Raw genomic sequence first — 60,948 nt, 5'->3', positions numbered from 1 at the left:
CATCCCTAACATGTTTGAGTCAATTAAGGAACATTTGTGTGAATACTTTTACCCATGGCAGTGGATATCCGCATACTGTTTGGAGTCATTTGTTCCATTAGGATGGCAAATGATTTCCAATGAGATGTTATTCCTCCAAATTTCAATATGTAGGAAAACCAAAACAAAATGCCCCTTATGTTATTCATGAGCAGCAATTCTAATATAACCTCAATACATTCACCATCTTTCTATGGCAGAAAGTTTAATGCATGACAGACTAATCTTTATTTAGAGAATGCTTTATTAGTTCCTGTATTCAAACTGGGATAAGGTAAATAAAGAGCTTACATATTTAATACAATGTACTTTTTCTTTTCTCTAACAGCTTCTGTAGATAGGGGTTTAAACAAACTCCCAAAATGCAGGTGTAAGATTGGCGGTAAATTCTATACAATGCCAAAACATACGAGTGGGAGAAATTTGTTTTCTGCTGTACCAATATTTTTTTCACCATAAAAAAAATTAAAAAAAAATTAAAACGTAAAACGGAAAAGTCAACATGAAAGCATATTCTAACTACAAGTGCTTCATTAAAGCACCTCAGTCATTTAACTAGCTATGTATGTGCTGATCAAGCTTTAACCATAATTTGAAATTACAATGTTTTGATCATACAGTGACTTTTCATTTAACTTTATTGATGCGCAAGCATTTCCGTACCAAATCATACATCACTGCCGCCTATAGTGTTAAAACTCAAGCTTAGACGTAATGAAAGGAATGCAAAAAAAAAAACTCATTCAAATGGTGACCAGCCTTCAACAGATGCCATATAATTTAGATTGGCCCCCTGCTCCTCAATGTTTCCTTGTTTAAATATAAATGAATATATTTTTAGACATGTGGCTTCCTAATCTCTAACTGGCTAATCCATTTATATAATTAGAAAAGATCCACCACAATCTTCTCCAAAACATTTTCTTTTCATTAAAAAAAGAAAAAAAACTACCACAACATTGCTGCATTTACATTTTATAATATACAGTCTTGCATTATGTCCAGAACAGTAATTAGGATTTTTTTTTTTTTAATTTTCATTTTATTAAAAAAAACAAAAGAAAAAAAACCTTGCCATTTAACTTGATTCAGGAAAAAAACAAATGTGGTCGCAAGGAGGTCAGATTTTAAAGGTACAGTATACAGAGTGATATCGTTAAACATTTATGACAGCAGCAACAATGACATATTTTATATTGTTCTAGCTTAGCTGTGTTGAGGAGGGGTCAAAAAAAATAAAAAAAATCCAGCTACTTCACCAATACTACACAGTGGACCTTAATATGTGTTTTGCTTTTTACCCAGAATGGCCTGTGCTAGAGTCAAAAGAAAAGTGATTGACAATGTGTCAAACAAGATAGCTTTCAGTCAAAAACCATCTTCCATATCGGCATTTATTTTAAGTGATAAGTGTCATGTAAAGAATTAACTTTTTATTTCATTACATAACAGTTAAATCTGTGTCTTCATGTAAGACCCACAGACAAATTTCTGCAAGGCCAGATATGGAGAAATGCCAGATAACGGTGTGAAATAAAATCAAATAGCATAACCCTAAACAAGACCATAAAGCGTGTTTGGGTATACATATATCATGTTTCACTCAAGCTTACTCTAGCACAGTGTGTTTAGTGAAAGTAAAAAGGTAAGTGATAACAGGGCCTTCTTTTTCCTTTCCTTTTTTCAAACACCATACAGAAGTAAAAGCCCATCCAAATGATCTACAAGTCCCGTAGTGTGTGTGTGTGTATATATGTATGTATATATATTTATATGTAAAAATGCTGTTTTGTAAGCATTTGGATTTTAAACTCTTTAAACAGCCAGGGACAATTTTAAGGAAAAAAAAAATAAAAAAAAATAAGTCAACCTCTCAGATCTAAAATGCTGAAAGGGCAGCAAGAACAGACACCATCTCCTTCACATGATTGCTAACTAAAACGTCTGCTGTACCCACAGTACTTCTTTGAGCTGCTGTGTCTTCAGTAAACAAACAAAAAGCATATATGAAAATAATCAATACACCTCAGTGTAATGCTCAAAACATAACCATCTACAAACTGCATCTATGATTTTGTCTCTTCTGTTTTGATGGCCTGAGGTTTAATTGGTCCAGTTCTAATAGGTTTAGTGGATGTCGGCACTGCAACTGGGGCCATAGGGGCTGCAGGTGCTGAGTTATCTTCCACTTTCTCCTGTTGGACCATTGTGGTATCTGGCAGGCTGTCTGTAGGCTTAACAGGCGCTGGGGTTGCTTTCGGGGGCTTCGATACAACTGGTTTGCTCTGCTGATGCTGTTGCTGCTCAAAGAAACGGTGTGTTGACTGTAGGACCTCTGCTCTCTGTTTTGCCTTAAAGGAATGGGAAGGAAAACAAAAAAAAAACCAGAACAAAAAAAAACAAAAAAACAAAAACAAAACAGATGTGTTCCATTAATTAAGATGTGCAAAGGTATATGAATATACATTTTTATGTCTAGTAAGCACTACAAATGTACAACTCTGAAAACACATTTAAGAAATTTATATCCAAAACACTGTGCCTGAAGCGAATAAGTTTAAGCTGGACCAATTAAAAACCAGTGTGGATGAGAAATCTCTACAACATGTTAGGCACAGCAATCATGTAATCTATAAAATCTGCTGGTTATAAATACTAATAGAACATAACCTTTTTATTATTAACCCCTTAACCCCTTAAGGACCAAACTTCTGGAATAAAAGGGAATCATGACATGTCACACATGTCATGTGTCCTTAAGGGGTTAAGGACTACACCAATTGTACACATTCTGATAAAAAAGTAAACAAAACCTGGAATTTGACTATATGTCTGTTCAACGGTAATTCACTTTTCATTTAAAGTGCACCCACACATATATAATTTATTGTGAACCAGGGTTTTAATTTCACATAAAATATTTAGCTATGAAATATCATTTAATATGCAATATAAAAAGATTTGAGAAATTAAGAAATGCTATTTTCTTTAGTTCTGCATGGCATTTTAACTGTGAATGCTATAATACTGTTTGCTTTTACTGCAATAAAATACACATTTGTATTCAGCGATGTCTCACGTGTACCACCCATGTACAGGTTTTATTGTGTTTTGAAAAGTTACATGGTCAAATATAGCAAGTTACATTTTTCAGTTTACACATTGTAATTTGCCAGACTGGTTATGTTGACTTTGAGACCGTATGCCCAGGAATAAGAATTATCCTCATGATAGCATACCACTTGCTAAAGTAGACAACCCACGGTATTGCAAATAGGATATGTACAGTCTTTTTTAGTAGCCACTTATTTACACACACTGGCCAAAGTTAGTGTTCATATTTGTTTGTGTGTGAAAAATGCAAAAAACTATTTTGAACGCCAATTTTATCCAGTGTTTGTGACTAAAAAAAGCCTTAAAAAAAAAAAAAAATTGTGCATGTGCATATAAAAGTACTTTGCATATAATATATACACACACACATTATATATATATATATATATATATATATACACACACACACACACACACACACACACTAAAGAGTAATACATTGTAAATTGCAGCAAATTAATCTATTTTGTTCTCATGCTATGCAGTTTCCAGTAAAGTGACATAAAATGGCCACTAGATGTCACTAATAGGATACAAATATCCGTGATAAACTACATCCAAAGCTGTTCCTAATCACAGTGGTTATCAGATAGTTAATAACAAAAAATCCAAATAAGGAAGGAAAGGAGGTAAATATTAAAAGAGAATAATGATAAATAAGGAGTGGACCATGCGGTTAAGGCTGAATCATTTGAAAAACCAAGCTTATAATAATCTCGCAAAAATATAGAAAAATTTCAACAATTTCCCAAAGTTGAAGGACAGAAAGATGCATAGGCTCTTCCTTTATTTCATTAACAGGTTACTATAGTGCTAGGAATACAAAGCTGTACTCCTGGCACTAAAGCAGTAAAGGCTTTGCTGCTTAGAGTGTCCCTTTAAGTTCAACTGTGAAATTGATCAATGTTTCAAGTTGCCTTGTTTAATTGCATACACAAGTCAAAGTAACCCATATATCTTAATTTAATTGGAGTTTTCATAAAATTCTAATGCAACTAATTTTTTTTTCATGAACAGTCTAGCTTTATGACAAACTCAAAGGTGGCAGCCCCTCTTCAAAAAGTGAGTTACACTTTTTGCAAAGTATTTTTGCTGAAGTATTTCATTATTTGCAAGGCTGTCACGGTCTTAACGGATAGTGCTGTGTAAGTGCATTGTGAACAGCATAAATGTAAGGAATCTAAACTCATGGGGATTATCAGAAAATATGCAAGCACGAATGCTTGGAACATCTTGAAAACGTGTCAGGTCAACTCACAAGTGCAGGGAAGATAACATCTCCTATACTTACACCCCAACTCTGTAAATTAGTAAACTTTTAGTATGATGTAGGGAAGAGGAATAGTTGATATTGGTAAAGAACATGTGTTAACAATTTGAATTGTAAATTATAAATAAGGCTGGACAGAAGATTTTAAATAGATAGTGGTGGTGATGGTGGGAATAAGTTAATTTACATTCAAATTGATTTCCATAAGCCACACTGACCTTTAAATCCTGCTCAGCCTTCATAGCAGCATGTGTCGAAGTAACACGAACCCCTGAAGGTGCAATAGGCGGAGCTCGAGACACGTGGTGAAGGCGAGGATGGTTCATCAGGCCTGCGGGCATCTGATTGGGCAATCCCATGGGTGGCCGCTGAACAGGAGGTTGAAAAGAATTTGGATGAGGTGCTCGGACCATAGGAGGAACAAGGTTGGGCTGTGAGAGAATCTAAAGCAAAAATAAAACAATTTCAAATGAATATCCACACTTGAGTCAGATATTTAAGTTCTAGATGATATTTGGTACTGTAGCTACTGGCTATGGATAACATAACATATGTCAAGTGCAAGTTTAGATTCCCAGAGGTATTTTTGCAAACAAAAAATATAATTTGATTATCTAATAATGCAAATATTGCATTCACATCTTTTCCTTAAAGGAGCACTATAGGGTCAGGAACACAAACAGTTATTCCTGACCCTACAGTGGTAAAACTATCATCTAGCCCCCCTGGCCTCCCCTCTTACTTGTATTCAATTCTGGAGCTGCTGGCATCAGAAGTGGTGGTCTGAACCAATCAAAATACTTCCCCACAGGATTGGCTGAGGTTGTCAAGGAGGCATATCAGAGGCAGAGCCAGCACAAGTCAAACACAGCCCTGGCCAAATCAGCATCTCCTCAGAGATTAATTAAATCAATGCATCTCTATGAGGAAAGTTCAGTGTCTGCATGCAGAGGGTGGAGAAACTGAATGGCAGTGCTGCTTACTCTGCAGCACTGCCCAAGGAAGCAGTTTTAGCAGCCATCCAGTGAGTGTCCAGTGAAGTTATCACTAGGCTGTAATATAAACACTGCATTTTCTCTGAAAAGAAAGTGTTTACTGCAAAAAGCCTGAAGGGAATGATTCTACTCACCAGAACAAATTCAATAAGCTGTAGTTCTGGTGACAATAGTGTCCCTTTAATGATCGGGTTCATTCATTGAACTCATAACATCTAGTAAGGGTGGGAGAGAGCTACTTTATTGTTACTTTTACAGCTGCAAAGAATGTGAAAAGAATAGAGCAGTGGTTTCCAAACCAATCCTCAAGGCACGCCTACCAGTTCAGGATTTAGGGATTACCTAGTTGGGTCCAACGTGTTTTTCTTTCATTCTAAAATACCTTAACACTACTGGGCTAGTAGGCATGCCTTGAGAACTGGTTTGAAAACCACTGGAATAGAGAATGGATGACCAATATTTCTTCACATGTGAAAAGTTGATTTCTTCAAAAACAGAAATCAATGTCACATATGCAGACGAGATGGCTCAGAGGACACTGTGCTAGTAATGGTTTGAAAATAAACGTTTTTACATGGCAGTAATAGTGGAGTGAAAAACTTAAGATAAAGGGACATTTCAGGCACCATGCTTTTAAACTATTCAAATGAATAGATTAGAGTGCAAGGAAGTCATCCCTCTCCTAGTTACTTTAATTGTATACATTTTTGCAAATTTGTACAATTAAAGGCAATTTTTCATTCAAGTTTTATAAAGCAGTTCAGTGAGCACCTGGGTGGCTTCCTCTTCCTCATTGACTTCGATGTGTGGAAGAGGACGAGTTTCACAAGACAGACAAAATAATGAAAACACTAGGTCGGGCTGGAATATTTCCCTGTGGGAAGGTTGAAGCTGCAATATGATGTGATTTTCAGCATCATAGAAAACTTCACAGGTGACCCTTTCAATCTGTATGTCACAACTAGCCTAAACACTCCTTACAATCAGAAGGTGTGCGCAGATAAAAAAACAAAACAACTAATCATATTCCTCTGTACAAAACCATGCAATTAAAAAGCAAGGTTAGTTTAAAAGGATCACTAAGGTCAGGAACACAAACATGTATGTACCCTATAGTATTAAAATTACTATGTCACCCCTTTGCCTTATTTCCAGCGCCATGTGGGTCCACTGGTACTACTCCCAATCTGTCTTCTTGGCTGACATCAGAAGTGATTATCTCAGCTAATCATAATGCTTTCCCATAGAAATTCTGATGATCTCAGCCAAAGAGGCGGGGTGGAGCCAAACGCTGCTCTGGCTTATCAGCATCGCATATAGATGCATTGAATTAATGAATCTCTATGAGGAAAGTTCAGTGTCTCAATGTAGAGCTTGGAGACACTGAACCCAGGAAGCACCTCTTGTGGCCGTCTGAAGACTGGTCACTACAGATGTACATGCTACAAGGTAAAAACTGCCTTTACTGTGAAAAAGTAATGTTTACAAAAAAAAAAAGCTTTCAGGGACATGGTATAGACACCAGAACTACATTAACCTGTAGTTTAACCGGTGACTATAGTGTCCCTTTAACAGGCGTTTAAGATCTGCTTCTAAAACAAGAACCTAAACCAGTGGGGTTTCTAAACGTTTTAGGTTCAAGGCGCCCTTAATATTTAAATATTTTTCCAAGATACTCCAAGTCAAAACAAAGTTCTGTGCTGTATATCTGAATATTGGTGCGGCATATACTGGCACTATAGTTTAATGTATAGTGTTGGTGTTTAATTGAAGAGGTGGTTGTATATAATTTTAGTGTTTTAAGACAAGAGTGAGTGTGTATGCAATATTTGCTTTTATATGTAAAATTTTTGTGTAGTATTGGTGTTTGAGTGAAAGGATGTGTTTGTATATAATTTAGTAATTTGGATGCAGGGGTGTGTTTGCATTAGATTGCAGGAGTGTGTGTTGCTTGGATGTATGGACATACACTACCACATACATACTTAGATATATGCACGTTAGCACACAGATGCATATAAATACATGGACACACATATATACATATGTATACACACACATATATATATTATATATATATATATATATATATATATACACACACACCGACACAAACACACACCTTGACACAGATACAGACTAATACGCAGAGATGCACATCCTGACACATGTACACAAAAACAGAGACACAAAGAAGCACACCCTGTCACACAGATGCACACTGACACAAACGTGACCCTCCTGTTAGCTTACCTTTTGTGCCCAGGAGGGTGACTTGGGGTCCTGGTCCTGCTGCAGCTGGTAGTGAGGGGTCTGGAGCAGCTCATTGTGCTGCTCTGCTCTACATATATGCTGCCTGTCCCACACAGTCACTTTGTATAATGCTGGAAGGAAGTGACAGGCTGTCACTTCCTCACAGCCGTTCGACACTAAAGGGACCCGGTCGTTGTCTTAAATGGCCGCGGCGCCTGCCTGGGCCCCTATTCAGTAGAAATGTTTCCTTAGTGCTATGATCATAGCAGAAGGGAAACATTTTGCGGCACCCCTGTGTGCCAATCACGGCACCATGGGCACCGCGGACACAGTTTGGGAACCGCTGACCTAACCTATACAAAGATTACTGAACTTATGGCACATAATACAAAAAAAATTAATGTCTTGTAATATTAATTGTGAGCTCATTATTGGAGACATGGTCTCATTACCTGAGGAGGGAACTGTGTAGGGAATGGTGGTTGCCCAATTCGGACACCGGCTGCGGACGTAAACTGGTGTTTTTGGTAAACCAGACTGTTCATTTTACTGGACTGGCTGTTTGGACTGGTTGAACTGGCCCTGAGGGAAAAGACACAATGCAACAAAGCTGTAAATATATAATATTGAAAACTATTTTGGAATAAGATACTGCAGAAATTACAACAAAAGAAAAATATGCATTAAAGTTTTAAAGACAAATTTATTCTTTTAAGTCAAAGTTAACAAATGTAAATAGTTATAAAATTTCATCACTTAACATTGATACAAGAAAAAAACAAAAAAAAAACAGCATCACCTTTTAAAAACTAAATCCCCCAACCCCCCCCCAAAAAACATATATACTGGCATGTTGACTATGAAGCAGTAGACTACGAAAGAAACCAGACAAGCCTGGGTCACAGATCACAATAAAAAATTAAATTTCTAGCAACGAGTGCCAAAAATTGCAACCGACTTTGGTTGCATGTATTTCAGGGTTCATGAAAGTAAATCTCAGCACAGATTAAAACATTTTAACTGTAAAGAAATTAAGAAAGCATTTTTTTCTGGTGCCATGTTATTTTTAATCCTGTAGCACTACATTTTTTCCTCAAATTTCAAAAAGTAATGGGCATTAGGCAATTTTAAAATCTATACAAAGCGCTTGCATTCGTGGCCACTTGGAAAAAAGTATGGCAAGTTTAAAACTTAAAAATCATAGAAATCCTTCAGTTGAACAGCACATTTCCATAAATTCATTACAGGTGTAAAATCTGCTCAATTTATTCCTCCATGTCATCTGCCTTTTACAGCAGAGAGAAACTGCCTGTCTCGCCCTCTTATAGTATATTATCAATGTTTGATACTAAAACACATTAAAGGAACAATATAAGGTCAGGAACACAAACATTTATTCCTGACCGTTTAGTGTTAAAACCACTATGTAGGTGGCTTGCCCCCCTGCTTTCTTTAACAGGTATAATATGTACATTATTTTCAGTATGGTGTGCTGGTTCCACCCCCAATTCGCCCTCCTTCGATGACATCAGAATTGATCCCATAGGAAAAGCATTGAATTGGCTTTAAAGGAGGCGGGACATGGCAGAGCTAAAAGCCAGCATGGCCAATCAGCATCTCCTCACATATTAACTCAACCAATGCAGCTCTAAGAGGAAAGTTCAGCGTCTCCATCTGTGGAGATGCTGAACAGTGCTGCCCCAGGAAGCCCCTCTAGTAGCGTTCTCAGGAGTGGCCACTGGATGTGTCCCTAGGCTGTAATGTGAACACTACCTTTTCTCTGAAAAGACAGTGTTTACATAAAAATGCCTGCAGGGACTGACTATACTCACCAGAACTACAACAAGCCCCTGACCAATTCCCTTAAGCCCCCTACAGCCCCTAAATCCCACTACCACTGCTAACCCCTCACCCCAACCTACAGCCAGACTAATGCCTTTAACAACCTCAACAAAGCCTAAACTTCCACTACAGCCTTTAACTTCCCACTAATGTCCCGACCCCAGCAGACCACAGGTAAGTTCTCAAACTGAGTACTTACTCGTGGGGGGCGCCACAGCACTCCTGGCACTATAAACGCTACAGAGGGCTGAAGTGGTCCTTTACATACTCCATTGCCCCTCCCAAGATTAGGTTCTGGATCTGCCTCTGCATAGACTGATGTCTCAACTTCTTACAACAGCCAATTGCATAGCACAAGTTCCATGACTCTTACACTCCTCTCTAATAAAGGTGTGCAGTGTAATATATTTAAAAAGTAACTATATAAACGCAAAGCACATCTAAAAAAAAGTATATATTGATTTTTTTATTTCAAAATGTGCACATTTTATAGGAACTAGCATGCAATGAGGCTATATAACTTCTTATTTCCATGGCTAGCAAAAGTCACACTTACCGGAAAGGACTGGAAGTGGGAGTGGTGCTTCTTCCACCCACAGGCGGTGTACCTGGCTTCACGTGATCCAAGCCACTACCATAGGGCTTCAGGTCCATTTCTGATATCTATACAAATAATATGCAGTAATTATTAATCCAGAGATAACAAAATAAACGACAAACAGTGACACATTTACCAGCATGCATCTGGAGGCACATTCATTATGTACTATAGTAAGCCACTTCCCTTTCAACAGTCTTATGTCAGAAAATCGTAACTAGATCTGAACAGCTTATATAGCTGTAAATGCTTGACGTTTTTCTATAGATTCTATAGCTGAACAGTCCGGACTCAAATTTAAAAGCATCCTTCTATTCAATCTAAAGATGTAGGCCACCGAGTATCTAATGCAGAGTACATTTGCAACAAATTGAAAAGGTGATTCAAGGAAACATTTAGTGGGATGTGAAAGGGACACTATAGTCACCTGAACAACTTTAGCTTAATGAAGCAGTTTTGGTGTATAAAACATGCCCCTGCAGCCTCACTTCTCAATCATCTGCCATTTAGGAGTTAAATCCCTTTGTTTATGAACCCTAGTCACACCTCCCTGCGTGTGACTTGCACAGCCTTCCATAAACACTTCCTGTAAAGAGAGCCCTATTTAGGCTTTTATTGCAAGTTGTTTAATTAGGATTTTCTTATCCCCTGCTATGTTAATAGCTTGCTAGACCCTACAAGAGCCTCCTGTATGTGATTTAGAATTTAGAGATTGAGATACAATTATTTAAGGTAAATTACATCTGTTTGAAAGTGAAACCAGTTTTTTTTTTCATGCAGGCTCTGTCAATCATAGCCAGGGGAGGTGTGGCTAGGGCTGCATAAACAGAAACAAAGTGATTTAACTCCTAAATGACAGTGAATTGAGCAGTGAAATTGCAGGGGAATGATCTATACACTAAAACTGCTTTATTTAGGTGACTATAGTGTTCCTTGAAGTTAAAAAAAAATAAAAATGTATAGCGGAATTTATGGAGTCTTTTTGAGAGGTATGTCAAGACAATGTTTCAATGTTGAGTGAGTCACCAGGAAGGAAAAACAGAGTAATTAAACAGAATACAATAATACAATGGGTTCCTGGATATAACTTTAAGCAACTATACAGAAACCAAATAAACCACTGTTAATAGTGGACAAGATTTCTCACCTTCCCAGGGCCAGGAATCATTCCATGCTGATTGCCTGTAGGGATCAGGCCTCGGTAACCCTGGTTCACTTGACTTCTGGACAGATTCTGGTGCTGAGCCTGTGGAGCTGGTGGCATTGCTTGAGACAGAGCAATTAAAGGCTGCCCAGCTGCTGAACCAAAATTGGGCAAGGATAACTGTGACCCTTGTAAAGGTACGGTCATCTAGAAAAATTTGAAGAATCAGATATCTATATTTCCTATAATTAATAAGTCCAAACATCTCTATATATAAATAAAGTATAACAAAATAACTTACATCTAGTTTAGAACCTTTATTCCAAAAATATTTTTAACATGATATGTATAATGAATGAGAGGCAAAGGTCTTCAAGTAAAGTTACCCATATGAAAACTAAATGACAACCTTCTAAAGGCTGCACAGTGCAAAATATAGCAACTTTGAGGACCAATGAATGTTAAAATCCTAAAAGGACCACTATAGGCACCCAGACCACTTCAGGTCAATGAAGTGGTCTGGGTGCCAGGTCCATCTAGGGTTAACCCTGCCTACTGTAAACATAGTTTCAAAGAAACTGCTATGTTTACATATGGGTTAATCCAGCCTCTAGTGGCTGTCTCATTGACAATCACAGTGAGAAGCGGCTTTCACAGTAAGAAGATGCCAGCGTCCATAGGAAAGCATTGAGAATGCTTTCCTATGGACTGACTGAAGTAGCGCGCGCATTCGGCGGAAGAGGGAGGAGAGTCCCCAGCGCAGAGGGAGCCCGGCGATGGAGAAAGGTGAGTGTTTAACCCCTTCCTCCCCCTAGAGCCCGGCGGGAGTGGGGACCTATTAATACTATAGTGCCAGGAAAACAAGTTTGTTTTCCTGGCACTATAGTGGTCCTTTAAGACCTATAATGTAGAATTAATAATACATTAGTTTAGATTAGAAACTTGATGTCCAGCAGAGTCTAAAGTTTTATTGGTAAAACTTAAGTGGAAACGCCGCCACTAGAAGTCAGTACTTCACGACTATTACAATAGGAGTGCCCACTTAACTTTACTGCTCTATAGAATTTACGTTACAAACGTTTACACATCTCGATGAACCTTCATATGGTTAAAATATACACTATAATTTAACAATTTATATATTTTTTCCTATTCTTGAACTTTTTAATAATTTGAATATTTAAAAGTTTCATCGTAACCAACACAAATGGAAGAAAATAAATATCCAGGCACATCTGATGTTTCTACTGAAAGGCATTCTTTTATGTGGAACAAGAAAGTGGAGACAGGTTTCAGTTCCTCTGAGCCTTCATCAACGTCTTGTTCCAAATAAAAATTCAATTTGATGTCTCCAGGGATTAGTCATCCCTTTCTGGAGCACCCTGCAGGTTGTTTACTCCCTTTTTTAGTGTGTTCATTATACTCGTGTTTTATTTTTGCTAACAACTGTAACCAACACAAGCAGTTTGTGTGTGGTGCATAGAGCACCTTGAGTCCACTCATTGCCGACACAGGCTTAGAGAGATAAAAGAAAAAATTACTTCCATTAGGACGGCAATCGGGTACCAAGAATATTTCATTTGGGTTGCCTTCTATTGGTTTCATCCATATTTGCATGCAATGTGTGCACTCTGCAAACAAAAAGCATGGCCCTCTCCTCCTTCGAGAGAGCCAAGTTGCAGACAAAGTTTCTTATCCCATAAACCGCACCCTCACCTGCTGAAGTGCATTTGGAGACTGCGCTGTGTTGTAGAAACTGGTTTGACTGGGCTGTTGGACTTGCCCTGAGTAAAGATTTGAAGGCTGTCCCAACCCTTGCCGTGTCTGGAAAGGATACATTAGTATTACATTTTACATTCAATTTTACGTAGAGTTATATGTAAAATATAGATTTTTCACTGTTTTAATCATCCGATTCAGCTGGTAACCATAAACAAAATGCCTACCTGTAGAATATGAGTATCAATCAGCTGTGACCCTCCTAGCCCAGCCTGGCCCAATTGGTGCTCATACAAGATAGGGATTGCTTGTGTGTTTGTTGTCTGTTGATACGCTAGGCTAGACTGAGCTTTGGCAAGATCTTGGTGTTGGACACCAGGGAAATTGTGTAGGGTTGCGCCTGACAACATCATAGAAGGTTGAGAAAGGTTGTTCTGTAAAAACGCTTGCTGGGACCTGAAAAAGGGGGGTGGGGTGGTAAGTGAACACTTTCAATATTTAAAGCACAATATACTTAAAAGAGTGATATGCAGACTTAATGACTAACAAACAACCCAAGCTTTTTAAATCACATTTCCCAAACATCTACTGTGCTCTACATGGACATTAGACATTCCTTTCTTGAAATTCTTTAAACATATTCACTATAAACATCTCCAGCAGGTCTGATGTGTTTTGGAAAAGCTTGAGACTGTCAAAATTTCAGACTAGAGTTTCCACTCAAATTGCTGGTTATTTTGTTTTAATTACCATAGACATAAAATAAAATCAACGCCCTTTTTACCTGTATGGTTGCAGAGATGGTGTGAACAACTCTTGGGCTTGAGAGACAGTTGGCCCATGCCCTAAACCTAGCTGGGCTTGATGCTGTCCTTGCAGAGGCGCATAGATTGGGATCGGGATCTTTATTAGAAAAAGAGTAAAAGTATAGTACAATTTGAGAAGCCAACAAAATTTGTGAGATATTTGAAATATGGATATAAAAATGAATACTACATGTACAGTAAATGTAAGATGCTTTCAAACGTCATTTCACTTGTAGGAACACTATAGTGACAGGCATACAAACATGTATTCCGAACACCAGTTAAGAAAAAACACTATTTATGCCTCCATCCCCCTAGTAAGCAATTTTAAAGGTGAGGTTTACTTACCTTTAATCCAACGCCGTGTGGGTCTGTCTCGGGTGGCTGTGCCCCCTTGGCTGATATCATCAAAATTGACATCAAATTGCATGGACAAACACACCAGAATAACTGCATTTGTTCTGGTGATCATAGTGTCCTTTTAATGTAAGCTAAATTATTCATACAAAACAGTATAGCCGGCAAAGCAATGTAATTGCAATGTCAAGACTCGTCACCCACCTCCTCCTCCAATTATCATAAATGAAAGAAAAAGTTAAAGGAATTGTCATACCTGAGAAAGTCCTGGCTGAAATCCCTGCTGCTGGGTTAGAGTTGGTGCAGCTAATCTTGCATGCTGAGTGTTGAACAGGTGGCTAGTGTCCATATAGAAAGCCGGAATCTGTGCTGCAGACCCTGCCATAAGCCCCACCAAAAGAAAAAAATCTGGGTTAGCCAAGTAATAAACAAAGTATCAGCTAGAATACACATTTACAAAAAAACTAAACAAAAACATAAGAGCACACCTGCTGACTGGGAGACATACACCTGTGGACTCTGTTGCTGGGCCATTAGTGATGGCATACAACTCAGCTGAGAGAAGTGGCTTGCAGAAGGCATGCTGCTGTTACTTTGAAGTTGCTGAGGTTTCACCTTGCAGATATTTGGAGGATCTGAAGTTGTGGTGGTTTTGGTGCTAAGGGAAGATGTGGTGTAAGTTCCAGCACCTAGACAAATTACATAGAATTAGATATGCAGAACTGATTACACTTTTTTTAACAAATGTTTGAAATCACTAATCAGGCTCCGTGCCACTTTTACTACTATTTACAAATCAAGAAAGTCTGAGCTTAAAAAGGTAAAAATTAGTTTTCAGATAAGGATTTTGGAGAACACTTCAAATCTTATTTGCATTTGGTAAATGTTAACATTTTAAATAAATATTGTCAACAACTTAAAGGGACACTATAGACACCCAGAACACTTCAGCTAATTGAAGTGGTCTGGGTGTTGTGTCCCTTTTGCACCTAGTGCTGCAATGTTACATGTTGAAGTTCCAGAGAACTGCAATGTTTACATTGCAGCACTAAGTCTGCCCTCAGTGGCTGTCTACTGGGGGCGCTTTGCTATGGGGAGGTCTATTGCGCGCGCAGCATTTGATGGGCATTACACCCTGCTTGTCACAGGACGGTGGAGGGGGCAAGATTCGGCACAGCGGCACTGGGATAATAAATAAAGATTTTTATTTTTTTTTTACTCTTTATTTACCGGGGAAGGGGGTGCATGGGAACAGTAGTACCAGGAATACAGCTTTGTATTCCTGGCACTACAGTATTTAAATGTCTGCTCTTAAATGCAAGTAGGCTCAAAGATAATGAGAACTGGCAAGGACTGGATAATTATACTCATGACTGGGGGGATAAATGAAATAGTTATATTTTTTTGTACAGACAAATATATATCACATGCAGAAAAAAGTGATTTGCACTAAAAAATGCAAAAAAAACCTCTGTGGCTATTACAAAGGTAAAATATAACATTTATATAAATACCCAGAAATAGGAAGTGCGAAGACTCCTCAAGGTCTTCAATATCTTATACATAAAACCATAAATAGCACGACCTAAAAGCACAAAGCTTTATTTCACTTTTAAAAAATTATTTTACTGTGGACTCCTTTCATCCAGTTTTGTCTTTTTATCCTGGCGGTTTTCATCTGTACCTGGTAGCAGACAGTGGATGTATATATTGATGGGCCTTTTTAACTTCTTGATTTTGTAAGTGTACACAATAAGGCATTTCTTGGAATATCATACAGCTATACACTATGCTTTTTTTCTGTGCTTTGTTTTAAGTACTTATCTTCATATACAAGAAGAAAAGAAACACTTGAAGAAGATTGATTATACCCTGCCTTTTTACTTCTATGTTTGTGAGTGTTTTATAGTTCCCTTTTATGCTTTTTAGCCCTTTTTTGTCTGCACTATTGATCTCCCTTTGTGCTTTTAGGTTGTGCTATTTATGGTTTTAAATATATATCACATATCTTATATAATAAACCTGAATCAAGAATATAACTTGGAAGCCTTATTTACAAGTTTGTTCTTGTACTGAATAATTAGTGGTTAAGAAAAAAAAAAAAACAATAATCTATAAAACAGTAACATTAAATGCTAGCTACAAATGGTTCTTTTCCATCTTCCACAACGAGTAAAATAAGTATATTCAATAGTCAACTACCTGCTAATGAAGTTGTTGGTGTAACTGAAGCTACAGGTATGGGGGGCATAGACGCGTTGGAGAAAGAGTTGTACGTAACAGTGCTTGGAGCAGGAGGTCCAGGATTTCCATTGTTGGTTGGTGGCACGCCTACCACACTGCTGGAGATGGTGGGAGCCCCAACTGCAGGTGTGCTCGTAATCGGAGGAGCTGAAGAGGTGATTGGGGAACCCTTATCAGCAACACTTTGAGAGTTTTCCCATGCCTTTCGTGCAGACTCCATCTGAAAAAACATTTTAAGGTCTTTAAGAGTTCTGAAGACTGCATATTAAAAAATAGTTAACGGCATTGTTTAAAGCAGGAGGGTGACAAATCGGACTAAATGTATTGAAAGGGGAAAGCAATCATAGATCTCATGGTATCTTGATAATATGCAAGGTATGATATCTCCAATTACAGTTACATAGGCTCAAAGTAAATACAAAAAAAACAAACAAAAAACTTGTGTCCAACAAGTTTAGCCTCTCACATCTGTTTCTAATGTTGATGAAAAAAGCAACAAAAATCCAGTTTGAAGTGCCTCCAATTTTGCAACAAATTAGGAAAAACCAAAACCCAGAAGGGCAGCCAGATTTCTCCTTGTATCAATGAGCAGTTATCAAACATTAAATATTATGTTTTTGCAATAATTCATCCAGTCGCTGTACAGACACTGATAAAATCACTTCTTCGCGAAGAGAATTCCACATCATTTTTGTTCTCTCTTACCCTCTCCTTTGCTTTTAACTAAAGCTCCTTTCTTCCAGTCTAAATACATTGTTTCCATGCCAAATCCTGAAGACATTAAAAGACTTTGTACAAACTAATCTCATGAATATCTGATATGCTTACAACTTGGCAGAAGGTAAATTTTCATATAATGTTTTAAGAAGTGTATGCGCATTCACATTATGTGGCATTATAAGGCAGAAGTCAAACACTTTAACTGCAAAAATACTAATATAGTAAAAGCCATTTTAGAAACTAGTACTGGCTATATTAATTCAGGGCTCAATATTTGAAGTCTTACACTATTAGCCAGCCCTAAAACATGGCACACTAACCAGGGGTGAATTTCTACTCGACAATATCTGGTCGAGGGTGGAAATTTTGATCCCTGTTAGTGCAGGACATGATTTTTAAGACTCTTAAACATATAATGAACATTGCCTATCTCTACCCCCTAAAATGTGCCACTGAACATACCTTAAGAGTGAGGTCAACAGTAGCAGGAGACACAGGAGTTAGGCTTGAGCTCTGCTGAAGAGTTTCCCGCCTGGGCAGGGGTAGAGCATGGGGCAAAGGTACCTGAAAGGCAGGTTTCACGCATCACATTTCAAAAAGGTAACTGCATTTTTTCCCCCAAAGGAAAACTGGCATAATCGAATGAGTTAGTTCCATAGCAACCTGAAAGATACCTGCTATCTTCCCTTTACATGACCAAAAAATAAATAAAAACCAATGGCAAAGGAAGGAGTTCCATGGTGTAAGCATATCTTTCACTCTTCTACCAGTAGATGTACTTAAAAACAAGACAATCCATCTGGGTGTGGACTTGTAGAAAAAGCAACCCCCTCTCTAGTGTCAGGTAACGTTAAACAAAGCTCTGGTAAGAACAAATGATCCTTTCTTGAGTTTTATAACTCAAACACAAGCAATAGGAAATAGAAAACAAACTTACATTTGGAACCAAAGTAGATTCCATTTTACTGCTGCCAGAAGATGCTGCATTTGGAAGGGCACTGGATGGGCTGGTATAATCAGTTACAGATTCCTGGGACAAACAAACAAATATGACAACAGTCAAGTCAGGTTGTTGAAAAGCAGTTCCAGTACTATATTTGTTGTTTTTTTTGTTCATTAAAGGTTTTGTGGAAATCTACCTTTGTTGTAGCACCAAACTCCGCTGCAGAGACTGACAGCATGCTGCTGATTTCAGAGTTCACCTCTGCCACTGCTTTAACCTCCTTTGATGGTGCAGGTTCTGGAGTTCGTACAGCTGCTGGAATCTGTTTCTCCTGAATCTCTGGCTCTGCCTGCTGCACCTCTTTTACTTTACGGTTCTTTAAAGATCGCTCTTTACCAATGGGCCCAGGTTTATATTCTTTGTTTGGAATTAGACTGAGATCTGGGATCTTTGGAAACAGGAATATCTTCTGAATAATGTCTTCATAGCCAAGTAAATGCTTATTAAATTTATCCCTAGTGCTAAAATATTAAATCTAACTCTTCTCTATATTGTTAAGTCTAGTTTGGTGAGAAGTGTAGTGCATCTTGAATAGCAAAATGTACTTAACTATGAATGTGCAGTTCTCATATGCTTTTGGTATACCCTATAATTTTAAAAATAGCATTTTTTGAAATGCATTAGAAGTTATCAATAGTTGTTATAAGCTTAGCCCTGCACAATCACAATCAGAAACACTATACACACAGAAATATACACACACGATTATGTAAACCTAAAAAGTTTACATGTAAATGGCTGTCCGATAGTTCAGTTTGGCAGTTCGTTACAGCAAACTAGCAATGTAACAGAGAATTCCAGATTACAGAAAGCCTGAAGTACAGCTTTAAGACGCTCACAAAATCAGGTGCATTGCAGTTCCAGAACAGTGAGATACTGAGCTAGGAAAGAAACATTGTGAAACTATAAATTAAAGTAGGTCACATTTATTACCTTTTGGGTTTTAATGGGGCCAGCACGAGGCTGCTTCTGCCTCTGTTCCTTGGGTTCAGGAAAAGAATCCATGTTTTTTTCTGAGAGAGAAGGTGCAGCTTCATTGTCACTACTACTTGATACCGGGGCTCCAAACTGTATAGCTTCCATAGCCAAGTCTACGGTAGCATCTTGACCATTCTTTGAAGACTAATGTGGAGAGAGAGAGAGAGAAAAACAAATCAGGATCAATCAGTTCTAATTGTACCAACAAAATCTGACAGGGTTATTTGATAAAATTTGAATTCTAACTGAATTTCTAAGAGCAGAGCAGTTGAACTGAAAGCATTGCGGTTAGAATTTAAATTTGAAATTCACTTTTAGGGAAACAACCCTGTGAGGGTAGTAGTGGCAAGTCTTAGATATATTACCTCACTTGTAGTTGGCACAAATCCTGTAAGAGGTTTATTCCATGCACTGGAGGATGGTGGTTGAGGAGGACTTATACCCACTGAAATAGAAAGAGGCAGGAGAATGTTATGTTAATTATACTTTTTTTCCCCAGTTCCTATTTTATCTAAACAGGACAAAGTCCTTCCTATTTCTAGCACTGCTTCTAATGTATTTTATTTCCTTATTCAGGAACGCTACACATTGCAAACTGTTTTATGCACAAGTTTAATTTTCTTTTAACTAGGGTTAAATTAGATACATACATTTCTTAGATATATCATTTGGAACATTTGTAGCAGCCATCTTATTTTCCCACAACTCTGTACCAAGAGTGCTCGGTGGCTGTGAAGGTAGTGGAGCTTTGACAGGTCCAGTAAATTCTGAGCCATTTGTGGCCGTGCTTGCAGAGGTCTGGGATTGTACAGATGGAGACTGATTTGTAGCTGGTGCAGATGCAGTAGGCGGGGCAGTATTCAGTGGAGTAGATATCACAGAGGACTGTGCTTGCAGTGCTGCTGCTTGCTGCTGCTGCTTCTTCACAAATCTGGGAGGAAGTTTGGAATTCTGACCTCTCCCTTTCTCACCTGACCCCTTTTTGTTCCAGACCTGAAAAACAAAAAACTAAAAAGTTTCTAACATGCTCACAGTCAGGTAAGTTAATAAACACATCACTCACCAGCACATGTAGTAAAGGAGTAAGCATTGCCTTGAAGGAAAACGCCAAATGCCTTATGCACTTTAGCTTGCTTATGTGTGATGAGTGTGTCCTCTATTTCTTTTACAATAAGCACAGGTTTCAGTAGAAACTGGCACTTTTCTAAATTGAACTTGTTACACCCCTTGGGACTGAAGAGGCAGACAAGTAAAGACTTCTCATTGAGCTGCATTGGAAAGTCTGATTGGACAGCCATAGAAAATCTAGGCGTGCTCAGGAGGGGTAGACTTGCAAAAGCAGCAGATGAGACCTGATAGCGGTTTTAGATATACCCCCAATGGACAAGTTAATGCATGGATGTCTTCATTGGTGTGTGTATATATGTGTGTGTATATATATATATATATATATATATATATATATATATATATATATATATATATATATATATATTAAATAGCATTCTAGTTTTTTTTGCATTTAGGCCGTAGAGTGTGTTCCTTTAAGCACTGAAGTTACTGATCCAAATTATACATAGCCTGAACCAAAGAAGGCAGATCACAGTTGCCACCTATGCAATTAAACATGAAACACCATACAGTCCCGTTTTTTTTTTATCTGTCTGATGATACTGGGACTGTAGCTTGTAGTGATCCAAGCAGCTCTAAGTGATGCACATTTTCTGTTTTACACAAATGCTTCCATACCCCAGGGGTGACTTTTGTATATTACTTTCTATGAAAATACTGCAAATTCAACAAAAAACAAAATGAGTGTCACCCGCCCCCAACCTCACCATCCCCCAAATACATTTTTCAGTTATTGGTACTTTGCTTGGAACGGTCAAGCACCCATTTTCGTTTATACCTGTACCGTTTGCTCTTCTTTCTTTCTGCGCACTTCGTCTTGCAGGCGCTTCTGCTGCTTTTTAGAGACCACTTCTGTGAAACCATCATTGAGATTGGACTGTGAGTCTTCAAGGGTTGTTACTTCAGGATGGTCATCAATAATCACAACACCTGAAATGGAATTAGGCAGTCACTACACAGATCATTTACATTCTGGAAAAGGGTTGTCAAATATATTCATATCAAAAGGCAGCATACTTACAATAACGCAGACAAAATTAACCATCACAATAAGATTTAACCTTAAAGGACCACTACAGGCACCCAGACCACTTTAGCTTAATGAAGTGGTCTGGGTGCCAGGTCCAGCTAGGTTTAACCCTTTCTGCTGTAAACATAGCAGTTTCAGAGAAATTGCTATGTTTACAAATGGGTTAATCCAGCCTCTAGTGACTCATTGACAACCGCTAGAGGCACTTCTGCGCTTCTCACTGTGATTTTCACAGTGAGAAGACGCTAGCGTCCATATGGACTGGCAGAATGCGCGTGCGGCTCTTGCCGTGCATGCACATTCAGCCAGGGATGTTAGAAGAGGGAGGTTGAGTCCCCAGCGCCGAGGGAGCCTGGCGCTGGAAAAAAGGTAAGGGATTAACCCCTTCCTCTCCTTTCAGTGCCACGGGAGTGGGACCCTGAGGGTGGGTGCACCCTCAGGGCACTACAGTGGTCCTTTAAGAAAGTTATTAGCCACTGGAAGACTGCCGAGTCCATGGCAAACACACCAGGGATTAATTTCTACTTGCCAGTGCTAAATTCTCAGACGCCACTAGCTAGTGGAAATTTTGAGCTCTAGATCAATTATAGAGCTAGAAGCAGAACTGTGCAGATTGTTTCACACAAATTAACCTTTCAAACTGTTTTTAAGTGGTCTGGCTACTTACTATAGAAACGAGACAATGCACTCCTGCCACCATTAAAGCTACAGTGGGATGTAGTGGTTATGGTTTCTGGAGTGCTCTTTTTAGGTGTAAAACTATGATACAACAGGACAGTAGGTGAGCATTACCCATATAGTGTATGTGATTGTAGAGCTAAATGAACAGTGGCATTTACATAATATTTTTTAATCAAGTCATGTTTGATACATATTACAAAGCAACATACTTGCATAGTTGTTAAGGTCAAATTGTGATAAGGCATCCACTTTTTCTTTAGTCTTCTTGACAACCGTCTTAGTGTCATCTTTCTTTCTGCCAGCTGATTCCTTGAATCCCCCCCTTTGTTGGCCTGATGCACCCCCAACATCTTCAGAGTGTTGGTAAGAGTGGTAGTGATAGTGATGAGAATTACTGTTGACACTAGAATCCATAGGTACTGAAGTTTGGGTTTGGTCGTCAATTTGTCTGAAAGAAAATAATCTTAATTTATTTTTCCCAAAAGAGATGAACAAAGACTATTTAAAAATTAAACAAAAGTTACATTAGAAAATATTTAAATAACGGAAAAGGTATTTCAAAATTAGCATTTGGTGAAAATGTTAAATTATAGTTTTGCTTCCTTATTAACATATATAAACTCTAGGCAACCAGTCCTATACAGAAAATGCAACTGGCTATAGATATGCATTAGTTGATTATTTCGCATAATTTTAAGACAGTTCCATTTGATTTTGACCTTTTATCATTAAACACATTGGAAACCATGGAATAGTTTGCATTCTGAGGTCATCAATATTTGATGTCTAATCATCGGTATTAGTTTAAAGGGACACTATCTGGGGGGACAGACGCTGGAGGTCCTCATGCAGAGCGTGAGGACGTCCAGCGTCATGTAACAGACCAAAAGTCTGTTTCGATTCAGAAAGCCCTCTAGTGGTAGACAGCCACTCAGGGCAGACTTAGTGGTAGTGATAGACAGCCACCGAAGGTGGACTTAGTGCTGCAATGTAAACATTGCAGCACTAGGTGCAAAAGGGACACAGCACCCAGACCACTTAAATTAGCTGAACTGGTTTGGGTGCCTACAGTGTCCCTTTAATACAATGCATCTATATGAAGAAATACTGATTTGCCAGTGCAGTGTTGGACTCTCAGACGTTTACAGCTTCAAGGGGGACCGGCCACCTTAATATTTTTAACGCTGTAAGGTTAGGAATACACATTTGTATTACTGACTTTATAGTGTTCCTTTAACCCTCTAAGACCGGAGGGCGTACAATTACGTCCTTTTTTAAGCGGCTCTAAACGTCCGTTTTTTTTTTTTTTTTTTTACTTACCCGGTCGCCGGGACTCCCAGGGAGCCCCCCGCGGCACGTCTGCCCTCCAGCAGCCCCCCGGCCATGTGAGAGTGAGTTCCTTGCGAGGACCTCACAATCACATGGCCAGGATAGCTGGCTCAGGCATTGCCAGCAGGAGGACTAAATGTAATGACAGTTAGTCCCCCTGCTGGCTGAAATCAAATTTAAAAAAAAAAAAGTAAAATCAGTGTAAAAAAAAAAAAAAATTATACATATACATATATACACACACACACACACAGTCTAGGTTTATTTTAATAATATATATTAATATAAAATTACATGTAGACTGATACTGGTTAAATATATATATAATTATTGTTATATATTTATATATAATATAAAAAAAATCTGTAAAAAAATTAAATAAAATAAATAATTAAAAAATATATAGATGTGTGTTATTTCGTTCTAACGGTATTGTGATAATATATATATTTATATCAAAATACACAGAACGAATATATATCTATATACATAAATATATACGTATATATCACTAAATATAAATACAATTTTATATATATATATATATATATATATATATATATATATATATATATATATATATATACACACGCACATATACACACACACGCACATATACACACACACACACATATATATATATATATATATATATATACACACACACACACACATATTTAAGTAATATTTTTACATAATTAGTTATCCTAATTAATTACAATTAGCGGGACCTGCCTGGCAAACCATGCCGAAAGTATAGGGGATTTAATTTGCTAGCACTATATTTAACCATATAACTTTCCAAGACACCATAAAACCTGTACATGGGGGGGTACAGTTTTACTCGGGACACTTCGCTGAACACAAATATTAGTGTTTCAAAACAGTAAAATGTATTACAACGATGATATTGCCAGTAAAAGTGACGGTTTTTGCATTTTTTACGCACAAACAGCACTTACACGGACGATATTATTGCTGCAATACTTTTTACTGTTTTGAAACACAAATATTTGTGTTCAGCGAAGTCTCCAGAGTACAACAGTACCCCTCATGTACAGGTTTTATGGAGTTTTCAAAAGTTACAGCGTCAAATATAAGGCTTGTGTTTCATTTTTTTTCACATTAAAATTCGCCAGATTTTTACGTTGCCTTTGTGACCCTATGGTAGCCCAAGAATGAAAATAACCCCTATGATGGCATACAATTTGCAATAGTAGACAACCCAAGGTATTGCAAATGGGGTAAATCCAGTCTTTTTAGTAGCCACTTAATCAAACACTGGCCAAAATTGGCGTTTATTTGCATTTTTCACACAAACAAATACCAACGCTAACTTTGGCCAGTGTTTGTGACCAAATGGCTACTACAAAAGACTGGACATACCCCATTTGCAATACCTTGGGTTGTCTACTATTGCAAATGGTATGCCATTATGGGTGTAAATTTAATTCCTGGGCTACTATACAGTCTCAAAGGCAACGTAATCAATCTGGCGAATTTCAATTTCAAATGTAACGTGCTATATTTGACCCTGTAACTTCCCAAAACACCATAAAACCTGTACATAGGGGGTACTGTTTTACACGTGAGACTTTGCTGAATACAAATATATGTGTATTTTATTGCAGTAAAAGCAAACAGTATTATGACATTGACAGTTAAAATGTCATGTAGAACTAAAAAAAAAACAACAACATTTCTTATTTTCTCTTATTTTTTTTCATATTAAATTATGTTTCATAGCTAAATATTTGATATTAAATGAAAGCCCTGTTTCCCCTGAATAAAATTATATAATAAGGGGGGGGTGCATTTAATATGAAAGAGGTGAATTACGGTTGGACAGACATAGCGCAAATGCCAGGTTTTGTTTACGTTTTGTTCACAACTTGTACATTTGGCTCAGTCCTTAAGGGGTTAAAAGAAACTTTTCAAATACAGAGCTACTATAAGATAATATGGTAAAATAAGGGGTCAAATGTTCTTGACTGCAACACCAGAAAGAAACTTGTACATTACATGTAAGCTAGAGCCATTTAAACAAACTGATTATAAAAAAAAAAAACAACAACAAAAAAAAAACAGTCACCTGACCGTCACTTTAACCCCTTAAGGACTGAGCCAAATGTACACGACGTGATCATAACAAAACGTAAACAAAAACTTGAAATTGCGCTATTTGTCTATTCGGGCATAATTCACCTTTCATATTATGTGCACCCACACTTATTATATATAATTTTATTCAGGGGAAACAGGGCTTTCATTTAACATAACATATTTAGGTATAAAACAATTTAACATGAATAAAATATTTTTAAAAATGGGAGAAAAGAATTGAAATAAAAATTTTTTAGTTCTATGTGACATTCTAACTGTGAATGTCATAAAACGGTTTGCTTTCACTGCAATAAAATACACATTTGCATTCAGCGATCTGACGTGTAAAACAGTACCCCCTACGTACAGGTTTTATGGTGTTTTGGGAAGTTACAGGGTCAAATATAGCATGTAAAATTTTTCATTTTTTTCACATTGAAATTCGCCAGATTGGTTACGTTGCCTTTGAGACCGTATGGTAGCCCAGTAATAAGAATTACCTCCATGATGGCATACCATTTACAAAGGTAGACAACCCAAGGTATTGCAAATGGGGGGTACGGTTATACTCGGAAGACTTTGATGAACACAAATATTAGTGTTTCAAAACAGTAAAACGTATCACAATTATATCATCAAATATATGATCTAAGTATATATAATTTTATTTTAAACTTTTTTTTTTTTTTTTTTTACATTTTACAGGCAGCAGGGGGACTACCTGTAATTACAGGCACTCCCCTGGCTGGCACTGCTGTGGACGGCTATGCCGTCCATATGATTGTGAGGTCCTTGGAAGGACCTCACTATCACATGGCCCAGGACGGCCGGAACAGCAGAAGGGAGATTCCCTGGTGAATACCTCCACTGCTATCGCCGGCGACCGGGTAAGTACATAGGACGGCGGGGACGTGCTATGCCGCCCGCCAGCGTTTAGAGCCGGGCCCCCAAGGACGGAATAGCACGCCCACCGTCCTTAAGGGGTTAAAACATTATTCTGAACGCTTCAATATATCCAAGCTTTGTAAGTTTAGCTATAACAAAGTAGAAAACAGCTTGTTTCCCGAATAGAGGTGGCTATCGTTCAACTGCATTCAATTATTAAAGATACTAAAAGAGAAGAAAAGCAGAAGGCTACCAAAAACCACATAGTGCGATCAGCCATAGAGAATATTTGAAATCGCTCAGTTGCCCAGATAAGCTTACAGCACTCTACTGTAAACATGTATGAAAAATACTGTCTAACCTCTGGCTTGTATAGATTGTCCAGCATGCTCACACAGGGGAAAAAAAATTATAGTAAAATTGCCCAGCAGCTGAAATCAGCTCAGTAACTACATTAAAGAAAAGTAGCTGCATCGATTTATACTCAAAAAAAACCCAACCAAAATAAATGTACAGGGAGAGCTTAGCAATCTAATGCACACTAAAGATAAAATTAAAGGAACACTATATAATGTGTTCGTATTTTTAACACTATATTCCTGGAGTGGCTATTTAGGTCCCTGGGCCCCCTCAGGTTGCATTGAAAAGGTGATTTTACCTACTTTTTCTCCATCGCCATGGCTGGCCCTGCCTTCATGGCTGAGATTATCAGTCTTTATGATCTCAGCCAATCCAAACCTTTCCCATAGGAAAACACTGAGAGGCTACTGTGCATGTGTGGCAAAACACCTAGCCTAAGATTGTCAGCATATGTTTGGACTACAAACCCCATTAGCCAAGTAGCAGGAGTAGCAAAAGTTCATATGAACCTTGAAATCTATTTGGAAAATCTTGCATTCAAAGCTAAGGAATTAAAAAGCACTTACCCTCTTTTCCCCCTCTGTAAAGAAGTTCCACTTCGCCTATCACCTCTGGGCCCTGAATAATGTCTACCAGGTTTGGGAGCACCAGTATTACGACGGTTCTGACGATCCATGCCAGGTCGCTGACTGGAAAAGCTCCTTTTTGCACTCTCTCTTTTAGGTGGAGATTGGGCCAAACCATCTGATACCTTGGTTGGTGCAGGAGACTGGGTATTCATGGATGTGGCTGCTTTCCTCTCATCTCTTTCCCTTCTCTCGTTGAAATCACTGCTTTCTGAGGCAGTTTCCCATTCCTCATTGGCCTGGTCCGAGGAGTTATGATTAGATAAATCTGGGGTTTTATTACCGGAAAAATCTGAAGGAACCTCATGCACTATTTTTGATGCAGGCACTGTTTGATTGGTGGCACTGGTAGCTTCTGTCTTGCCAGCATCCTCCCTTTCTCGTTCTTTTAAACGCCTGAACCTAGGAGGCTTATCTTGTCTAGGTGGTCGAGTAGGCCTTTGCCTTCTGGGTCTCTCTCTAGCTGGATCAAACTTCCTCTCAAATTTCAGTGGAGGCCTCTTCTCTCCTGAAGGAAGAGCTTGGTAATCCTGATTATGTCTATTTTCCACTTCATCCATTCTAGGTGGTAGGTGTGGTCTAGACTCCTGTTGTCTAGGAATCCATTGATTATCACGATATCCAGATCTCCTTGGTGGAGGGGGTCGAGTTGGACGCATTCCAGGTTCTCTACCTCCACGACGGAAACCACCAGCACCCCTGCCTCTTCTTGATGGTTCACCTTTAGGAAGGAAGCCAGGCTTTGTTTTGGAGTCCTCATCTCTTGAAAATGGCCTTTCTTGAATCTTAACATCAGATCTAGATACCCCAGGCTCAGACTTGACTGCTGAAACAGACTTTGGTGCCCTTTTTCCTTCTGCTCGTTCATCTCTATGAGGTTTACTCCTGGTGGAACTCTCCTTGTCAGATAGAGGGGTGTCGCTTGCACTCTCTCTGCCTTCACTATCTGAGTCAGTTTCAGAGCCACGTTGTCTACGCCTCTTTGGTACTACCTCAAAATCTGAACTCTCACTGCGGGTTTCACTTTCTTCCCTACGTCTCATGGCTCCAGGTGGAACTTGCTCAGTTCGTGGTTTGGTGTCTCTATAGTGTGGATAATCCCGACTCTGCCCTCTGCCGCCTCGTCCACGTCCACCATAAGAACCCCTATAACTTCTTCCTCTGGAATAATATTCTCCACGGCCTCTGCCTCTATATCCTTGATCAGGAAACCAGTCTCTGTCTCTGGCTTCTTTTCTGTAAGCCCTAGGGGGTAAAAAAGGCTCTCGTCTATGTGGTACTGTCCCTGGTGGAGGCTGGGAGGAGAGTGGTGGCCTTAAATCTGGCTTGGGTTTGTCAGAAGGATGTTCCTTGTTGACTATTCGTATAATCTTGTCCTCTTTACTTGGTTGATTGACTGGAGCTGGTTGGACTACATGTTGTGGTGGCATGGGCTCAGGTCTTTCAGGAGATTTTTCTGAATGCAACGTGGTTGCTTGTGATATTTTGGGTACCAAAGCTTCTGGAATTAGTTTATCTTGCTCAGTCTTGTTGACCAATACAGGAGGACCAGGAACAGGCAGAATTGGAGGAGATTTTCTTTCCACTTTTTCTGATTTTATATGCTTCTCATGACCAAACCTTTCTTCTTCCTTTTCTCTCCTTAGTTCCCTTTCCTCTTTCATATCCCTGAGAATAGGCTTTTTAATTGGACCAGACCTTCTCACAGGTCTATCACTGCCTTCATCTCTGCCTCTAGATCCATGCCTGGGACCCCACCTAGTTTCAGATTTTGATTTAAAAGGCTTATCTATTCTAGAGACCTCTGATGGCTTTGGGTTCTGGAAAATGTCCTTCCTTGCTTTTTCCTCCACTATTTCTTTTGCTGGTTCAGGTGGCCTAATAGAAACTTTACAGTTCAACTGCACTGCATCTGATCTCCTTTCTTCCTGTTTAATGGTGTGTGAAGACTCGGTAGAAAGACTCCTAGTCAAGACAGGTTGCATGTCAATCTGAGTTGTATTATCTTCTAAACAGGCATGCTTTTCTGGCTGATCAAACCTAGAAACTGCCGTTTCTTGCTCTTCAGGCTGGATTAGTGGAGCAGGCTCTGGTGGCCGGGTTGGTGTACTATGAAGTTCTGTCTCTCGAGGTCTGGGGTAAAATTCAGTTTTGGGTTGTTGGTCAAATTGGTTATGTTCTATCGCATAGGTTTCAGAGACAACGTCCTGCTCCACAGGACCTTCAGATCTTTAAAGAGAAAATAAATAACATTAACCAAAACTTATTTTTAGACTGACTAACTGAAAGTGAAGCTAAACAGTTATTAAAATGTGCTCAACAGGTGTTAAAAACTTAAAATAAAGGGAAAATAGAACTATGTAAAACATGCACTTCTGTAAATCACATTAGGTTTTACACACAATTGACACATTTCAGCAAAATTAACACTGTAGGCACTATAACAACTTCATCTCCCGAGTCCTGCCCCCTCCCCCCAACAACTGTATTTTAACAGTTTAGGGAGTAGCCTACCTGTAATCTTCAGCTTCTTCTGGTGCTTTTGTTGTAACCTGCGGAGTGTCTTGATGTGGATAAGGCTCGGCTCCCCACATTATACGGGGTTCTGAGAGTGGAACACCATGGTCTCTAACAGGCCGAGCTATGTGCTCGTAAGGTTCAGAGGCAGCTGACAGGCCCTCAGTGGGTTCACGTCTAATGATTGGCTTGGTTGCTATCATTCCTGTGAATAAATATGGTAGGTTTTAAAAACATGAGGACTAATACATAACATTACACTTTTACAGTTGCATTGCTCGAAAATTAATAAACTAACCAATATGGATTTTAGCTTACCAGGGTGAATTGGAGGAATATCCATTGCAGGACGTCCAGACATCATACGGGGATCCATGTAAGGTTGCATCATTAACCAACGAGGGTCAAAGGCCATAGAAGTTAAATGTGGAGGATGTGGTCCCAAGGGCTGATAAAGTGGCCTGTGTTGAGGAGGTGGTACGGGACTACTAGATGGCTGTGACTGAGTATTCTGAGAAATAACTCCTTGCTGCTGCTGTTGCCACTGCTGCTGCTTCATCTGCTCCTAAAATGTATGAATTCAGGACTGAGTTTCACATTACTTCATGTATCAAGTGTTTTACTATAGCAGTGATTAAGCATCACTTACAAACCCCAAATTCCATTGAATGACACTATTTGGTAGCACAGCCTTTCTATGGCAGTGAAAACAAGGCTTTCTCCATGTATAATTCAGATAATGGGAGCTATAGTCCAACATTATCCAATGGTCAACACATGTTACATAGTCAACTTCTCTTTATTAATGAACTTGCAGTTGGCATTAAATGTACCTGTAAGGGTTTGCAGATGACACAAAACATCATTAGTTAATCCAGTGTAAGTAGGATTTTAATTCTAAACAGATGGGTATGGATAAATTGTAGCTCTGATCAATCAAGTGGCATATGAGATTGAATGTATATAAAAGCAATATTATTTAGAGTAAGGCAAACTTATTTTACTCTACAAATTATTGCATTAAGGGAAAAAATATAAATGAGAAGCACTAGGGAATTGACCTACAAGGGAGAGTAAAAAAGACCCCCCCCCACAGGAGGTCCCTCTGCTCTTTACCCAAAGCAACCACAGCGCATGCACTGTGGTTGCTATGGAAACTCCCTAGCTGGAACTTCGTACACTGGCAATGGAGTCGAGGAATGGAGTGACCCAACTCCGTTCACACATCAGCATGCTGGCTAGTTTGCAAGTCACAGACAAGATTTGTACTGCTTGGGGATTCATCCCAAGCAGACAAATGAAAAAGGACTCCAGGTGGAGCGGTGGTGGCCAAAATGTGGGTGTTGCATGAAGTTGCACTAGAATGGAAGAAAAAGTGAGTAAATATTTATATTTTACATTTAATACACCATGTATCTTTGTGATATATGGTGTATTTAATGTGTATGGGAGCAATTTCAGTTAAGTACATTTTTTCACTTTAATTTGAGTCTACAAATCAATTATAAAACCTGAATTTAAATATGTGGTGCAATGTTGAACATTTGTTTTAAAGGAGGTTATTACGGAACTAAAAAAAAAAAAAATGAGGACTTCAAAATTAATAAGGAGAATCGAGAATTTTAGTAATTAAGAAAGGCTAGCACACTGAACTTATTTATGTTGGGTATCTTTCAGTGAATATGATAAAGATCACAAATAAACACGGCCAATAATTATTTACAGTGAGAATAACATGGCATTCAAAGTTAAAAATGATATTTTTTGGGGGAAAAATAAATAAAAGGATATATAGTTAATATGGAACAGGGTGTTGATCCAACAAGCATTTTGTGACATTGGAAAGGTTTCCTATTTAGTTTTCCGCCTTTTGGATCAACAGCAGAATTAAAGGTATGAAAGATTGAACTTGAGTAATTTTTCAGCCCATATTACTATATATAAAGCGTTTCTCACTGGTCAAATGTAACTTAACAAGAATCTATACTAATAAATGTTATTAGAGTGCAACATGTAGCAGTAATAAATCTGCACAAAATTTAAAGGGATACTATAGTCACCAGAACAACTACAGCTTATTGAATTTGTTCTAGTGAGTAGAATAATTACCATCAGGCTTTTTGCTGTAAACACTGTCTTTTCAGAGAAAATGCAGTGTTTACATTACAGCCTAAATGAAAAAAAAAAAAAAATCTCAGGCATTCATTGTGATTTCTTCAAGGCAGTTTATTGCCATGAAGAAATCACTGAGTGCCTGAGATTTGTCTTCATTTATACAGATTATATGAGGTTTGCTGACCCATGCTCAGTGCACCCTGTGTGAAACTCTGAGTGCAACCCTCCTTTTCCTCTTAATACATTACAGCCTAGTGATATCTTCACTGGCCACTCCTCAGATGGCTTGTTAGAGATCCTTTCTAGGTCATGGCTGCCCAAAATGCATCACAACATATCAGTATCTCCTCCCTCTGCATGCAGACACTGAACCTTCCAATAGAGATGCATTGATTCAGTTCATCTCTATGAAGAGATGCTGATCGGCCAGGGCTGTGTTTGAATTGTGCTGGCTCTGCCCCTGATCTGCCTCTTTGACAGTTTAAGCCAGTCCTAGGGGGAAACATTGTGATTGGCTCAGACCACCACTTCTGATGATGTCATCAGGCAGGTCAAAAGGAAACAAGGACAAAGCAAGCAGCACCAGACTTGAATATAAGTAAAATGTTACTATATTTAGGGAGGCATGAGAGGTCCAGGGGGGAGAGATGGTGGTTTTAACACTATATGGTCAGGAATACTTGTTTGTGTTCCTGACCCTATAGTGTTCCTTTAAGGAAAGCTTTTAAATATGTGCGGTTTGCAAATCATGTTCTCTATTTAAGATACTCTTCAAAACTACCTTTGAAGTGCAACTTTTACCTGTTGTCTCTGAAATCTCGGGGGCAGAGATTTCTGGAACTGCTTTGAATATCCAGAGGATACTGAGGGACGCTGTTGGGTACCTGGGTCCGACTCATTCTCGTGGGTCAGCACAGGTGCTGGTATTGGAGAAGCGGGGGGTGGGAGAGGTGTCGTGGGTGGAGGAATTGAAGGGGGCTGAAGGATAGAGACAGTGGTAGGGAGCGGAATTGGTACTGTGGAGTTCTCAGTTTCACTTGAAGTGCTCTCTCGCCTGTCAAAGTGTGGGACTTCATCTGTGAAATTAAAAGAAAAACAATTTAAAATACTGATCATAAACACCATTGGTTTAAAATATATTTGTAAAAACATTTGCAACAACATGCTCCATGCTTACAAAAAATATCCATGATTAAGCGACAAATTATAAAAAGATACCTATATCTGATGATTTCTCTTCCAAAACAGCGACACCTCCACAGTCTTGAGAAGGCAATTGTTCTTCAATATGAATAGCTGCTGCTTCTTCTTCTTGTTTAGCATCTAGTTGTACAGGTGACTCTATTCTGTCAGGCTCTACTTCTTTTATATGTTCCTCAATCTCACTAGGAGTTTTCTCCTCTTCAGGCATAGATTCAGCAGGTAAATCTTCAGGAGTTGCTTTCTCCTCAGGAGGTTTCTCAGATGAAGGTTTCTCAGAAGATGCAGCAGATGCAGATGAAGCTGCAAGCTTTTCTTCCAAGCGCTTTAATTTCTCAGCACATGCAGCTTTTCTCTGCTCTTCCATCCTGCGTTCCTCTTCTTCGCGCCTCTTACGTGCTCTCTCCACTGCAGCTGAAACTTCTGGCTGCCTACTACGTCTTTGCTTCCACACTTCATCCTCACTGGGGCGTGATGGTAAAGCACCCGGTCTACTTGCAGCAACTTGGCGTCCTTGAGTAGAGTGCTGGGGAAAACCAAGAAAATAAATGTATATATATATATAAAATAAAAACCACACTGGTTTCGATTAAACAGACCCAGCAGAATTCACTGTAAAAAAGGCTACACAGTGCACCCTACATATGTGGGTGCCCCTTTAGGGAAACAAATACTATACTGCACACATTAATTACCAATACATTGTCCCATTATTTCTTTATCTGAAGAGGATTTTATAATAGGTGCTAATTTTACTATATTTAACGCTCAATGAAAATCATCCAATGAAGTTTTTAAACGAAGACTATACACTGAACCAGACTGATTTAATTTATAATTTTTTGATGTTAAGAGTTTTGCATTTTAAGATACCGGATCCTCAAAAAAGGACCTTAAGCATTGCAGGCCCACGGTGTATCCATGACAATTGCCAAATTCCGCCAATTGGTTGTTTGGCATAGTAAAGCACTATATCCAATCCTTCTAAATGTTAAAAAAAAAAAAATTCTAAGGTCTTAAGTAGAGCCTCTAGGAGTCATTCTGTCTGACTGCCACTAGTTGCATGTTCACAGAGAAATGTAAAATTAGCTCTTTGGAGCTTTAATGGATTTTCTGGTTTGACACTCTAGCAACCGTTACTGGGCTGTAGCGGTTATGGTGCTTGGAGTGTTCCATTAAGAGTCTATTGCAAAAAAAATAAAAAATAAAAAAAATTTACTTTTATCCTCTATCCCTGATAGGAAGATGTAAGCACAATAAAATCCCAGATGAGCATTCTATAACCAAACCTGTGGAGGTGCATTTTTCGTATGCAGCAAGGGTGGAATTCCTTTATCAAGAGCCAAGAGAGGTGGTGGCATTTGACGCCTGTCCTATTGGAGGAAGAGAAGAAATAAAATATTAATGACAAATCTGTGTCATCTGCTGAATTCTAAACAGAAAAAGTCAGAAATTTTAATTACAGCATAAACTTAAAGGACCACTTTAGCTCAATGAAGTGGTCTGGGTGCCAGGACAACCTAGTTTTAACCCTGCAGCTAAAAACATGTCAGTTTCAGAGAAACTGCTATGTTTACATTGAGGGTTAATCAAGCCACTAGAGGCCGCTTCCACCATTCTCACTGTGAAAAAAAAAAAAAATATCGCACTGAACTCACGCTGGACAGCCATAGGAAAGCATTGAGCAATGCTTTCCTATGGCGGTTTGAATGTGTGCACACCTATGACCGCGCATCTGCATTTGGCTCCACTTCGGAGCAGACGTCGGCAGGGGGAGGAGAGGACACCAGCGCAGAGAGAGCCCGGTGCTGGATTAAGGGGTTTTAACCCCTTCATCCCAGCGGGAGGTGGGCTCCGAGGGGGTGGAACCAATAACCCTAAAGTGCCAGGAAAAAGTTTGTTTTCCTTGCACTATAGTGCTCCTTTAAATGACAATTGTGTTATAGAGGAGCCTTAATTCTAAAGGTCCAATCAAAGGTTTGGTGAAATTGTATTTAATGACATGGTATAATTAGGTAGCACGTTACCATTGTAAAGAATAGCAAGATTTGAAATTCCAACATTTACCATTGCTGTACTAGGTGGTGTGCTAAGCCTTAATGTCTTATATGAAGGCCCAAAGAACATAATTGACTAGTATAAATATCGCTTAGTTAAGCAAACAAACCTGGGTATCAAGAGAAGGAGCTTTGCCTAGTAGTGCTTTTGGACCCGAAGCTGCAGGAGAAGTAGTGACCAATCGCTCATCTGTTTCTTTGTGGGTTTGACCTTCTGTGTCTTCATTTGTCTTTTCTTGAATTTGCTCAGTTTTGGCAATCCTTTCATCCCTAAGTAAAGTAGGAGTAAATTAAAAAAAAAAATTAAGAGTCAAATTATACAGTTTACTTATTGTTAAAGGGGCTCCACTATAGCTTGTTTATAGTTTGGAGTTCAACCATGGCTCTTACCCAACATCAGGTATCGCCATCCATCAATGTAAATTTATGCCAACCTGGATGGAGCCAATTCGCCAAGAGAATTATGTTAACCTGCCCCTAGCACACTCAACTAATGTTATAAAAAAAGAGGCAGTACCTATGTGCAGAAATTCTACATAGTTGTATTGCTTAGAGTAAGCCAATGTACAACACAAAAACTGGTCAGCCATACTTTAAAAAGGAAGTAGGCAAAATAGCTAGGAAAGAGCCAAAGACACAAGGTAGATTTACCTGCTCTCAGTTTTATCTTTGTGACTGGAAGACTGTTCGTCATCATCACTGAAGTTCAGCTGTTCCGTATAATCCACTTCACTTTGAGCTCCTACAAATTGTAGAAGGAACAAAAACACCATACGTTGAGATCAAATAAGAAAACATGAATCAGGTGACAATTATTGTTTTAAACCAGCAAACACATTTAAACAAATATGCAAACTTAAAGCAAGGAAACGTTTTAAAAGTATTTAATAAAATGTTTTTATAAACTTACTATTAAATGTCAGATTGCATTAATGGGCACAACTAGGAGAGATTCTTCAGCACCCCCCAACCCACTTTAGATTCAGACAAGTCCACTAATGACAGAAGCAGGGCATCATTGTGCAGTAGCAGGAGAGAAAAAAACAAATTCGAAGCCTGCTCTGCATAATCACAGACTCCCGCTTTTCCCTTGTCAGAATGTTGCAAAGTAAAGAGCTTTTCCAATTGCACATCTATATGGTGTGCCCGATGCACTTTTCCAGTAATACTAGGAATAGGACACTGATCAGCGTCCCTCCTGGAGTGGGTGTGGAAAGTACAAGAAAGAAGAAGCAGGTAAAAAAAAAAAAAAAGACGCATATCCATATTGACCTATTTGTTTCAGCCTACAGTCAAAGTGAAAGCTTTTGAATGAGACAGTTGACTCAAAATTATGCATGTCCTTGTAATGTGCTGTAGTGGTTCAGGAAGAAAGCTATCTGCTTTCTGAAAGAAGTAGGTACACTCTACAAACCCAAGAGCGGTACTATATCTACTATAGTACACTGTAACCGTTATGGTACTTTGAATATTCAAAAATTAAAACAAAAACATGTACAGTAAGTCAGGACTCCAAAATGTGTGTATAGCGACCTGGAGCATATTGTGGAAACCGGGGATCTCCGGGAACTATGCTGTTATGCATATATCTGCTCACTCATATGACATCTAATAATTCTGTGAAAAGATGTATCCTTCCTTGTACAGTACTAACTTAATTGGCAGAAATTTGAAAACAAAGAGGGACAATATTGATAATTAAACAGAAAGCAAATAACTAAAGAGTGTTGTATCTGATTGCCATCCAGAAGCAATGCTGTTTCAGAAGCTGCAATTTCTGAGGTGTTGCATTTAAAATCACTCAGGACCATGTCCCTCGCAAAGGACAAATAAAAAAATTAAAGTAAAAAAAAAAAAAAAAAAACTACAGTTTTCACCATCATGTTTACAGTTGCAGCAGCAGCACCATAAATACAAATTAAAGTGACAATGTAGTGTCATGTTTATCAACAAACATTAACAAATGCAAACCAGTTTATCAATACAATCATTTTCGGTCCAGGCACAGCCAGGGCATACAGAGTTTCTGGATATATGCTTACCTGCCCAGCCCTCATCTGCTTCGGTGTCTAAGCTGTCCAGCTCTTTCAGCTCATTAGCACTAATGATACTAGGACGTTCAACACCTCCAGTGACCCATGACTGTGGTGGTCTTGTTCTGGCATTCCTGGAAAAAAAATGGATCTATCAATTGAAGCTTTAAAAAGTAGGCAGATTCATTATACAGTGTGATAATAAAATTGTAAGCAAAATTCTCGTTTTTATTTTACATTAGTTCAAGTTGTTCCTGGACATGGCAGTAGAATATATCTAAGTGGACAGACGGAGCCTCAAGATGTTTTTGCATGTCCTTTAGCATCAAGTACAAAAGAAAAACTCTAGTGCAAAGTGGTTAATGCTGGTGCAGAGAGTACTGCCCCTGAGTTTAATATGACAGTCACTAAATAAAAGTTAACCAGGCAAAGAAAAAATTGCTGTTTCTGCAATAAAAAACCAAAAAAACTGAAAAATAAGCAATGTAAGCCATCATCTAGAGCCAAAAGGAATTTTCATATTGTTAAAGGTCTTTTCTACCTGTTGGATTCTGCAGGGGCAGGATATCTGGTTGGCTGCTGAAGAGGGGGAAACGGCAGTCTTGGGTAGGCAGCGAACATCTGTGGAAAGACAGTACTGTATGTGATTAGAATGTTCATGTATTGTCTACCTGCTTTATTTATGTAGTTCCTTAATCATTTATACTCTATCTACATGCCATACCAGTCCTTTCCCTGCCTAATAATGAATAGTTTGCATAGTCAAAGATTTTCCAATGACCAAGTCAAAGAGTATACTAGGTGGGTGCAGTCTTGCGCAGCTGCCTGTGGATTTCACATTTGAAGTCTTAACTGCTTTACAAGTGATACAACACAACATGAAGAAAAAACAACGCAAAATAGGATCATGTAGATGATGATGATGATCTTAAAGTGAATGATCATAGTGATTATCAGCTGAGCAGCCAATGATAAAGTGACACTATCACTTGTATTACTTTGTGGTCTTTGCTGAAAATGCAGTTTGTGTGGGGCTGGCAGAGGGGAAAGTAGAAAGAGAGATATACTTACCCAATCATATCTTAATACCACCATCATTCTGCTCCTGGAGGAGATTTTATCTGCAAGGAGCTGTGGTCATTTTACTCTTGAGCAAGAGTAAAACTGTGTCTATGGAGGATACTGCAAGATCGTAAGATCTTCCATAGAAAATGTTACCCATGATGCTCTTTTCCACACCAATTGCAACCAACTACTGAATGGATATAGTGGCAGAAAGTAAGGCCTTTGCCAATTATACAAGACAAAGTAGTCCATCTACTTTGTCTCATGTATCTCGATTGTTCTGGAAGTTTGAAGAAATTTCAACACTGTCAAAAAGAGCTTTTCATAAAGATTCTGTTATAATAAGCTTAAAAGTGACAGAACCACTTTAATAAGTTGCTGCCACCAGGAGTATCCTCACACACAGCAGAGGGTTCATGACACTTGCCAGGGCTGACGTTCTATTTCCAATGGCTACAGGAAATTGAGCCTCAATATATACTCACTTCGTGCAGGGGCACAACATTGGTTTCCTTTTTTTTATTTAAAAAAAATTCAATAAAATGCATAGGACTTCACAAAAATCACAGATGGTAAAGCAGCAGGCAAGATTCTATATCATTCACCAAATGTACTAATGACTCAACATCAAATTACCTCACTCATTAAACTTACATTTCCAGCTAAATTTGGTATTATCCCTCTGTACTGAGGGGGTAAACCAGGCTGTTGCCCATTTAATTTAAGCTGCGGAGCTGTGCCATGACTTGGCCTGTTTTCTCTTTTATCACTGGACTTTCCCGGATCAGCATCTTCTATAACTGAAGTGCCATTCTCTTGTTCAGAGGGAGTCAAAGGAGTACCAAGGTTTCTTCCTCCACCTTCCCGCCAGCTGGCCACATCAGCTGTAAAGAGAATTTATCAGAACTCATTAAAGGAACACGGATCATCTACTCACATGTGTATTATATTTTAAAAAGTGAACGGATTTAACTCAAATCAGACAATGACATCACAAGCACTTTCTTAAAGCACGGACAGGATAACGTTTAGTAGATTCAACCACTTCCTGGTTTGTGTATTGTGGACAATTTAAAAAATGGGCATTCATGGATAATTATCTACCCTTTTCGATAATTAACACTCTGCTGCAGATTTAAATCAAAAATAGCAAACAGCTAGACTAGCATTAAATTATAAAAAGGAAATTGCCACATTGTAAATAGCCTTTGATTCTTAGCCACAGCATTGGGTAATATAACATTTATTTAAAGGGACACTAGTCACCAGAAAATAAAGAAGCATAGAAACAGAATGTGACAGCAGATCAGAACCATTCGGCCTATCTAGTCTGCCCAATTTTCGAAATACTTTTATTAGTCCCTGGCCTTATCTTATAGCTAGGATAGCCTTATGCCTATCCCACGCATGCTTAACCCCTTAAGGACACATGACATGTGTGACATGTCATGATTCCTTTTTATTCCAGAAGTTTGGTCCTTAAGGGGTTAAAACTCCTTTACTGTGTTAACCTCTACCACTTCAGCTGGAAGGCTATTCCATGCATCCACTACCCTCGCAAATAAATACTTCCTGATATTTTTATGAATATAATTTTGTAAAGCTACTTATTGGAAAGAGTGGGGCCCCAAAGAGGTATAAGGCCATTTTCAAAACAATCATGCTTTTGGCACTGCTGTGACATTGATTCCTGACTGTACAAGAGAGGTGATATTCTGTTTACACAGAGGGGCCTCATGATGTCTACCTGAATGGCCGCAACTGAACAGAACACCATATTCTTGGTACAACTAGAAAAATATGTGGGTTGTGAATTCCTGGTTGCTTCTGACTTATCTTTCAATTACTGTACTTATGTCTTATTCTTGTATCTTATTCTCCAAGCACGCCTGGCTTAGAGAACAAGTGTGACATCCTCCAAACAGAACAAATCTTCCACATCATCTCAAGTGAACCAATAAAATTAAATGCAGACGCACTTTGAGGGCGCAAGCTGAGTCCAGGCCCATGGCTGTCATCCACTGCATCCTTCTCTTTTGTAGTCTTCTCCTGGTCCCCAGCTGCCTGCAGACTGGGAAACTCTTGCTGAAAGTAACGGTTTACCGGAATACCTTCATTCACAAATATAAAAAAAAAAGTTATATTAATATTAATGCATGCATAGCTGGCAATGGTTGCACCTTTTGAATTTCAATAATATTATATTTCATTACATTCCAAAGGTCCAATAAACTATGAAAAGCTCAAATCCCCACTAAGTGCCACTTTGAATGAGCCTGCATGAACATTAGTGTACATTAGGGTTTGTGTTCTACCCACAGCACTAAGAAAAAAGTTTTACATATCATACTGTGGACTGCAAAACTAACAATTGATTCCCCACAGCATCTAGCACGTATGATTAACACCTAGCAACCCAACATACTCAATGTGCTATGAACCTCAATTACCTCTCTCCAGGAAGCTGAAGTTATTGCACCCTAACTGCTAATAAAAACATACATAGAAAACAGAGTGAAAATCCCTACTCCCCTTAAATATTCAACCCAAACCAACATCCATAGCTCCATGTCTAATCGGTAACACAAACCTCCAAAACGCCCAAGAATAATCTAACCCATAGCTACTCTACTAAAAATTTCTGTTAATGTTCAAGCATGGTCTGTTTTCTCCAGCAGTGCAATACACACACATGTATAATGTGTATGACACTGCAGATATTACTATAGCACCAACATATCCTGCAGTGTTTTACAATTATAGAATGTGGATAATGTACAAGAGGTTAAAATGCTTTGCTCAAAACGAGCTTACAAACTACGAGGAATAACAGCTTGTCAGAAGGGAGGAGGGATTGACGGGTTAGATACCAGTCTCAAAATAAGTAAGCTAGTAAAAGTGGTGTATGGAAGAACAGAACAGTAAAAGGAAAGAGCGTGAGCAGGGCTATGGAGGCAAGGGCACTAAGCAGGGCAATTGAAATGAGAGAAGCATCAACCAGAAATATTGTTAGATTTCCAAAAGATTTGTTTTTTTAGTGACTAAGGACTGGAGGCTAGCCAGCTTATTCACAAATAAACGATGGCTCTCATCTAAGAAAACACAGCCACATTCCACATTAAATATTTATGTTATGGTTTTAAAGAGTTTTATTTAGATATTGATATTCTAAAATGAAACTCTGTAAATAGTGAAAAAACAAAAATGGTTTCTAAAGGATTCATTTTTTTAATTTTTTTTTTTTTAATGATGCCATTAAAAGAAAACAAAAACAAAAAAACAACTTACTCTTACCATCTGCTTGACCACCTGGCTTCGTACTGGCCCATGACTTGGCAACAGGGACCTCTGTTGGCGGTGGAACAACTGGTTTTGGTGGCGGAGGTGGCACTTCTGGTGGTCTTTAAAAAACAGAAAAAAGACTTAATAAAACCACAACTAAAATACAATTACAATTCTTAGCGTGAACACCCCACCAAAAAAACAAACAAAAAATAACCCCCAAAAAAGCATTAAGCTTGTCATGATAATATAAGTCAACATTAATCCAATCAGAATGTTCATAAAAAGAAAGGGCTGGTTATCCAAATATGGCAGAGTAGCAATCTAGCAATTAGAAACTTACTTTATGTTGTTAGACTACAAATCATTGTGTAAACTACAAATATGATAACTGACAAAACTTGCTGGCAGTAGAACTGCCTTTTGTCGACATATGCATTTAGACAAAGTTCCTACCTTGTCTTAGGTCTTTAAAAATGTATTGGAATCTCAATGATTAAGATTTTATCATTACAAAATTCTCAATTAGGTGGGTGTGACAGAGCCAACAGATATACGTACTTCTCTTCTTCAGATTGATCTTGCTTAGATGCCCATCCTGTGCCATCCTTCGGCACTATATTCACATTGGGGTCATTGCCTTTATTTTCAGCTTTTAGACTGGGCAGGTTTGCAGGTGGTGGCATACGCCGAGAAACAGCAACCTTTCCCAAGCTTTGGAGTCCATGGCGTGCAGCGACTGCAGAATGAAAAGAAAAAAAAAATCCATCTAATTATGTATTTACAATGGAAGGCCACTCAAAACCATCTGTAATGATTTTTTGCCTCCAAGTTTTTACAGACAGTACAAGCACAGAAAGTGCAACTATGTTGCTATAAAGATATTTATTATTGCACAAAGTTTTGGTTTTTTACAGTCAATAGTAGCATATCACTCTAATTAACCAAGTATTTGCATTTGCAAGTGAATGGATAGCACCAGAATGTAAACAATGCAGTCAAAGCATCTCATTCAAAGAAGAATGGAAGCAGATTTCTCACCATTAATTTCTCAAGAGAAAATACGCAACATGCAAGCACACATTACTGTTAAAGGGACACTATAGTCACCAGAACAACTACAGCTTATTTGTGTTTTTGCTGTAAACTGTATTTTCAGAGAAAAGCCTAGTGATAACTAGTGGCCACTCCTCAGATAGCTGTAAGACCTGCCACAGACCACCAATATATCATTTGCAGTTATCTTTTCATACTATTTCCATCAAGGTCAAGGATCTCATAACACGCACAGAAAGAGCTGGAGGTGCTGCAAGAAAATTAGCTTGAAATTTGTTTTAAAAAAAATAAAATTGTTTAGCAATAGAAGAGGTTTGTTGTTGAGAAAGTCAAGTCAAAGGCTCAGGAAAGGGATCAAAAATATCCATGCACTTTTCCAAATAAAATATATGCCAAACTGGGGAGCATATGAGTGTAGGGAGCACAGACCACATTCCATCCGTGTGCCACTATCCATCCAGTACCAACTTCCAATAAATGCCCTGTATCCTAGGAGTTTAACAAGGGAACTAACTCAGCATCTACAATTCTTTCACTCTCCTGGACTAATGTAAACTAATCTGGCATCCCTCTGCTCTCATCCACAGGTAATCTCTGACTCTGATCTCAATTAACCCCTGCAACACTGACTGTCTCACCCCTGCACCCTACTTATTAGGAACCCTCACAATGCATTATCATTCTATGTATTCTTGCCCTTAATGGCGGAGTAAAATTCCCTATTTAGTTAAGTCACTGGGGAGCATACGACCGTAGGAAGCACAGGCCACATTCCATCTGTGTGCCAACTTCCAATAAGTGTCCTGAATCCTAGGAGTTTACCAAGGGAGTTCACCAATGAGGACACAAAAAGATTCAATTTCTAGCCTTCCAGCTAAAAAAACAAAACCTCTTGTGCACTGTAATATCCGCAGCTTACTACCAAAAATCGATGCACTGCAAGCATGGTATTCACATTACAAACCCCAAATCATTGTGCTCTCTGAATCGCAGCTAACTGCAAAAACTCCTGACTGCCATTGCAATACATGGGTATTCATGCCATAGAAATGACAGAGCAAAAAGAGGAGGTGGCATTGTCATTTATGTTGACAATTCCATAAAGTTTACCCTCTTCCAAAACTTTAGCCCTCTTGCCACCTTTGATTTCCTTTCTGGCACAATTGAGATCCCGTGCAGTAAATCAATCATTGTTGCAGGAATCTACCACCCACCAAGTTCCCCAGTGCATTCCCTTTCTGACATAGCCCATCTCCTTAGTGAAGCCATAGCTCAAAACCCAGAAAGTGAACTGTTGGTCTTTAGAGATTTTAATATTGATAAGCTGAATACGAAAAAGAATAGTTCTTGCTCACTGTTTAAGACTTTGCAGCTAACGCAATTAATCTCCTCCCCAACTCGCATAAACATTAAAAGCCATAACCATACCCTGCTCGATTAGATTCACTCCACTTCTCCTGATAGAATCCAAGAGGCAGGTGTTCTCCCTAAAAGTTTCAGTGATTACTGCTTAGTGTACTGCGTGCGCAAAATAAAGGCTACTAAATCCTCTACCAATGAGCGGCGGGTGGGGGCCATAAATGACAACGAAGGAGGGAAGACTACCACCTATTGTCCTCCCCCACCCCTAAACGGCGTGTCGGGGCCATGACAATGAGGGGTGAGGGAAGCTGCTGGGAAGGTAAGTCACAGCTTGCTGCGGCCCCCCCCCAGGACCGGTGGTCCTGGTATGTATTATCGGCAATATCGGTATCTATTGGTCAATACCGATATTGCCAAAAACAACAAATGTCGGCAAAACTGATAATCGGTCGATCACTATTAAAGGGGACATGTCATGACAACTTAAATTTAGAAACTGCGTTCAACAGTATGCAGCGGGCCTTGAAGAAAAAAAAAGAAAGAAAGAAATAAGAAAACTAATTTTTGTACAAAGTCACTGACAACAAATTGCCGTCACAAACTTTTGTTTAGTTTTAAGAAATTGGGCTTTAATTGCTTCCCTTGGGTGTATATATCCCTCTGGGCCTGGTATCCAACAGCAACTAGACACAGGTGTTCAGCTGTGCCTTTACAAGAGGGGGGGGGGGGGGAGGAGAGAGAGAGAGAGAGAGAGAGAGAGAGAGAGAGAGAGAGAGAGAGAGAGAATGAATGAGAATATGAATCTCTGCTTCAGGTATAACTCCAAACCATAAGTAAACCGCAAAGCTTAGCCATAAAATTTAATATATGATTATATAACATCCACTGTTAAGTGAGCAATTCCAAGTAATAACTTAAGCAGATATTCCCATTTAAAAAACAAAACAGATGAATCTATTAAAGAGAAAACTAAATACAGGTCACTCCTTGTCCAAACGAAACTAGACCAGTTTACAATAAATTAATACAATATACAGCTACCAATGGATAATCCTAGATTTAGATGCTCATAACAAGCTGCTCAAACAAAGATAGTATATACCCTCAGTAATATGAAATATTAAAGTTTATATGAAGGGAATCAATCAGCAAAAAAGCTAAAGTAGGTTGGCTGCAAAGTAGAAGTCAAAATAACAGGCTAATAGGTTTACGTATATGCAATTGGGTTGCCGAATGCCAGTTTAATTCGTGAATATACCCTTATTCCTGATTAAACTATATAGCACATACACAGCATAGTGATATTGGAGATGTGAGGAATGCTAGCAGTGACACAGAAGTCTAAAGTCAATCCATGTCAACCTTGAAATACATTTCTTTTATGCGGTTAATCCAAAAGAAGGGAGAAAAACCCAATTGTAGTCATTTATAATTATGCCACAAAAAGTGGGAAAAAAAATCTTGAATCCATATTTCTTCTTGGGTCAGCAACCTATCAAATGCATATCAATTACATCCTTGAAATTACTAAGTGGCTTCAGTTAGAAAAGTCAACAAATGCACCCAAGGCTGAAAATAATTAAGTTAATTAATGGGAATTTAAAGTGAAGTTCACATTGTGTGTCAAAACAGCCTAACAATACACAACTGACTTGGATAATTCTTTCAATATGGCTATGTTTTAGAATTCTGATTCACTTAAAATTTCTAACAATTTTTTTGTAAATAATCCCAAGAAAAAAAAGAAGATGTGAAGCAACTAAAGATCATGTCAAAAGTCAGTCAGGGAAGAAACCTCCCCCCCTAAAAAAATTACAGATAAAAAATTGAGAAATCAAGCACGTACCTGTAGTTTTTTGTGTTTCTAGAGACTTTCCCTTATATGTATTAAAGAGGCTGAGGGTAGCATACTTTTTCCCATCCTTTGCTTTTGTGCTCTGGCCTGACTTCTCCGACATGTCGAAGGAAATTCATCGAGTCTGATACAGCCTTTGCCTCACTTTTCTGGTCCCGTGTGATCCTAAAATAAGCATAAATCATATTCAATGTATTGAAAATAAAACTACGATATACTGTACAAAGTATACATGGAAGTTTTAGACAGAAAATAAACAAAATATAACAAATCATGGCCAACTGGCCTCTCTGCATCTTGTCCTCTCTTATTGCAAAGGTGTGAGGTTCCTCACATTGCTGCCCTCTATCCATATCACAAATGAACATTGAGCAGCTTTAAAGGAGAGTGAAAAAGTACACCTATGTGGAGCATTGACTTTCTAGTAAGCAGAATGATTGTGTAAGGAGACAAAGGAAAGGGAATACATTGGCAATGCACACTTTACTCCATATCACATTGAATTCTGTTTGGTTAAAATAGATTTAAAAAAAAAAACCTACCAACTTGGAAATACATATAAATATAAACAATAACAATGAGTTTCTGATGTTCTTGTAAACATATCCGAGTCATCACTAGTAAGTGTTACATTGGTTTCTGATTACTTGTTGGTGTCAGACATGCCCTGTAAGTAGTCAAACTATCTTTGAACAGTTTGTCTTACCCATTCTAAAATAGGGAGAGTGGGGCAATAACTGCTACAAAATTACAAAAGTAAGTGTATCCATGCACTGCTGCAATAAATACTGCATATAAACTACTAGTAGATTTAGACTATCACTTCCTTGAATATACAAATACGGCCCAAGAAAAAGTAGAAATCATATTGGTATCTACCCATACAATCCCAAGAATGGCATAATACATCTGCCATGAGTGGTCTGCGTTATGGGATGCTGCACAAGGCATTCAGCAGCTGGTGGATGAATGCATATTGATAGGCATATGCTTTGCCTGTTAAATTACAATAAAAAAAAAAAAAAAAAGGTACGGCTCAAAAAAAAATTCGTAAACAGCAGATACTTTAGCAATTTTCTTTTTAATAAATCTGGCTTTGATTGGTCATTATAGAGTATTGAGTGTAGAGTATAAAAAAATGATGGGGTCTAAATATTTTCTAAATGCACTGTAAGACACAGTGAGGTGACATATGACCATGGTTTATAAATAAAGTGCAGTTCTGTTACTTTTTGAAGTCTTTACAGACCTTTAGCACAAAGTTTAGTAATAGAAATGTATGCAGTTCAGATTATTATTCTGGTTTGTATTTATACCAGGCAAGTATAACTATGAGTGCTGCTGGCTCAACTGAAATTTAAAGGGTTAAAATGAACAATATACTCTCTGCTTTACAAAATGCACACAATTGTTTCTGAAATGAATAGTAGTTCTGGTGTGTTTAGTAAACCCTACCTTTCGCTTGGCTCTTTGACTCCTCCAATGTCAGACGGGGCAAACTAATGGACCTCCCCATAATAAAGCATTGACTCAATGCTTTCCTATGGGGCTTTTACAGACACCGGATGTCCTCATGCAGAGCGTGAGGAAGCCCTGCGTCAGACAAATTAGAGTGCCGTAAAATCCCTGAAGAGCCTCTAGAGCAGTGATGGCGAACATTTGTGAGCCAGAGTGCCCAAACCGCAATACATGCCAACCTTTTCCCCTCAAAGTGGCAATTAAACCTGAATACACACGCAGTCCGCCTAACGGGCGCATGCGGTCAGCCTAACAGGCACACACGCACATAATATCCTAGCATGTAAAAGGCGCACACACACACTGTTGAAAAATAGGGATCTTTGGGCTGCGCGCTCAGGACTAGTTCTGTCCCATCGAAGGGACGGAACTAGTCCAGAGCGCGCAGCCCAAAGATCCCTATTGACAGCTTCTTAGAAAACACGAAAAACCAAAGACTCATCGTGACAACCCTAATCTGCAAATACTTTGGTACACATTTGGACATTTACCAGGGCAAAGATCCATACAACTTTGCAGAGACTGAGAGGACTTTCTACAAACGACCGGTGGTGAGCTCTGTCCAACAGTATTCCCTCATGAATACATATAACTGAATTTTTAGTGTGTACACACTGGGCCTCCCCCTCCCCCCACTTGCACAGTGTTCATCTTTATTGAAATATAACATTGTCTATTGAGTCATTACATACCAGATGAAGCATATTTATAAGGGATATTTTTATTCCAGCTATTTTGTATATCACCCACAATATTGCATCGTTGCATCCATATAGGACAGTTTTTTGTTATAATTTTCTTTTTGCCATATCTGTATATTATACTGTACAATAACAGACTTATACTAATAGGCTCAGAAATAAATACATATTTTCCTTAAATCAAAACTTTGAGTGCGGTATACATATATATGGTATATATCCAAGGTATTTATATGTAGGCTACCTTGATACCAGCACCACTACAGATTGTCTGTGCATATCGAATTTCCCAACTTTTTTAGCTGGCTCCTAGATTCAAAGCAAATTTGTCAAGCCCTGCTTTTAGTGCAGATAGAGTGATTATAATAATGACCAATATGCAAATACAGTGGATTTCTATAGTTCATTTTCAGATTTAGACAACATATATGACAGATTACAGAAGAAATGTAAACATAATACAAATCCTGGGCATTGACAATTATACTGTGCAATTTAATAAAACTGGTACTCTAGAGTAGTTATCTACTTGAAATAAAAGTCACATATCGAGTAATTTGGTCTTCCTGTATTCGACTCAAGCACAGAATGTCTGCACCTTACTAGTTAAAGGGACACTGTAGGCACCCAGGCCACTTCAGCTAATTGAAGTGGTCTGGGTTCTGTTACCCCTTTTGCACTTAGTGCTGCAATGTAAAACATTGCAGTTCCAGAGAACTGCAATGTTTACATTGCAGCACTAAGTCTGCAGTCAGTGGCTGTCTATCAGACAGCCATTAAGAGGGCTTCCAGAATCCAAACGGACTTTCAGTCTGTTATCCGACGGCGGGGGAGGAGACTGACCCAGCGCCAAGGGACATCGGCGCTGGATTCAGGCAAGTCGCTGAAGGGGTTTTAACCCCTTCAGCGACATGGGAGGGGGGGGAGAACATAATTATCTGAATTCTTAGATAAATTATGGCTTAAAGGACCACTATCAGTTTAATGAAGTGGTCTGGGTGCCAGGTCCCCTTAGTTTTAACCCTGCAGCTGTAAACAGTTTCAGAGGGTTTATCCAGCCTCTAGTGGCTGTCTACCCGACAGCCACTAGAGGCCGCTTCTGCAAGTCTCAGTGTGAAAATTACACAGAGGACGCTGGACGTCCATAGGAAAGCATTGAGTAATGCTTTGCTATGTGCAGTTTGAATGCGCGCGTGGCTCTGGCCGCGCAAGTGCATTCGGCTCCACTCAGGAGCTAGCGTCGACAGGGGGAGGAGAGGTCACCAGCGCCGAGGGAGCCCAGCACTGGATTAAGGTAAGTGGCTGAAAGGGTTTTAACCCCTTCGGCCCAGGGGAAGGCGTTTCTGAGGGGGAAACCTAATAACTATAATGTAATGGGTTGCATTTTCTTGGTAACAGTGAATATGAAGAATGCATTTGGATAAGCTGGCATAGTAGTAAAGTACATCTATAATGACTCTGCAAGTAGCCTCCCCATTCATAAATGCCAATAGATTAAAGGTGGTGCAGATGGGCATTCCATGTTGACTTGAGAGTTTGCTCTGATCTCAGCACACCCACTTGAGACAATTATTCCTGGACATGCAACGGCTAACCTTGGTATTGATCATATCAGTACCTACCTGAACGACTAGTTATCCACACAATGTGTGGATGATATGTTGACTTTAAATATAATGCGCATGTATGTTTATTGTAAAGTGCTGCGAAAAAAAATTTATATATATATCTCAGAGTTCCAATATCACTCACCTATTAATTAAGGGAAGGTCTCTTCTCACCCTGTTGCTTCCCGTTATTTTTTTTCAACCTGTGTGGTGTTACCTTTGCCCTGCACATTTTTAAACCAGCAGTTGGATCACCAGTTTCGTTGTGGCATCCCACCTCACATAAACTCTAAAAATGTACGCCAAGTAACCAGGTGCATTTATTTCTAAAATTCATATTTACGGTTTTCTAATTTTATAAAGAACTGTTGATACACCTCTTGCCATGAATGTGTTATCTGTTTGTAAGCATGAAAACAAATGTACAAATAATTATACTTTACTAAAAGTATGTATGAAATACTAATGGCTATTAAAAAAAATATTTTCATTTACTATAAATACCAGATATACAAATATAAAAAGTGGTCATATTTGATGGATATGTATAACGTTTCAAAAATTAGCAGAAAAATGCTAACTCCTAAGGAAAAATAAAGCCACAAATTAGGACTCATCAACCTTACATCAAGCATATTAAAAGAAAAATCAAGGAAAACAAAAACAGACACACAAACAGACCAGTAACGGCCAATATTTGGCAAAAGTATTTTGTAGTCTGAACTTCCCATAAAACTCATCTTGCAAGGCATCATGAGAAATATAGTCTATATTAAAAGTAACAAATATTAGCCATCACTGCCTAGATGTATTAAAATTTCTTTTAAAAATTCAAGTATATCTGGAAATAGCATCTTGTAATAATCACCAGGACAAATTAAACCCAAATAGACCACTGAGGCTACTGGTCTATATATATGCAAGTAAAAAGCCACAGACAATTGTGCATACTGTAAAGCTTTATGCGGTGGAGTGGTGCAGCAATCAAGAAAAACGAAAAGAAAAAGCCTAGTGATTTTCAGGGTAGATGTATTAAGAAATCCTTGATGCTACCATCCCCCTCCTTAGTCTGCTTCATGAGCATGTTACATTGTTCCCAGGCCACTAATCGCTCAAGCTACTGCAGTGCATCAAGCCCTCTCTGGGACCTCAAATATGGCTACTCACATCCACAGCAGCATCCCTGTCTCCAGACAAAAGAGGAAGGGCTACACAAAAGCATCACACACCTACAGTTAGAGGACTGGTTTCTTGAGTAAGAAGAAATGAGAACTGCTGAAATTTAGCTTAAAAAAAATTGATATACAAAGTGTGTGGTGTACAAAATGTAACCAAATCGTTCCATTTAAACTATTTTACTGTATAGAAAAAAATATTTATCTTGGGCAAGGTTTAATAATCTGATCACTTCAACAGATAAATTACTGGTTTGCATAAAATATCAAGGTGTCTGTCCAGTTCAGGCTTACTTTCTGATTTGTTTGCGATAACTGGTTAAAAACCTTTTGTTTATTGTTTCAGAACTTAGCATGGGACTCTACTACAACAAAAATACAGGTGTCTCATAGAGCAGCTTAAAGGTGACCTTTAACTTATATAAAAAAAAATAATACATATTTATTTTGCAAACCCAGGTAGCACTGAAACAAAGATAGCAAATCCCATTAACTAAGCTAATGACTTGTTCGTCTTACGTTTTCGTTCCTAAGGATATCCAAATCCATATCCCAAGCACCCGACATATCCAAAGGAAAAAACCCAAATTAAAACCACCTCTTCAGGTAATATCAAATAATTTTCACACATAGATGTCTTCGAAAAATATATATGATCCCATAAAATGTTCATATTGCTTGTACTATTATAACTGTATGAACTACAGTGGTACAAATCCATCAACAGAAAATGCTACCATTCCACACTTAACCATTTAACTGCCATCATAGCCAAGGAGCATAAAACAAAAATGCTGTGATGCCTAAAAAAATAATATTTATGTGGAAATGTGCAGACTTTTAAACAAGGAATTGTGTAGCATAGTCTACTGTATAGGGATTTTATCCCAAAATAAAATAAAAATCATAAACTGTACCATTATTTGACACTGGCCATTTAGGATTAAAATGTGTTTTTTCCATTGTCAATTGCCTGCGCTACTACTATTACTACATTTATATAGCACAAAATGATTGAAAAGGGATATGAAGAAACAAAGATTACAATCTATGAGCATGACCTGATGGTTACTGTTATTTACCAACAAATGCAACACCAACACTTCATGGTCAACTTAGTAAAACGCCAGGTGTGTGTGTTCTTATTAGCAGGTCTTTTAAATAATGCAACATTTCAAAGGCATTTGTGTCATCCACATAAATTAAACACATTTGAAACTTTACATTTTAAGTGGTAAAGCAAAAATGATCATGGTTTATATATTAAAACATAAAATAAGAAAAACACACCCACAATAAATTTGGAATACAATTTACACTCACAAATTTTCAGAAATCATTCCATTTGCTTTAATCATGAAACACAGCCAAAAGACATAAGGCCTGTACTTCCCACACAGCCAGCCTAGTACTCTGATTTCATGATCAATGGCTGATGTTCCATGCACACACACAACACTAATAAAATGTAAAAACGTGCTCCTCGTAAACAGACCAGCATCGCACAACCAAATAAATCACTACCTTCCAATATTCTATGCTATGGATTATTTTTCATTTTGATTCTCTATTAATCTAAAACATCGGTTTCATATAGTACACATAAGGGTTACTATAGGGGATTGTGGAGAATGTCTATGAATGAGAAATTTAGGACAAAAGAGCTACACTTGGAAGGGAAAAATAAATCAAGTTACTTCGGCCTAAAATGTGCAATTCCCTTTTCAATTCTCCACAAATCCAGGTTCAGTGACTAAAACCCGAGGTCCTCCTCTCTCCATGTGATGGGAAGATATAACCTCCCATCCATCCGGAGATTAATGATGCCACCATAAAGCAGCCATGGGTCTCCAGCCCAGACCCTGCTGACATGTAAATGGCTGATCCCATCCATAACCCCATCTCCCTCCATCCCAGCCCTGCCGGCCCGCGGGTTAGCCGAGGCCTGTGCCTCCACCGCTGGATTATCAATAAAGGAGAGGGGGGTTATCGGATGGCCGGGGGCCCGGGGGTACTACAGAAGGCTGGACATAAAATGGGGACACACTTCGCATTGTAACATCTCCTCACCTGGGGGGCGGGGGAGGGAGGCTGCGTCTTCTCGGAGAATGGGGGGTTTAATGAGTTGCTTTCCGGCAGCGGAGTGAATGGCGGTGATACCGGCGCGCAGTTATGACGCTATTGGAAGGGGGCCCGTGCGTGTCGTGTTGCTGCTTGATGACCGTCGGTTGCTAGGCGCGCGGTTTCCTCGTCAGTGGCCCCCACAGGGTTCAGGCAAGCCGCAGGTAAAGCCACTCGCCGCCAAAAGCTCCCGCTGCTCCCCCCTCTATACACACACACACACCGCTGAGAGAAACCCGGGGCGCCAGAAAAGATGGCCGACCGCCAACGGCCAACGTCACCACGCAAGCATGTGAGCGTGGCTTCGCGACGCGACTGAGGACGTCGTTGCCAGGAACTGAGATGGCGATGGCTGCTAAGGGTTGGGCGCTTCCGGCACAAGAAAATGTGTGACTATTGTCCGTCGGCCATGTTTAATGTGGGCAAATTATACAAAAGAATAAAACTTCATACTCCCAATTCGAAGCCCTAAGGCAGGGGTAGGCAACCTTCGGCACTCCAGATTTTGTGGACTACATCCCCCTTAATGCTCTTACACCCATAATGCTGGCAAAGCATCATGGGAGGTGTAGTCCAAAACATCTGCAGTGCCGAAGGTTGCCTATGCTTGCCCTAAGGCATGGAGCTTTCACTGATACAATTGTTGTTATTCACTAAACTGTATTTTGCAAGATTATTTGCTGGGCCCCAAATTAATTCCGAATTAATTGAAATGAAATGAAATCCGCATGGCAACATTGAGAAAATAGCCAAGCTAGTCAATAACCAAGCAACTATAGCTGGGCTGGACAATTTCTCTAACTGAGCTAGTTTGGCCTAGTTTGTTGTTTAATTCACTAACATTTAATTGAGAATTCAATAGACTTAAATGTGAAATGCTATACATTTTGCATAGTGTGAGTTGATGATACGATTGCTCTGTGCGGTATGGGACCTTTTCTCCGGTGTCCCTATGAAGGACAAATGCAAGAATTTCAGTGAGAATTCTCAGCAATTCATTGCTCAATGAATTAACATCCACCGCAGTCTTTCACATATATAATTTGACTCTTTAAAGTGGCACTGTCATGCCGAACTTATCTTTCCTCAATCTCTTCATCTTCTCCCCCTCTCTCAGGATCTGTTATTCTTTTCTTCCTGTCTTCTTTAGATTTATTTAAAATCATAAGACAAAGTAGGGACTCTTTGCCTTATGGAGGATTCCTCCGCTTGACCAGCTCTGACCAGCGGAGGAGCAAAGTGTGCTTAATTTCCGCTGGTCAGAGCAATTTTCCCATAATCCTTACCTTTCCTCTGTGTTCCCGCGATGCTTCCTGTCATTTTAGACGAAACTGCTGAATTGCGTTCTAACTGAATGAGAACAGTATGTTCGTTTCTTTTAGAACGCAATTCGTCACTTTGTTCCTATCGGAATTTCATTCTAATGAATGAAACTCCGATCCTATTCATTGCCGCGGCTGCATCTTGCAGCCGCTTAGTAGTTAACTCCCTAATTCCCACGGTATCAGGGAGCTATCTACTAAAAGACTGAAAGACCTAAATTGGTCTTTCAGACAAATTTTCTAATACTAAGTAAAGATTACTTAGTATTAGTAAATAATATGCCCCTACTCGCTATATCGCGAGTAGGGGCATGTGTAGTAAGCAGTGAGTAGCCTATAGCTGCTCACTGTAAAAAAACAAAAAAAACTAATAACCCCCCCCCCCGCGCGCGCGCGCGGCTGGTGTCTTACCCCCACCCCTGCGCGGTGGGTGTGGGCCCTAAATAAAGATGGGGGGACCTACTGTCCTCCCCCCCCTGGCCCCCACCCCTGTGGGTGGGGGCCCTAATAAAACAATAAAGGGGGGGACCTACTGTCCTCCCCCCCTGGCCCCCACCTCTGCGCGGTGGGTGGGGGCCCTAATAAAACAATAAGGGGGGGGACCTACTGTCCTCCCCCCCGGCCCCCACCGCTGCGCGGTGGGTGGGGGCCCTAATAAAACAATAAGGGGGGGGACCTACTTTCCTCCCCCCCGGCCCCCACCCCTGAGCGGTGGGTGGGGGCCCTAAATAAAGATAGGGGGGGACCTACTGTCCTCCCCCCCTGGTCCCCACCCCTGCGCGGTGGGTGGGGGCCCTAATAAAACGTTGTGTAATTTGACTCATGTAATTTGACTGTGTAATTTGACTCATAACACTCTGATTGGTTACTTAATCCACCAATCAGAGTGTTATGAGTCAAATTACACAGCGTGGGAAAATTCAAAAGAACTTTCCACGCTGTGTAAAATGACACAGAGCACTCTGATTGGCTTAAACCCACCAATCAGAGAGGACAGTAGGTCCCCCCCTATCTTTATTTAGGGCCCCCACCCACCGCACAGGGGGGGGGGGGTCAGGGGGGGAGGACAGTAGGTCACCCCCTTATTGTTTTATTAGGGCCCCCACCCACCGCGCAGGGGTGGGGGCCAGGGGGGAGGACAGTAGGTCCCCCCCTCATTATCATAATGGCCCCCACCCGCCACACAGTGGTGGGGGCCGGGGGGGGCGAAGGACAGTAGGTCCCCCCCTCTCTTTATTTTTGGCCCCCAACCACCGCTCAGGGGTGGGGGCCAGGGGGGAGAACAGTAGGTCCCCCCCCCTCATTATCATTATGGCCCCCACCCGCCGCCCTCCCTCCTTGTAACAAACTGAACGAACAAACGAACACTGATACTCAGTGTTAGTTTGTTCGTCAGATTTTTTCTATTCATTCATTCGTCTGTCTGACGAATGAATGAATAGATGAAATTCCCGTTCGCATGTCCAGGTGTTTCACTGGGCATGTGCGGGAATCTTACAGTCTGTCTAGTGTGGGCAGATGACGTGTCCCACAGGGACTTCACCTACCCACACAAAGATGGCGGCGCCCTGAATATAGATCGGGGCAGAAGATACAGATTTAAAAAGAGGTCATCTGGGGGGCTTAGGGGTATTTGGGGGTGACTAGTAGGTCAATTGGATGTAGTGGAGGCGGGAGGGGGGTTAAAAAAAAATGGGATTCGGCATGACAGTGCCGCTTTAACTATGCTTGCATTTATAAAGGCAGTACAATGTTAAAGAATAAACCAGACACTATAACAACTCCACTGGAATTAAGTTATTATGGTGCTAAGAGGTCCAAGCAGTTGCTTAAAATCCACAATTGTATGCACACCCTTATGGATTAAAATGGTAAATAAAAAGGAAAAAAAAATCCACATAGTGCCGTTTGTGAGAAATATGTAGCAAAAACAACTGAAGTCTATACGTTTTGTAAAAATGACTTTGTTAAGAGCTTTACCTTTAATTCTGCTCTCTGTCCTACTGCTCGCTAGATACTTGAAAGAGCACCGCAAGCTGTCTGAGAGTATTAGCTAACAATCTAAGCCAGTGTTCCCCAACCCAGTCCTCATGACCACCAACAGTCCAGGTTTTGTCAGTATCTCCATTTGAATAAAACAGGGAAATACATCAATCCTGGACTGTTGGTGGTCCCTGAGGACTGGGTGGGGGAACACTGCTCTAGGCCATTAATTAGACCCTGATTCACAAAACTGCTTGAGAAACCTACATATTTTTTTCAAGCTGTTTTCATGAATGGAGAGCTACTGACTCTGAGACAATAAACAGCACCCCCGTCCAAAGCTGTTGGAGGCTTCCTTTTTTGAAAGACAGCGTTCACAATGCCCAGCTTGCAGAGACAGGCTATATGTCAGAGAGCCAGATTAAGATTGCCTAGGATGCCAGATTGGTCCTTGTCCTCTGCCATGGCTGGATTGACGCAGATGCGTCATTGTTGATGTTGAGATATAAACTAGAAACGTTTTCGAGTTATATATTTGGAATTTAAGTCATGTAATGAATATGCAAAATGACAAACTTGAGATATAAAATGAAAGTGCTCTCATAGTGCTGTAACCTATGTTATACATTTTATGGTTAAAAGGAGTGTAAATAAAGTTTGTTGTTACTCCTTCCTTTCCCTCCTGAAACAGGAAGCAGAAGCTGAGTTAGTTACAATAAAGACACAGAAGCAAGAAGTACCTGTGTGATTTTCCCCTCTATCTTTATATAAGGTTATTCTTATGTACCCGGTTATCCTACCCTAATAATCAAATTGGCAACAGTTGAAATCTTCCCTCACAGTTCTCTAGGTTTCATCATGGATTATAATTATGCACTTTTTTGGCTAATCTTCAGGGTCAACGAGGCTGTAGGAATTCCAGTATTATGAGGGACAAATAAAGTGTTCCAAAAATCTGGCTGAAAATGCACAATGCATTATGTACAGCTGTTTCTGATCTGTTTGTTACCAGGTCAGATAATTTTGGTGAATCCAGACAATTAATTTGAGACCAAACGTGACATTTATTTCTTATCCAAAATATACCAAAAACAAAATGGCATCTAAAATCACTTCCAAAACTTTAAGTGACTGACCCTTCAGTGAACTTACAATATTACAATATACATTGCAATTGTTGTTTCTTCTTTCAACCTATCTGTATCAGCTTATCTGATAAGACCAAGTAATAAAGATGACTGAAATTCAAATAAAAAATGCATTAGTTGCTGCACTATTTTCTTCCATTGCTTCTCTGCGCAGTTCACCTCATTGGTGTATCATGGCACTTCTATAGGAGAACCATTACATGCATACATTTTGCACATCACATTGACTGACAATATTTTTACAAAGAACAATGAATCGTGCCCACTGTTAGTAATAACTGCTAGTTCGTAATCTGTATGTGTTGGATGATTTACTGTGTGCTCTATGGTCTCTGTGGTGCTAGAGGGGAGATTGTTTTTCCTTATTTCCTCTCTATCTTTTGCTATGTAGCCATTTTGTCTTTGCAATAAAGCTGTGAGTGTTCTGGGAGTTTCTATGCCTGATCTCATCTCTGCAAATTACATGTTCTGAATATCCATAATGCAGAATGAGAAAGGTTCTCAGGGACACAGTGGAAGAGTCCCCACCAGCAGCCTATGCAGAAGGAATACAGTGGGAGAAAACCAATGAAAAAACAAGAGCTGAGATCTTCACTTATGTGATTAACAACTTTTAAGACAACCAAGGACTTATGGGAAGGCTTAGAACAATGGTATTGAAGTAGCAGTTTAAATGAAAGACTTAATTTGTCAAGAAAACTATTCAATACGACAAAAGACAGGGGAAGCAAAAACCTGTAAAATGTTACAAAGTATGAAGTTCCTGTGGACAGTGGCGTACATACTGCGGTCGCAGAGGTCGCAGCTGCGACCCGGCCCGTCACTCCAGGGGGCCCGGCCGCCATGCGGACTCCTGCAACCGGGTACCTGCCTCCATCTTTTGCGGGCCCAGCCCGCACGGTAACCGCCGGGGCCGCCATCCAAGGGGTTCATAGGGTGGCCCATGCTGTTAGGGCCACCCAATGGGTATGGATTGTCAGGGGGCCCGGTCAGTGCTGGGCACTTTAACAGAGCGACCGGGCCCCATGTGATGAGATCACACGCTGGGAGGAAGTGACTGCACGTCACTCCTCCCAGCTAACACACAGAGCCCGCGCGGGAGGAAGCAGAGGGAGTCAGAGTGGGTCCCATCAACCTGAGCTACCACTGGACCCCAGGGAAAGTCACCCACCTGCACCTAAAAGGTAGGAAACAGGAGGGTGACTTAAACATTGTGTGTGTGTGTGTTTGTGTGTGTTTGTTGTGTGTATGTGTGTGTCTTTTTGTATGTATGTGTCTGTGTGTATGTGTGTGTGTCTGTCTGTATGTGTGCCTGTCTGTTTGTATGTATGTATGTATGTCTTTGTATGTATGTGTGTCTGTATGTATGTCTGTGTGTCTGTATGCGTGCCTGTCTGTTTGTATGTATGTATGTGTCTTTGTATTTGTGTGTGCTGGTCTGTGTCTGTGTGTGTGTCGGTCTGTATGTGTGTGTCTGTCTGTATGTATATGTGTGCCTGTCTGTATGTATGTGTGTCTTGTGTGTATGTGTCTGTATGTGTGTATGTGTCTGTATCTATCTGTCTGTATATTTGTGTATGTGTCTCTATGTATGTATGTGTGTCTGTATGTATGTGTGTGTGTATGTGTGTGTTTAGAGTAGAGGGAATAGGAGACTATCAACTAAATATTGCTCAAACTGACTTTGGGTTCACCATACCCTAAAAAAATAAAGATACAACCTAACTGAAAGTATAGCATGATAGTAAGGAGCAGTAATATAGATTGTAATGAAGCCCATGGAACAGTGAAACAGGGGAGTGGGCCTTGACAAGGCCAGGAAGTAGGCAGGTGGAAAGGTTTGGGATGTTCAGGGCGGGGCTAAGTAGGGGAGGAGTCAGGTAGTGTAAATAGGCGGCCATCTTAAGTGAGGAGCCAGTTAATCTGAATTGCACTGACCTGTCACTTGTGGCTGGTCGGCGGAGTTCTTTTTTCTTTTTCTCCCTCTGCAGGTAATGGCGTCCCTAGAGGAGATTCTGGACGGAGTTCGGGCGGCGGTTCGTGATCGAGGGCTGGCGTGGCTGCATGAACAGATCGGGGCTGCTGCCACCCACGCGGAGGGACCGGAGAGGAGGTCGGCGCGGAGGACCAGGCCGCCACAGAGGTTGAGCCCGGGAGAGGCCCCGGCGGCCCGGCGGCGGAGGAGCCCTTCAGCGGTCGGCGGTTCGGAGGCCGGACCGAGCACGGCGGCGGCGGAGGGAATGCGGCAGGCGCCTTCGGGCGGACCCGCCGGGCAGGCGACTGCGGGCGCAAAACGGAGGCCACGAGGTCAGAAGGCGCCCCGCGTAATGGCGGCCGGCGGGACAGCGGAAAGAGGGACTGCGGCACCTCCAGTGGACCATGCGGCTGCGGATGGCTTCACCCACGCGGCCAGTGGGCAACGGACTGAGCGTCCCGGTGAGTCAACCTCCAGCGGTATCACTGAGGGGCAAGGTGGGAATACTAGTCGGGTTACTACAGCACCAGCGGTCCGCCAGGCAGTGCGGGGAGACCAGGCCAGCAAGGGATCCGAAGGGGCGGCCGGAGGGAGGGCCAGGACTGAGATCAGTAGACTAGGAGTAGAGGACAGCGGAGCGGGGCGGGCGGCTCAGAGGGTCTCTGGAGCTAGGAAAGCGACAGGCGGCCTATCCTTAGGGGCTAGGGCAGAGTCAGACAGGGCGGCCGGTGGGGGGCCAGGCGCAGCGGCTGTGGGAGAGCCTGTGGTTTCAGCACGATACCGGGGAACTAGAGATGGCAGTATAGAGCGGGGGGGCCCATCCGGCTGCCCTCAGGTACGGCCTAGTGACAGGGATGCGGCAGTAAAGGGCCAGGGCGGCCAGCGGCGCAGCAGCAGCGCCAGGTGCGGCAGTGACAGGAGCTGGTCGGGAGGACGGGACAGCAGGGACAGGAGCCATTCACGGCTAGGCCGCAGTGAGTCCAGGTTCAGCGTCAGGGAGAGGAGAAGGAGGTCCAGGTCAGAGGAAGGGAGGCGGAGCAGAAGGCACAGTGGATCGAGATCTTCAGAGAGGAGCTTCAGGGAGCAGCGACGGGGAGAGCTCAGCAAGGGAGGTCGGAAAGAGCAGTGGAGAGGATCCAGGGCAGTCGGAGAAGAGCGTAGGGAGGAAGGGCGGGTAGGGAGCTACTCGGGCAGACTACCCAGGATGTCTTCTCCTTACAGGTCGCGGAGTAACTCACCAGCGGTTCCGAGGCGGGACCAGGCGGGCAGGAGTCGGCGTCTATTGGGAGCTCCAGTGTCAGAAATGGCGGATGGAGGGACAGCAACCCCGCGGCCTGCGGCGGCCAGGGGCATCAGCGGTGAGTCTACCTCTACACCACACCCGGGGACATTCATACATTGTTTGAAATCATTTATAGATTCGTGGTCAGAGGATAGGGAGCCACTTAGGTTCGATAGGGTTTGGTCAGCAGGTGAAGGCAGTGGGTCGGGGTTGGTGGGGGTATCCTCAGGAGTGACAGGTGGTACTAGGGAGGAAACGCGTCCCACTGATAAGCCTGACGGATCATCGGTGGGGGACGGGGTACTCGACGTGACGGGGGGGGACATTACGGAAGCAGCACGTCAGAA

At 40.1% G+C, this 60,948-nt stretch overlaps 1 protein-coding gene across 3 annotated transcripts; it reads right to left on the bottom strand.

The window, feature by feature from the left end:
- Positions 1-265: 265 nt before the first annotated feature.
- On the bottom strand, positions 266-53,147 carry PRRC2C (proline rich coiled-coil 2C). Of its 3 annotated transcripts, none has more exons than XM_063426163.1 (35): positions 52,841-53,147; positions 45,761-45,934; positions 42,058-42,235; positions 41,509-41,615; positions 40,194-40,325; positions 38,869-39,098; positions 37,691-37,770; positions 37,159-37,283; positions 35,768-35,858; positions 35,227-35,386; positions 34,349-34,432; positions 33,078-33,585; positions 32,661-32,935; positions 30,063-30,309; positions 29,742-29,949; positions 27,168-29,456; positions 22,134-22,372; positions 20,992-21,143; positions 19,733-20,075; positions 19,448-19,527; positions 19,038-19,226; positions 18,241-18,492; positions 18,039-18,131; positions 17,564-17,665; positions 16,340-16,601; positions 14,626-14,826; positions 14,394-14,515; positions 13,759-13,877; positions 13,202-13,430; positions 12,972-13,079; positions 11,259-11,462; positions 10,070-10,176; positions 8,124-8,253; positions 4,642-4,866; positions 266-2,390 (listed from the first exon to the last, which is right to left on the bottom strand). In XM_063426163.1, the coding sequence occupies exons 2-35, from the start codon at positions 45,870-45,872 to the stop codon at positions 2,106-2,108; spliced, it is 8,268 nt and encodes a 2,755-aa protein (XP_063282233.1). In that variant the 5' UTR covers positions 45,873-45,934; positions 52,841-53,147; the 3' UTR covers positions 266-2,105. The 3 variants fall into 3 exon arrangements, with proteins under 3 accessions (XP_063282233.1, XP_063282235.1, XP_063282234.1); XM_063426165.1 differs by having other exon boundaries at positions 266-2,381; XM_063426164.1 differs by having other exon boundaries at positions 20,998-21,143.
- Between the last annotated feature and the right edge of the window lie 7,801 nt (positions 53,148-60,948).

Source organism: Pelobates fuscus, chromosome 7 (genome assembly GCF_036172605.1).
Source record: "Pelobates fuscus isolate aPelFus1 chromosome 7, aPelFus1.pri, whole genome shotgun sequence".
NCBI lineage: Eukaryota > Metazoa > Chordata > Amphibia > Anura > Pelobatidae > Pelobates > Pelobates fuscus.
This window is presented reverse-complemented; position numbering and strand designations above follow the sequence as displayed.

What these genes read in the sequence shown, in the direction of transcription:
- PRRC2C (XM_063426163.1), bottom strand. Translation starts at nt 45,872, where the DNA reads ATGTCGGAGAAGTCAGGCCAGAGCACAAAAGCAAAGGATGGGAAAAAG. An exon ending in GTATGTCTCCCAGTCAGCAG is followed by an intron (nt 14,516 to 14,625) that starts GTGTGCTCTTAT and finishes GGCTTATGGCAG; the next exon opens with GGTCTGCAGCACAGATTCCG. An exon ending in TTGATACTCATATTCTACAG is followed by an intron (nt 13,080 to 13,201) that starts GTAGGCATTTTG and finishes TATCCTTTCCAG; the next exon opens with ACACGGCAAGGGTTGGGACA.